At 43.2% G+C, this 72,089-nt stretch overlaps 1 protein-coding gene across 3 annotated transcripts; it reads left to right on the forward strand.

The window, feature by feature from the left end:
* The first annotated feature begins 2,505 nt into the window (after positions 1–2,505).
* lmo3 (LIM domain only 3) lies at positions 2,506–52,812 on the forward strand. 3 transcript variants are annotated; one of them, XM_071502379.1, is made up of 4 exons: positions 2,506–3,144; positions 9,394–9,607; positions 40,255–40,380; positions 50,707–52,812. In XM_071502379.1, exons 2-4 carry the CDS (start codon positions 9,402–9,404, stop codon positions 50,810–50,812), a joined length of 438 nt encoding a protein of 145 aa, XP_071358480.1. In that variant the 5' UTR covers positions 2,506–3,144; positions 9,394–9,401; the 3' UTR covers positions 50,813–52,812. The 3 variants fall into 3 exon arrangements, with proteins under 3 accessions (XP_071358480.1, XP_071358479.1, XP_071358478.1); XM_071502378.1 differs by lacking the exon at positions 2,506–3,144 and adding an exon at positions 4,875–5,287; XM_071502377.1 differs by lacking the exon at positions 2,506–3,144 and adding an exon at positions 5,652–6,106.
* Positions 52,813–72,089: the final 19,277 nt, after the last annotated feature.

The following is a 72,089-nucleotide window of genomic DNA, read 5'->3' on the forward strand; positions in this document are numbered from 1 at the left end:
TTATAATAATTGCTATCACTTGCATTAGGCCACTATCGCTAATTGCTAGCAGAAAATGTTCACAAACTACAGCTCAAATGCCAGAGAATGACAAAGAGACCACTGGGACCTTTTGGACTCACCAGATTCATGTAGGCTACATACACCAGTGCACTTATTAGCCACTGAGCTTGTTAGCCTCTAGATATTACTCCTGATTCGTGGCACCAGCAGACTTTGTAGAGGTCGCTGTTGCAATTAAATTACACTGTTAACGTTAATAATTATTTTTGCATTTTGATTTAAAGAACACTTTTATCAACTTTAAATCATTTTTAAAATTTATTTATTTATTTATATATTTATACTTCTGTCATGATACAACTTACATGCATGTTAGTAGAATTTTGCTCAATGGAAAAACACACATCTGGCATCAACACAATTGCAGTAAATGAATAGAAATGAAAACACTTCTTGATTTAATAAGTCATCAGCTATATGTAGCCTGCAGTTTAATATTTTGTGCCTTGTGCTTTGTGCCATTAAAAAACAGCGCAGGCTACAGAATGGCACAAACTGTTGCAATACACCATTTAATAAGTGACTTACACTGTTATGGGCTCTTCTAAATGTCTGCTGCCATAAGGCACTTATTAAATACTACAGCAGAGAGGCTGTAGGAAGTCAGCCAAGATAGTATAAAGAGTGACAAAGTCCACATAGGGAGGAGGTTGTGGTGGATGAATGGGTCAAGCATGTGACTCAGGAGACCATGGTTCAACTTCAGTGTGTATCAAACTTGAGAGAAATTTGACTTATCTTGTTTTTCTTTTCTTTAATATATTCAGCTTTCAGTTGCAGTTTGGTTAGGTTTATGCAACAGAGCTACTTGGTTAGGGTTAGGCACCATGTCTACTCAGTTAGGCTTAAGAAAAGATCATGGTTTGGGTTAAAATAGACCTTTTCACAATATTAATCTCATGTAAAAAGTCTTTGTGTCAGAATTTTTCCAGTGTGACTCATCGAAGTGGACCAGGGTGTAAATAGTCTAAATAACCACATTTGCTATTCACCCTGGGTGCAAATAGCATTGTTGGCTACAGACACCCAAGTGCTTGCTTCTGTCATGGTATATACACCCAGGTGTAAATAGCCACATTTGCTATCCACCCTGGGGGCAAATAGCATTTTTGGCTACAGACACCCGGGTCTAATATGATCTGCCTTAATATTTTTAGGATAATGAAGTATATTGTTTTGCGTCCACTTGATACTGTCATATCATGTTAGCATGTTTTTTTTAAAACAAATACTCAAAGAGATGGAAACAGTGCATTTTGTTGAGAACTAGTTTCAGTGGTGGATTTATCCACATTTGGTGTTCTAGTTAGCATTTCATGCAGCAGGATGGTGTAAATAGGAGTAAGTCATTATAAATTACAGTGTGTTTATGGTTATTATACAACATGTCAACCAGTGCAACGGTTTGGCTACTCCATGTGCTATTAATAGTTTTTGCACAATGGAGCTTTGTGACAGAAAAATAAGAATCACGCTTTGTATACAAATACTATACTTGTTAGTAGGAGACATCCACTGCTTGTTGTCAATACAAAAAAAACAAAAAAAAAAAACACACAGAATGTAACTAGACTTAAACTGGTCCTCAAAGACAGAGGAAAACAACAACCAATGCTTGCAAATACAAATTATGCTTACTGATGTACTGTCACCATCTCACATGAACAGGCCTCATATTAAGTGCTACAGTTTCCCATGTTGATGTGTATATTGCTGTGGAAACACACATATAAGGAAACATTTTAATCTGGGTCATGCATCGAGACATCGAGAAAATTTATGTGCAGCACAAACGTGACAACATAAATATGTGTGAACATCTTATCCAACACTGCTTGCTCAGAAAATACTTGATGACACCCTGGCATGAGCAGTTTTTTATACATCAAGTGCTTTCTGTTTTAGCAGGCAAGCTAATTAGATGGGTGATAGGAGTGGCACTGATTGGCATTAAAAAAGCTGCACTATCACTCTTCACTGGTTGCCCCCCCCCCCCCCAAAAAAAAAAAACTCCACCCCCTCACCCCAACCCGTTCAAAATTGCCATCACAGGAATTATTTAAGATAAAAGACACTATGGAAAAAAGATTTCCCCCTGACAGATATTATCATTACAGCCATTATGGAAAGTGCTAACTTATTTTTCCCTTCCCTTCCTTTCTCTTTCCTTCTCCATCTGTGCCACTCTCTCTCTGTCTCTCTTCCTCCGTCTCTGTCTCCCAAAGGATAGAAAAAAGGCAAGGAGAGAGAAAGGAGGAATAGAGGAGTGAGTGAGCTCTGTCAGTTGGAGTCAGTGCACTGCTAAGTCTGGCTACACTACAAAGGTTAGCAGATCTGACTGTCAATAGTGTCTTGTGGGTGGGAGGGGGAGGAGACATGGAGGTGAGGTGGTGGTGGTGGTGGTGGGGGGAGGTGGGGGGGGGGCGGTCGCTTTGAGAGAAAGATACTTTGATATTTCGGAATGTTAGAAGGGTGAGTGTGGAGAGCTGGAGGTTGGGGATCTAATTACCGGGCCATAATTGGGGGCTGGGGAATAGGTTGCCGTCCTCTCAACTCGCTGCAGATCAATTATGTTAAGAGAACATCTGTAAGTAGAGCTTAATGAGGTCCATTAGAGCAACATGCGCTGCCTTCCCTAACGGTGCTTGTCAGCTTCTTGGATGAGCTGGAGTGTGCTGCTGACTGGGGACCTGGTGGAGGGGCTTAAATAGGAGAGGAGGCTCGACTCTCCACCGCTTTTCCCTGCCAGAGGAACCAGAGAGACGCACAGACAGGCAGGGGAGGGAGAAGGTGAGGAAGCAACACGGGGGAGACAGACGCGCTGTGAGCCGGGTCCGGGACGCGCAGAGCCGCAGGGGGTGGACGGAAAAGCAGAGTTTAGTTTGATCTAACATCCCAACAACTTGAGCAGAGACGCAACTGTTCCCAAACTCTTCTCGCCAAGTTTTCTGTAGACGACCTGGAGTTGAACGAGCTCTGAGAAAAGTTGCGCTGTGGACACTTTGATCCAAAGTCGGGAGAGCACAGAAGATAGAAACCGCCGCAGCATTTCGTTCTGGGCATCCCTGGCTGCACTTCAAGGTACGTGTTCAGTCCTCTTTGTGTTTCTGGGTTGTGTGTTGCTCCGCAAGACGACACAAACAAACGCAGGCGGCGCACGGCTGCTGAGGACGGCTTCATCCGCTGCTCAGCATCCGAGAGCCGGCGCCGGTGCTGAGGATGGGCTGTCGGGTTTCGGTGCAGGTCCGCGCTGTCATTATATTTCTTCATCATGGAGAGAGGCAGTGGGGGGGTGGGGGGGTGGGGGTGGGGAGGTTGGGGTCAGGTACAAAACATATCAAGCTTCTCCTCCCGCCGTTTGCGCAGATAAGAGGGGGTGTGTGGATGTGCGTGGTCCCCGATGGATGAGGAGACCTGATCCGCGCCATGTGACGGTCTCCTCCATCCCTCCTCTCTCCACCGCTGCCTCCTGTCTCCATCTTCCACTCAGACGGAGGAGGAATAATTCGCGGAACGCAGCGAGTGAAAGGAGAGTGGAAGGGCACCGGGGGAGAGGTGGCAGCCTCACACACGCTGTACACACTCTGCAGCAAATTGCATGATTACCAAGATAGGCCGCCTTGAAATAATTCAATCCATGACAAAACCTAATTACTGGCAGGTAATACCCTGTCAACTTTAATGCATCTCATCACTCATAACGGCGCGGAGAGCATTTTATGACCCATCTCATTATCGCTGCATTTTAGGCTGGAGCCGCATGCCAACTATTAACTTGTCAGGCTGTGGACTGTGGACACCGAGGGGTGTGTATGCGTGTGCAATGGCAAGTCGTGAGGTAGTGGTGGAAAAAGGCGGAGGTGTGTGTGTGTGTGTGTGTGTGTGTGTGTGTGTGTGTGTGTGTGTGTGTGTGTGGTTGGGGGGTGGGCACCGGACCCCCGAACATGTGGGCCTCATCCGTGGCCTCATGCAGCCAGAACTGGGCGGCTAACTGGCGCGGATTGGCGCAATAACAGGGCGAAGAATAATTCCGTCCCTTTAATTACAGGAATGATTTAAATAAAGACTGTGGAGTGGAGATAATCAGGCCGGGCAGCCGCGCTGGAGCCCGCGACCTCACATGACGGCGTGCGTGTACGAGCGCTGGGGAAAGAATGCCAAGAGGAGCAGGAATCAATGTCCTCAGCAGAGATTGATTTAGTTGTCCACATTAGATCCGCTTCCTGTTTGCACTCTGATCTTTTTATTTTCTCAGATTAATCTCTCATTGATCTTAGTGTGTGTGTGTGTGTGTGTGTGTGTGTGGGGGGGGGGGGGGGGGGGGGGGGGGCACAACAACAACAAAACACGCGTGAACTGACTGACACTCTTTGTGTTCCTGCACACTGACAAATTGTTCATGAAGAAGGGCTCCTCATAAGTGTGGTTAAATGGAACTCATTACACCATCAGTCTGACTGCGTGGCTGAAATCAAAGCCACGGTGTAGATCACGTCATGATGTGGGTGACTGGTTCTCGTTGCAGAGCTGCTCTCAGTACAGCTGTGCTCCCATCAAGGACCTGACAGCCCCCCCCCCCCAGCAGAACACCCTCCAAATAATCTCTGATGTCATTTGTTAAGATGAGGTGTCAGTCATGTTTTTTTGTTTGTTTTTTCCCTGCAGTAATGAGCCCCTGAAAGCACCGCCTCAGATCAGAGTCATTCCGGGAACAACTACCTGTGCCTCTGTCTCTATAATGGAATGAGCGCCCCCCCCCCCAACGATTGAAGGACGTCGGGAAAAAAAGTGGGCGTTCCGGGGGCGCGCACGCAAATGCATACTCTCAGTCATAGTGGAGCGTCTCGTAATAAATGAATGACCTTATCGTGGCGGTGTGATGGCTCACCGGTGAGGGATTTGGGGTTTTTTTTTTTGGGGGGGGGGGGGTAATAAAGCTTGCCTTCCCCGGTATCTCGCCACTCCGTCGCTGATGCGTGGGGACGCCGGTCTGAGCCCCGCAACACTCCCTGCGTGCTCCGCGGCGGGCGGATGAACACCTGTGGCTGGGTAGCATCCCACAGACTGCTCGCTGCTGATCCATGTGGAGCTCATTATCTCCATCCTGAAGACCGGTGTGGGGGCGACGCGCCATGTCGGTCTGGTAAACTTTTTCTCCTGGTGGGGGATCTGTGGCTGGAATCCGCGGCTGGAGTTGAGGCTTCTGCTTAACTTGTTGAGAAAGGTGAGCGACACGGAGACAAGCTACGTTATTCTGACGATGATGGTGGTGGTGGTGGTGGTGGTGGTGGTGGTGGTGATGGTGGTGATGGTGGTGGTGGTGGTGGGATATATGCATTTTGAAACATCAGTCTGTGCTGGTGCTGCTTGCGCCTGTGTGTGTGCCTCATCGTTAAACAAAGCTGAGACGCGAAGGCTGTGCAGTGGAATAGGTGTGAGTGAGAGTTTTGAAAGTGTGGCGGAGGCGATGCCGGGAGAACAGACTGAGGGTGCACGTCCCCCCCCCCCGCCCCCGCCGCTCTGTGTGCACGGCGACCGGTGGCACGTCAAAGCGCTGATTAGTGAAGCAGCATGCAGAGGGAGCCTCTGTGGTCAGGCGGCCGGGGGGGTGAGGTGGTCGCCGCGCCGCGGAGGAGAGCCCTCTCTCTTTGTCGCGCTGCCATTCGCCGCCTGCGTCTCTCCGCCCGCAGAGCCCCGGACGGTGATGAACGCTCTCTCTCTCTCTCAGACGCCGTGTGACGCCCGACGGCAGAGGAGGAACAGCTCGCTCTAGCTCCCCCGCCTGCGTTTTGTTTGGCCGGTGCTTCCCCCCTTCTTCTCATTCCTCTCTTGGTCGCCGTGCTGGATTGTTCCCTCTCTCTCTCTCTCTCTCTCTCTCTCTCTCTCTCTCTCTCTCTCTCTCCCTCTCTCTCTCTCTTAACAAAGCCCGATCCAGTCTGCTCTGCGCATAGCTGCTCTCCGGACCAGGCGGCTTCGGGTTGCATGGTGGTGCTTCGGCTGCCTCAGCGGGCTCAACAAATGCAGAAAAGGGAGAAAAGTTTCGGTAAGACGCCTTCTTTTGCGCCGCGGCTTGTGTGAACAGTGTGTTTCGTGTGTGTTTCGTGGGCTCCGCGACGACAAGTTAGGCTGCAGCACCTCTCTGTTCCCGGTGATAGGTGCTCAGATCGGACCTGCTGCTGGGTCTGACCCGTTATCTCTGTCGTTCCACCGATAACCTGTCGCCAAAACGCGAAGGAGACGCGGCGCCTCCGGTGCTGTGTTAGTGATCGTGCAGCTGATATGTGGCCGCGGTCACAGCGGCTCCGCTCTCTGGTGTGCCTGTGAGAGCTGCATGGCAAATTGAGTCTCTGTGTTAAATCCGTTACTGGCCTTTACCAGCACTCCGCTGCCATGGCAACAGTAATTAAACTGATAGGGTGAAATGTCAGCATCTCGGTGCCGAACAGGTGGGGCTGAAATAGCAGGCTGTCCTCCATCTCCATCCCTCCACCATCCTCCATCCGCTCCGGGCTCAGATGATGATACATGTGGCTGGGGACGCGCAGCGGCGGCAGCCTGGAGAGCCCACAGTGAGAGAGCGGAAACGGAGGAAAGGGAGGGTACGAGGCAGCCAGCAAATAAAACAGAAATCATTAGAGCTCCGAGCAGCTGTGATTTCCCTTTCTTTATGGAAAATGAAGCTTTTGTTCCGCACCCCCCCCCCCCCCACCCCCCTCCCTACAGCACCACCACCACCACCACCCCCACCCCCTCCCATCCCCCGGCAATCGGAAGAGCGAAGCGGCCGAATTCCTGCCATGCTTGTTCTCCTTCTCCCCCGAGTTGATTGCATAGTAAAAAAAAAGGGGGAGTCGAAACTCTTCCTTCCCTTTGGTTTGGTAATGAGCAGCGGGGACTTTGTGTTGGTACCCGGGCTGCTGGACGGATCAGTGCCGCTGAACAGGCGCGGCGGAGAGCAGCCGTGCGCGCCGCTCTCTAAATCCAGCCAATTAACAGATCAGCGGCCCCGACGCACTGGAACAAACGAGCTGAGCTGCTCACCGCGCTGCAACCTGTTTGATACTGTCTCTGCAAGCGGCTTGTCGCCGACAATAAATGCGTTTTAATACAATGTGTAGAAAAGGAGGAGAAGCTGTTTTTGTGTGTAGTGGCAGAATTTTCAGTTGAAGGAGCAGAGCTGCTATTTCGTTTTTTCCTCGCTGGCTCTTCTCACTTTAAAAAAGTGTGTTTTTAATCAAAGTCTTTTTTTCCTTCTTAGTTTCCACTTGTTTCTTTGACAACATGAAAGTTGAGGCTTGAAACCTGACAGTTGATCCCAGGTTTCATTAGTGTGTTGTGGTCAGTACATATATATATATATATATATATATATATATATATAACCTACAATAAGAACAAAAGACAACAGGACTTTCACTCAGATGGAACAACTTCCAACTGTGGTGAAATCGCTGCAAACAACTGGCTTTGAGGAAGGAAGAAGAAAAGACCCAGGATCAGCTGTAATGATTTGATTAGTAGTTGAAATGATGGTGTTGGTTTTGTACTTGGACAGCTGTCACTACATGACATGTTCAAACTGAAAGAGTAAACAGAAAGTTTCAGTAAATAACTAAAGAGAAAACTCAACTAAAGAGAAAACTACACCTAAAGAAGCATTGGGCATGTGTGTGTCGCTGAAGGAGGACAAAGGGGAGTGGGGGGTGTGCCTGTCCTCGGGGAATAGTAGGAGAATACTAATTCCAGCCTGGTGCGAAGCCACATTGCCCCCTCCTCCTCCTCCTCCTCCTCCTCCTCACCCCCAGTGGGCCTACAAAGGCTCTCCACAGTCAGCTCAGGCCAAACAATACGGCCGCTGCAAAGCTCCTCGCCTGTAGCCACGCCCCTTTAAACACAGAGAAGGTCAACATAAAAAAAAAAAAAAGTGTCCAGGATAAAATGTGAAACAGTGGCTTTGTGTCTGTGTGGGCTGCTTGCTGGTCTCAGAACACCTCAACACAGCTGCTGCTGGTGTCGTCAAGTTGGCAGAGTCCAGTCTGACCAGCGGCCAGCCTGTTTCCCCTGCTGGGGTTTTTACAGAGGGACAACACACTGATCTGGGTTCACTTCGCCCCAGTATTGTTAAAAAATATACTTCAGTATTCGTATTGAAACATTATTTATTGGTGTTAGTCTCCTGTAACAAAGCTCTGAATGACCTCGACGCCTGTTTGGATTCTCATGTGAAAATGACCAATAAGAAAATATAGGTCAGAAACAACAACAAACCCTTCTCTCTGAGTAACACGCTCCTCAGTGAAATCAAATGTCTCGGTCTGTGCGTTTCCATCAGTGTGAAACACGCGGCTCGTACTCCAGCACGCCGTACTTTGCTGGAGAGGACATTTTCATTTGGACGCACGTGGACTGAAGCTAACACTGGCGTGTGTTCTCACCAGTTAGAGATATTCTTTGTGTTTTTTGCACAGGCCTGGACTGTGTCCCAGATCCCTACCCCACGCTCACTGCTGCTGCACTGCTGTTTACAGGTGCAGCCTGCAAGAAGTCAACACAGTTAACCAACACAAAGTCAGACGTGACTTGCGTACGCGCCTGTTATGAGCTGTCATCATTTGTAAATCTTTTACTTTTATTTTTTCAGCTCCATTTCCTTCTGTGCATTGCATTGTGGGACAATATTTTGCTTCGATGGCACGCTCAAAAATCAAGTGATTTTTTTTTTTTATCATGAATGGTGACTTTTTTTCTTACAATATTGTTGTGCATGGACTTGATTTTGTCACATTTTGTCTCATCGCTCACGATCTGATCTCATCCAGCAGATTCTTGTACAAAGGAACCGTCTGCTGTCTGACTTTTTGAAGGTTACTTATTATATTTCGTCATGTTTAGTGCTCTGGGACATAGTTCTGCAAACAATAGTTTGAGACCCACAGTTTTAAGATTTGAACCGGTGTTTGTGTGTAAATGAGTGACAGCTGATGACATTTATTTTCACTCTTCACATGTTGAAAATGCCAGTCACCCACACACACACACACACACACACACACACACACACAGTTTCTGATACATAACCTGGTGTGAATCAATCCAGGATCTTTTTTTTTTTTTTTTGAAATTCTGAAATGCAGGAATGTTACAGTGTGTGTGAATTCTGATTTTCAGTTTTGTCTCATTTCATTTTAGTATAACGTCAAATATATTGCACCACTGTTGCTCGAATATCAAGAAGCACAATGAAAACAAGTAGAGACTGTATTGAATTTAAGAAAATATTTGCCTCCTCTTCAGTCAGTGTGCTGAAGCCTCCCTCTGTGCTTCTCCCAGGTATACAAATGCTCTCCGTCCAGCCGGACACCAAGCCAAAAGGCTGTGCCGGCTGCAACCGGAAGATCAAGGACCGCTACCTGCTGAAGGCCCTCGACAAGTACTGGCACGAGGACTGCCTGAAGTGCGCCTGCTGCGACTGCAGGCTGGGCGAGGTGGGCTCCACGCTCTACACCAAAGCCAACCTCATCCTGTGTCGGAGAGACTACCTACGGTAAGAGAGGCAGCTGACATTTTCCACGGTGTCTGTGTGACATTCAAACAAACGCCGCGTAGCATCCAGGAAAAGCGCACGGCCTGGTCACAGTGCGTGTGACAGAGTTAACTCACTGAAATCCACTTTGCACACATTTCGAATTCCACTCGAGCTCCTTTTTACTCTGTGGAGCAGAGCACAGCCAGATTTTTATTTGCATGGCTCTGAGCCTGTGACCTTGTTTTGTTTTAAGGCCTCAGAATTAGACACCAGTCACATGTAGACATGTAAATTGTCAAATGTAATTTGTTACCTATTTCCAATTTTTTAATTAGTTAATTTAGTGCATATTTTGTTATTATCTTTTAAATCTATTATTTTCATTATTAGCAAATATCAAAGGAGCCTTATGTGACCTCATTTCCATAAATTGCATTTTTGCACTATCTCCATTTATCTGCCTCACAAAGTCTTAATTAGCTTCAAATATGATAACCAGTGTTGTATTAAGATGAAGAAACATTTGGGGGGAATAGTCACGATTTTAATGGATTAGATGCAGGTAGAATTTAGGATTTACTTAAAAAAAAAAAAAAATCAATTTCACAATACGACAGCTCATCACAGAGCAGTAATCCAAGTAATCATTGGGATCTGTGAGGTTTTTAGTGAAAGTGACACCAACTTAACAACGCAACAACTGCGTCATTTGTTATTATCTTTTTTTTTTTAAAATTTCAATTCTTGAGTAAATATCAGTCGTAGACGCCTCAGTGACTTCATGCACACATGCAGCGACTCCACTGTGACAAACTCTGCTTTGGCCTCTTTCCTCTCTGCTTCTGGGAGTAAAGTTGGAGCTTTTCTTTGCATCTTAGCTTTGTTTCACCTGTGCTGGGGTGAATTTATTTGGTGGAATAGAGCTCACTCACTCACTCACCTGGGTTTTTTTTTTTTCCACAGGAATAGAAAACATGACTTTTTTTGATTTTGAGTGGGTTCAGTGTTTTGTGGTCTGACATCACATCAGTTTATCATCAGTTAGCAGACGTAGTCCTGTAGTCAAGCTGGTATTCAAGGTTCAGTCCAGGAACTAAACATAAACCAGATGGTAACTAACTGCTGTCTCGCATTTGATTGACACGTCTAACTAAACAGGTTATTTAATACACTAAGCTTTTTCCAATGCTGCAAACTTCCTCAGTGATAATCATTCAACAAACCCAAGTCTTTGTTTTGGCACCAATAACAACCTCCCACTCTCACAGTGAATACATTCAGTTTCTATGGTGAAAAAGTACAAATTGAGGCTTTTATTTTATCGTTTTAAATCCCCGGTCAGTATTTGTTTTAGCATGACGGGCAACATGGACATTTACTGGATCGTTCTGCTCGGAGCCTGCAGTGCTGAGGTGGTTGTGTGAGGCCTGCTGAGAGACAAGCAGCTGCTGGCTTCAGAGCTGTTTGCATAAGAGACGAATCTGTAGTTGATGGAGGCCCGATGCATGTAAAGCTAATTTCATTCGTGAAAGACAAGATAGCAGATGATCAAAGGTGTCTTCCTGGTTGGTTTTCAGTGTCACATACAGTAGTGTGTGTTGCACTTGGTAATTTAACTTTTTTTTTTTTTTTTTCTACATCCACTGCAGTGGATGTAGATAGTGATAAGTCCTTATTAAAAACATTAAGGGATGATCGGATCATTTTAGATTTTCCTGAATACATATAGATACAGTAACATTTGAAAAAAAAACACATACAGGAGCAACTCTGCATTTTGTGTCCTTCTTAACTGATCAGACTGAACTCTATAGGCCTGTTTGATTTTTTTGTAAGTTTGCCTGTTGTATCCGAAAAAAGTGAAAATAGTCAAATGTACAATTTCAGGTTGCATTTAAATATATTTTTTTTATTGATGTCAGCTGCTGTTAGGGCGTTTCACATGACTGAATTTCCCATTCATGTCCACATCTTCACTCTGACTGTGCAGCACAGCATTCTGGGAACGCGTACAGTACACTGTAGCTGATGTATGTCAGTCAGTGTGTGTGTGTGTGTGTGTGTGTGTGTGCGTGTCCTGTGTGCCTGATACACACCTCAGTCCGTTTCAGCAGCGTGATGAGAGAGTGGCTGTCGGTGCTGTGGACTAACAGGCTCTGAGAGGAAGCTGCTGTGACAGTGAATAACCACAGTGTTACGCAGTCAGACTCACTGAGTGGACATGCACGCTCACACCGCCTGAGTGTGCACACTCTTTTTATTGTTATGGTAAAGTTTGTTTCCATCTACCTGTTTTTTTTTGTCCTTTTTTTTTTTTTTAATTTTCACTGACATGTCCTTGAGCAAAACACAGCTCCGTGCGTGTGTGTGTGTGTGGGAGGTTCTGTTTGAAGTGACAATGTTAATAACAAGATCTATGTTGTGGATGAGTCAGTGGGTCAGAGGTATAGATGACCACAACAATCCTTCAGCATCTGCCCTGCGACCGAACATCTGTATACAGTATATTATTATATTTTCCTCATTTCTTGTAATACAGCTGCACTTATGCAAACTTCAAATGTTTGTATGATAGTTGTGCAGAGGAGGGTCAGGGTGAATCTGTCGGGACAGGAAGCTCCGGAAAGCAACAGCCGCACTTTCCAGGGACATGAGATGAAAAGGAAATGTTTCATACCGTGTTCAGTTTAACTGCTCGTCAAAGGGATGTGAAATCTTACTGATGTGAAACATCCCAGTCAACAGAAGAGGAGGGAAACACAGTACTGAATGTTTTTGGCCTAATCTTTGCCCGAAGCCAAAGTATTAATGTAGAAAGTCCCTAACTCTCTCTCTCTCTCTCTCTGTCTTTCTGTTTGTCCCTCTCTCACTCTCTCTCGCTAGTGCTCTATTTTTTACTCTTCACACACATTTACACAGACCAAATATTAACTTCCTCCCAGTAACGGAGCTCACCCTGAAACAACCATTGCACTGGGTGGACATACTCTCCATGACTTGGTCCCAAAGACACCGTCCTGTTGACCATGTCCTGACACGGCAGACCTCCGAACAAATAGTTGAGCGATGTTTGAAAGAAGTGCAGCGAGCAGCTGTTTTATTATCAAGTCTCTGTGTGTCAGTGTGATGTAAAGATATCCACACTTAAAGCTGAATACAAGTGTGCACGGGTCTTTCTTGGCCTGGTTTCTGCTGCTGTCACTGGATGTGGACACTGGTTGCCCAGCACCGACGCGTAACAGTTAGCAGCGAGGCCAGGCGGGCCTTCACCAACATGGCGTGCGGGGGCCACAGGAGAGACCAATTCCATCATATTATTCTTTCATCTTCAGAGTTCCAAGGTGATTGAATTGAACTGATGCCCGTGATCGCACGTGCGGCCCTGCGACGCCAATGCGCCCTGACGTCTCCTCGCCGCTGGCTAATGAATGGCAAATGTAGCAAACCACAGCAATCCACATCTGATCTGCAGAGCGACAAAGAGAGCCTGGCTCCATCACTCAGCCAATCGATTGGTGCAACATCACAAAGCAATACAGTTTTACACACACACACACACACACACACACACACACACACACACACACACACACACACACACATGCATACACACACATACACACACACATGCATACACACACACGCATACACACTCCCTTGCTAAAAAGGCAACCGGGAATATATTATTTCTACTCATGTTTATCTCAGTCTGTCAGCCCAGGTTAGTGACAGGAAAAGAAAAAAAAATGATGACTTTACATTTGGTCCACTTTTTTTTTTTTTTTTTTACATTCCATTGGCTTAAAAGTGAATTATTTGGAGCTTCATTACTCACCCCCACATCCTTCTCCAAGTCAATCCTCCTCTGCTTAGTGGGGTGGCATGTTATTAGGCCTGGCATAATCAGGGCTAACAGAATTCTTCAGGGGTCTACAACCACCAGCGATGTGATCCCACCAGCAGAAAAATAATAATCCTCACAAACACACGGACAAATGAAAAAAAAAAAAACAAATACAGGGAGAAAAAACTTAAAGCTTCAGCAGTCCCTCTGTGATCGAATATGATGTACAGAGAGGCATTTGTGTGTGTGTGTGTGTGTGTGTGTGTGTAACCAAGCTGTCCCCTCATAAACCTGCAACCACAAACATAATTACAGGTATTATCTACTAGAGCTTGATTTGTGCTTTGCTCTCTCTCTCTCTCTCTCTCTCTCTCTCTCTGTCTCTCTGAATGTGGAGAAATTTCGCCGAGAACATTTTATCAACAAATGATCCCTTTGAAACCAAAGCTTCCATTGATGATACTGGTAATGGCGCGACGCCACTGTTTATGCTGATGTGTGATTTTCACAGTGCAGAGCGATAAATGTTTGAAAGCCCAGAGGAGGGAGGAGAGCAGACAGACTGACACATTTAAGTTAAAAAGAAAAAAAAAACGGGGAGAAAATGAAGACTGCAGCACAGTGGCCTGCTGAGTGCACACACACACACACACACAACACCAGCGCTGGCTCCAAGGCCGGGTTAAAAAAAAAGCTGTTGGGCATCAGTTAATGAAAAACTGTAAATTCCAGACATCCATTTTAAAGACAGCACTAGGAGAACACTTATTTATTTATCTATCTATTCATTCATTTTTTTTAATCCAACTTCAATTTTCCTCTACAGTGGTTTTACTAAGATTGTAAATGCAAGCAAACTCACAGAGCCGTCAACATGGCTGGATTTATTAACGGAAAGCTGGCTATCAGTGAGAGATAACCAACATGTAGAGCATGGTTCAGTGTAATAACTTCCATTTTGCTCCTTCTTCAGAATCAACTTTGTAGTCCACAGCCACCTTGTATAGCCACATGTATAAATGTAAATGAAAAAATGTATCTTTTTTTTTCCTTTCTTTTTTTATTCCATCTGGCACAGCGCTCATGAGGCATTGTCAGTTTGTGTGTTGGCGTCAGGCGTGGATGTGACATCAAGTCAGGCTTTATCTCCGAGGACGGGCCCAGGCTGTCTGAGGCTCATCGTTTCTTTTCAGAAATCTCATTTAGATACGTTCGTCCTTATGAACATGTGTCACACCTTTAATATGAGCAGAAAAAAAAACTGAGATCGCTCACAACTTTTCCCCCCACCTCACTGTCCCTACCTTTTTTTTCTTTGTGGCAACATTCATCTTTTCCACCGCTTTTCTTAATAAATCAATTAATAAATGAGTTTTTTTTTTTTTTTTTTTTTTTTTAGTATGTTGACCCACACAGCGTCACTGTGAACTGAAGATAGCACGTTGACGTGCTCATGTCACCTACAACATTTTTCCTAATATGTGCACCTTTAATATTTTCCAACACTCAGTGTGTTTTCAGATGGATGGTGAGGTGCTGGACTGTGCAGCTGATCTTCAGTCAGTGCATCAGTATGAATGAAGCGAGTGTTTGTGTGTGTGAATGTTTAACTGCTTAGCCTCTGATTGACCCCCCAGCCCCCCCTCCACACTGATGACTTGGTGTCAAAAAGAGTCAGAAAGCCTCAACAGATAAGTGCATTTTTTTTCTGCTAAAGTTGAAACACTTTCACTGCATGTTGATGCAACTTTGCCTGAATTTGTGCTGCCTGCAGCAAATTCGCAGCATTGTCCTCACAAGCACCATCTCTAAAATTAGTTTCACATTCAGTCTCAACCGCTCCTTTAAAGTGATGCAGCCAAAATCTTTTTTTTTGCACTTACTCCCTGCAGACTTTAAAGATGGCTGTAAGTTTTCACTGCAGAAGTTTGTAGAAGTAGGAAAATGTCCACAGAGGCTTCTCCTCTGTGTGTCACTGTGCTCATTATGGTCCACAGCATGGGCAAATACTACCAGCTGTGGAGATTTGAGGACAGTGATAATGTAGCTGCAACATATTTAACACCACAAACAAGAACTTTGGAGCTGCTTGTAACTGACATGAATCCCAACTGTGTCCATTCAGGAAGTGGTGCATAGTTGCTAATTGTTGCTAACTGTACACTGGCTAAGTTAGCGTTACTGTTAATGATGCAGTTCAATGCATCACTCAGTATGAGTGGTTCAATTAAAATCTCCCTCCACAACAGTGACAGAAAAAAGCAGCCAAAGAGCAGACTGAATAATGAAGTGGTAATTAAACGGCCGTTCAGTGTGAATATGAGGCTAAAGAACCAGCTCACATCTATGCAAATAAAGTGCCCGTATTACACAGAGCAGACTGGACTAACCCAGCTAGATCGGTCATTATTAAAGCAGCTGATGGATGGCAAACACCCCATAAAAAGCTGAAAGCCGGTGATTTCCACTGCAAAAAAAAAAAAAAAAAAAATCCCGCTCACTTGATGGTAGCTGCGCTCCTGGGAGATTTGCAGGAAGCTGGGTATAGTTTGTCATAGCCCTCTCCTCCCTGATTCCCTGCAGGCTGAAAGATTCAGGGCAGCCTCTCTTTCTCTAATGACTACCACAGATGTTCGGCCACTCTCCCAGCTAACACTGAAGGGCACGAGGACATCCTCAGCCGGGCCTCTGCTCACTGACACCACAGCTTACTTACTTCCAGAGTTGGGCTGCTTGTAGCTGTAGTGTCGGGTCTGTGTAGAGAGTAGGACCGCAGTAGTGTCTTTACCTCTCTTTGCCAACACTTCACTATACCATTGTTGACACAGTGTTCATAATGGATGGTTATGCAGTGAGGGAAGTGGATGGGCAGCTTATCCCACGTTCTGTAACCAAGTGTTTTATTGTCTAACCTTGACCTCAACCTGAACTACATTCTGTTTGCTAGGCAGCATCTTCCTCTACCCTTAACCCAGCCCCACTATGTGCTTCTCATGGATTAGCACACATTCAGATCACAGTTTCTCTAAAAGATATTTTGAAAAACCCAGAAGGTCATTTAAAAGCACTCACCGCTGTTTCTGAAGGTACCTCCAGAAACCTCAAAGGCTCCTCTCATCTGGATAAAAAAGAAAAAAATAGTCCGTCGGCTGTCATCCATTTCCCAAGTTACACCTCTGTTTCTGAATCAAAACAAAGATGGCAGCCTGCCAGCTACCTGGACAGAAAGCAGAGTTGCAACTTTGAAGACAGATTAAGAATCTTTTTTTTTTTTTATTGTCTGGTGGACGGAATATTTTTTACATCCAGATGGTTAGAAGAGTCTTTGAGGATTAAAAAAAAAAGGAAAAAAGGAATTTAAAAAAAGAGGGAGGTAAGCATTTTTTACATGACCTTCTGGGTCTTTTATTGCCAGATAATTATCTTACAGAAACCACTTGAAGGCAGTAGTGGTAGTAGGAGCGTACCAGCGGCAGGTTTACCTCGTCATAACACAAATGAACACACAGCTAAGGATGTGGAACAGTTTGGTTAGGTGAATGCACAAAAACTATTTGGTTAAGTTTAGCAAAAGATTTTGGTTTGGGTTTAAAGAAGTACCAAGAAGTATAAGAAGAGGTTGTCATGGTTACAATAATACATAGAGTTAAGGCTGTCCAACGATAACGGATAAAGGAAACAAGGTCGGATTCACGCAGGAAAAAAAACCGCAGCCGGCAACCTCCGCCATATTCTGTTCTTCATTACGGCCACCAAAGGTCGCCCAACAACCAAATGTAGCCATGGGTCGTAACCAAGTGTCAACCCACCATGACGTCACTCATTGGTTTGTGAGCTGCCGTTGTGAAGCCTTGAGTTTGTAATTTGGGCGTATTTGGAGGAGAAGGTGGAGCTGAGGAGCAGTGAGGGGTGGATCTGACCTGCTCTGTCCTCTGTCCTGATGCAGGTCGCTGTGTGTCTATATACCCTGATTTATCATCTATTTCCATCTAAATGGACCATAATGTAAAATGAACATCATGTTGTATTGAAGAAGACTTGAAACTAGAGACTGAGACCATAAACTCATCAGGAAAACGTTTACTGAGGTAATAAATCAGTGAGACATTTTCACATAGACTTCAATACAATCAGACTTCTGTTTGCAACCAGTGGAGTTGCAGGTTTAAGGCTCTTCAGCATTGGCTTCACCTTTCGTCCTACGTCTATTTTTTTTTTTTCTGCTCAAGCTAACGGTCTTACATCTTGTCCAAAATGAAGATGTTTGGTTGAAACATGGCAAAGACCGTGGAAAATAAGCAATACCTGAAAAACCAAGAATGAATCGCAGGCAGCAGAAGTGTCATGAAAATGACTCTTTAAATCAAGGACAACTTTAATTTAGTCGTCTGAAGGACCTGTTTAGCTCAGCGCGTCCTCCTCCTCCTCTTTTCCAGCGAGTGTGTGATATCAAAGATAATGTTTCTTTCTTTCTCTCTCTTGAATGCACCTGGCTAGTTAAGTGTTTCTTTTCTCTTTTTTGGAGGAGGAAGAGGAGGATTTTGAAGGATGTAGTTCTCTAAAAGGTTACAGTGCCTACTGTGCCAGTGAATGCCACTTTCATTACTTACTATGTCCTTATTCCTTACCATGTATTTTTTTTTTTTTTCTTTGGCGTGACGGCAGCAGAACCACGCTCTGCTAATGTCTGCAGTTTAAATGTAAAACTCCAGTCAGTCACATGCTGTCAGAATAACAGGCCTTGCAGCTCATCCACTTCTTTGATCTCTCGGATTAAGTGCGTTCCCATTTCTTTAAATCGGCATCTTTAATGATGTTAAATGGCACATATGTACCTGAAGGTCAAGTTGCTTTGTGGAGATCTTCATCAAAGATTCCTCTGTGAACAAAATGTTTTCTGAGGCCTCAAAAAGAAGCAGCCTTCATCTTATTTTATTTTATTTTATTTTATTTTTTTGAATCCCTTGAGCACTTGAGGGGGAGAATTTGCTGGGATGGCGTCGGTTCATTCAGGCGCCAGATTGAATCCTGTCTCCGCTGCTTGTTATTACAATAGAGCACTCAGCGTGCACAAAGGGCCTCTCCTGCTCAAGCTTTTAATGGGACCTCTAGGTGGAGAATGCAGCACTGAGTTTGTCAGCCTTGCCACTTTACCTTCTTATTCCCTCATCTTTGCAGACACACACACACACACTGCACCTCTCCATCTCCCTCTTAAGTCTCAGTCCTATTGGCCTTCTTTGATGCTGCTAATCAGACCCTCCATCACTTTAGAGGAGATAGATGATTACCTGATTCTAATTACATACAAGGGGGAAAGTTTGTTTGATGTCTTTTGTGTGTTCGCGCTCTGGCTTCCTATAGCTTTCACCCTGCAGCACACACATCCTTCTCCTCTTACCCACCTCAGCCCTCTTCCCTGTCCCCCTGGAGACTCCTCTGTATGAGGGCTGGATATACACACAGTGGCGAGGCAGCCTCAGCGCTACAAGGTGAACTATTCCCCGGCACATGTTATTATTAATAACTGCCAGCGAGAGGGGTCACCTAAGACTATACTGCTGGAAAAGAACCCCGGGCAAGGCAAGTAGGCCGCAACTGGCTGTGTTGTAAAACAATACCCCCCCCCTTTCCCTTTGAGGAGACATGCTGCTTAAAGCAAGAATAATGCATACGGAAGAGAGGGGAGAGCTGCATAGCCACATTCCTCAGATGTGAAAAATTAAGATGTCACCACCTGGTGCTTTTAAGCATACCTTTACCACTGAGCTGGGAAGGTATTAGAATATGAGTAGGTTGGGGCTATCATTTTCAGCACCCTCCCTCACTCTCTCTCTCTCTCTGTCTCTCTCTCTCTCTCTGCCCCCCCTGCATTGTCGTTAAACTTCTGATGGCAGCATTAAATTCCAATAGCTGGAGAGTGCAGAGCCACCGGCGTGGGGCAAGAGGAAAATGGGAGAAATGCTAATCGCCAGTCAAATTATGGGACATCTCTAGTTAGTGGATTTCATAGAGGGGGGTTTTATGGTCATTTTGGCTGTGGAGCACAGCAGAGTTGTTCTGGTGAAAATCCACTTGGAGGCTTGGTGGCAGCAACGTGTTTTTGACCCCTGAAAACGCAACTACAAAAATGCAGTTTTTCTGAACCCCGCATCTTTTAGATATGTCTTTTGACATGAACTCAAACAAAATCATCATCATATTTAAAAATCCTCTGCAGTCAGTGAGTGTCTGATGAAACTGGTGATGCTCTGCCAGGCCGTTGTGCAGTGTCTTGACCTTTACTCTGGTCCTCAGCAGGGGGAATGTAGCTCAGTCAAATCGAGATCAGGTGATTGACTCAGACAGTTGAGGATATGATTAAATGTCCGTCATTGAGTTTTGGTATATTTGCCTGAACCTGAGCGCTGGACACTCCTGTACACCTCTGCATTCATCCTGTTGCCTCTGTCACCAAAACCATGTTTGACAGATGAGTTGGTGGCTTTGGGTCGTGAGCTGTTCCTTTTTTTCTTTCCACCATTTTATAGAGGTGTGATTTTTGTTTTCAGTGGGTTGTTTTCAGTTGCTTTGGTGGGTTCAAGGTTCACAGAGTGGCCCATATGTTATGATTTGATCTAATCTGTGCCCAGGAACGGAGTGTTGTGATCCTCCCCATGCAGCTATCACACCTATAGTTTTCTATTTTCATGCCTCGATGCAAAGGCCTAAAATTACTGCAGGACCTGTTTGTTTTGGGGATTTGAAGGGAAGCGGGATGTGTTCTGCTACAGTAATTCCTCCCACACGGTCAGTGATGGTTCAGGCTGTTACATGAGAGGGATGATCACAGAGATTGTCTGAGGAAGAAAAACTCCTACATTTTTTATTCTGTTAACTCCAAGATCCCTGAGAAAGGTAGTTGATCAGGTATTTGGGGTTGTATTTCTGTAACCACATACTTCAGGTAATGAATGAACTGTTCTGTGTACAAAAGATGCTTTGATTTTCCCACATATGATTTGACTTAAAGGTTAATTTTCTGAAGTTTAGGACTCTGAAAGATGGAGAACTACAGATGGTTTACAGCCATCAGTCCCGTACTGTATTTGGCATAAACTCCAGAAGAGTTTGACTGGCCACTAAAACATAGTTTGCAAAAATGATTGTTTTTGACTATTTTCCCATTTTATTTAATCATTAGAATTTTTTTCCATACATGCTGCACCTCCACACTTCTTGGTTTGGTGTAAAATTGGCCAAATCTTAAAGTTGGCTCATATAATGAAAACACCCTCTTGAAGAGATAAATCATGACTAGAGATCATGACTGGTGACAAAGAAGGTTAAATTTGACACAGGATAAGAAGACAAACATACGTTATGATGAATACAGATTAGTCATAATCTGTATATATAGCCATGAAATGCATATGTGCAGAGAAACAGTCAACTATGAAAGAATATGCTGTGAGAAAGAAAATAGAATAACTTGGTTTGTCCTTATCTGTGCAGTGCAGTTTTCCTCTTATAGGAAGTAAATGTTTGTGGATGTCTACTAAGAAGTAGAATTCACCCTGACTGTTTTAGGATTTATAGTATTTTTTATGTGAATTGATCAAGACTTTTGTCACATTATTGTGTCATATTGCACGATGCCTTTGTAGACAACACAATCTTCTTAGCTTTCACACAAGACCAAACAACCAGTTTAGGTTAAAATCATTCACTAACATCAACAACTCGTCCTATAATATCACTTATGCATCTGTAAAAGTCAAGACGTAGCATTATGAACTGTAGAGTAGCCAGAAAATATATCATCTATGAATGTGCTTGAGGATAAACAGGCAACACCACCTCTTTTCGTTTCCCATAATTTCATTCAACAGACATTTTTGTAGCGGTTGGTTTTCCTGGGATTTGCCATTGTACTCTATGTGAAGTCCACTGGAGGCTCTGTGTGGATAAAAATTTCAATATACAAACAATAATGTTGAGTGTGATCAAAAGCTGAGGTGATGATGGTCGGTCAGTGGTGAACAGGCAGCTCACACTGAGCCTGGTGTTTGCTGTAATGCTTTAGCAGGAAAGTGGACTGTGCTCGTGCAGCTTTCATTCTGTGGCTGTGTGAATTTCTTCTACATACTCCTGGTAGAGTTATTCAGTTCTCCAAGGTTTGAGACCCCGTCGCTTCCCCAGAGGTGTCACCAGGTTCATAGCCTCTCACTCACCATCCAGCCCCAGCAATTACAGACATCTGTGTAGTATTAATTAACAAATACACAGGAATACACAGGAAAGCTTCAGGGCAAATCCTGCCCTACTGTGATGGTGCATGTATAATGTGTAAATTAGCAAAGGTCCAGGTCGAGGGGAAAGACGTGGGTAAGATGAGTCACTTAGTGCAATTTTGAAAGTCAATCCTAAGAGTTGAACATGAAACAATGGACAGTGCAAATTCAGGTGGAGAGCTGCACAAGTGTCTCAACGTGTATTGTAAGACTTTTTGCACTGCATTGTGCTTTGTGCAGATGTTGCAGTTACATATGTGCAAATCAGTTTCCATCTTTACATACCTTTAAACGCTCTCCCCCCCATATCAGAATGCGAAATTCCAAACAAATAAATAAAAAGAGAGGAAAGTAGAATGAAGATACAGCCTTGAAAATTTCCCTCTGTGCGTCGCAGATTAGCAGTAACTGAGCCACCACATGATTCATGTAATATCTCAATAAGATACAGTTCCTTCTGTATATCTATTTCATGTTATTAACTTTTAAATCATTTGACTTAGTGACAAATGGGTTTGACAGTCACATAATGTGATAACGTGAATTCATTTTTATTCTATTTCTCAGCTGACACTCATTCTGATGATGTGCATCTCTGCAGTTTCATGTGGAAGGACTCCTTAGTAAGTTTGATCAAGTGTCTGGTTCCAGCACAGACACAAAGACGGGAAAGGCGCTTGTCATGTTAATTCATGCATTGACACAGATTGTGCATTGACAGTGGATATGAGGCGGTTCGGCTTAAACACAGGTTCATCTCACCCCGCTCTCTGCTACTGCTGATGGATCCTTCTTTAAATCTGACACAGTCATCATCAGTCTGTGTTTAGAGTTGATTTATGCTTCAGATGACAGCTTGGAGTTTTTTTTTTCTCTGTCTATCTAATTGTGCTATTCTCACTCAGTTAAATCAGTCAGACGGTCGCCTTGGTCACTCAGACTGTTTGCAGACCTACCTCCTGCTTCAGCCTTGACTGCCTGTCCTTCATGTAATGACTTGCTCATAATTATCCTGTGAAATGAGACATTTCTAGTGACATTTCAGGTGCACTCACCTCCAGTCGAGTGGTTTTATGAACTGTTGGCTCGTTCCCAAACTTGTCTGATCATATCAGATATCCCCTTCAAACATGGTGAGTGCAACATTATCACAGCCAAAGCAACAAAAACAACAACACAGATATCCAGCAAACACACTGTTTCCCATCATCTCTGCTTCCTGTAGAATCAGGTCTTTGTTGTCTTATTGTTGACAACAGGATAATGAGCCACTATTTCTCAAAATAGTGTGTGCTTCAGTGTTACCATGGAGGCATCTGTGAGTAATCATGGTATGGGTCGCGTTTATGTGTACACACGAGCAGTATAGTGTACAATCGACCTTAACCTCACCATGTTTCTCTATCTGCTGAGGCCCTGTGAGTCTGTTGCCTTTTACACGGCCCTGAGGGCCAGCTGATATACATCCTCAGCTCAGTGTTTCATCAGTGGGCTTATCTAGTGCAGTGTCCCAAACATATCAACCAGGGTAATGAAAAATTCATTGTGTCAGTTACTTTGTACAATTGAACACATCCATCATCTCCTGATACTTTGTAATATTGTAAATCATGTGGCCGTCCAAGGCACGAACCCCCCCACCCCCCCCACCCTCCCGACCAGGCAGACCTCTTTGTAATGAATATTGACTCGTATTGCGTTAAATTCATTCAAGCAAATCAAGCCTTTTAAATGTATGAAGCCCATGGTGCCCCACTCTGGTCACAGGCACCAAAGTGTCAGCATTAAATTTCTTTCAAGGTTTTCATTTAATTTTCAAACAGTGTAGAACCTGATGTTGGGAACCCCATTACCTGCTGACTGGACTCCTGCTAAATTTAACTTCCCATCCACAGTGATAGCTCATGTGGATTTCTTTCCTCATCCCAACTATTTGATATCCTCTTTCCTTCCAGATTAACCTTTATGGCCCTAATAAATGGTCTATATTGACATCAAAGGGATGGGAAGATGGCGCTGTGCCTTATGGGAAAGGGAACACGGGCCTGCTGAAAGAGCCTGAGCCCAGCTCCCCTTCTCACCTAACAGTAATCGTGGCTGTCCACTTCCAAATTATGCTCTTCTTTGTCTTTTTAATTAAACTCCGGTGCAGTTTGGAGGCTATTTGACCTTTGCTGCCCCCTCTTCATGGGGGAGTGCCGCAGGTCATTTCCATGCATATATTAATGGCCCTTTTCCTCTTAGGCAATGATCCTTAAGGCTTTACAGATTAAGAAGAGGTTTAGGTTTTGGAGTATTACCCATTTTTAATCTGTTATGTGGGAAGTTCTTTGATAGAGAAAAAGCAAAATGTTTTAGACTTTAGTGAAAATGGGTGTGGGAAAGTGTATTTTAAGTGATTGTGTTTTGTCTGTAGCCATGATTAACCTCCTGAAGCAGCTTTGAAATTGAGAAAGAAAAAATACTTTTCCCCCCTCGATGCTCTGTATCTGCTTGTTTCAGTGCCACTGAAGGTCCACTATGTGATTCCCATTAGAAGTTAAACATTTATATCCAAATGATGGTTTAATTTTCCATCAAAAGGACGTATTGTATTGTTTTGCGGATCATGTATACGATGTGTAGTTCCTATACCTGAAGGAAAATTTGGTCCAGGCAGCTGAAATAACCGGATCGGGGTTACAGAAAGATCGTTGTGGTTCTTAAATGTTTATTTGTAATATATAATTATATTATTGTGTTTCATGTTTCTGTTGTAAGTGACGCTGCCACTAAAACAGGAATTTGATTTGTCACATGCCAAACTACAATATACTGTAAGCAAAGCAGTTGAATGAGGATCAAAATAAATTAAAAGGATTATTTTTTCTATAATGAAAACTATTGCAAAATATGGCTATAGTCAACATTACTGTGAAAATATTCAAAACAATATGTGTGTGTGTGTGTGAGGCACCACATGGGGAACAGTACTCCAGGGTCTTGACTCCACGACGTTGGTTTTACGATGATTTAGGAAAAGACAAAAAAGAGCACAGGTGCCATCAGCTGTCAAAGGGCTGTGTGCACATAGTCTGATCATGTGGAAGAAAAGGAAGGAATTCTTACTTTTAGTTGTACCCCTGCTGCACTTTGCAGCAGCAGCATCAGTCCCTGTGATCCGTCGTCCTCCTCAGTGTTGTGCGTGGGTAAAGGGCCCTCTGCAGTTACTGCCCCCTGCCTCGCCTGGAACACACCACTGGCTGCAGTGCCACCACATACTTGGCTGCCGCCTCCCCTCTGCAGGCATGTGAGCGCATGATAACAGCCCTGTTGTTTGACACACAGTGATATGTGGCACCCTCCCCCCCTGCCCCCACACCTCCACCCCCTCCCCACCCCTCTCCTCAGCCCCACAGGCTTTGGCACACATCGGTTTTGTTTTGTTTCGGGGCTGTGTGTTTGGGAATCATCCACAGTTTTCAGCCTGTATACAATTGCACGCTCATAGTCAGTCCAAACAAAAAAAAAATCCTCCTCACCTCTGGAAAGTTGAGAGTGTGGTGGACGGTAAGGTGTAGCCTGTCTGATGCCTGAGAGTGAAGACGGCCCTCTCTCCTGTGAACCTGCACTTCTCTCTTTTTTTAACCATTGATGCTAAATAGCTCCAAGTGACAAAAGCAGGTGTGTTCCGGCAGGCGGGATGCATGCATGATTAATGTGTCCTGGCGGAGCAGATGAAGACAGACAAGGGTCTGGCTTTGTGCCTGCCAGTGAGCGGATGGAGAGAGGAGATGGGGCAGAGGAGGGAGAGATACAGAGAGGTGGAGGACAAAGAGAAAGAGCACCTGTTAGTTAAACAACCCTTTCCAGAAAGACCTTTAACCTGTGTGTCTGTCTGTGTGTGTGTGTGTGTGTGTGTGTCTGTGCAAACACAGTGGTTACCAGCTGAGTGAAGATCCAAGCAGATGTAGCTGTAGGGCTGAGAGCAGCTCGGAGACCGGGGCTCTGGTCTGGGATCAGCTGAGGCCGATGAGGCTCAGGGCGAGGAGGGCTGCTGCTGCAGATTCACAGAGGCAGCGACTGTGACCTGAGAACTCCATCTCTCTCCCTCCATCCACTCAGCTCGGGGGCTCAGCCTCCGCACACTCACTGCGAGTGCTCCAGCAATAGCTGTGGGCTGAAGCCTCGACAGGACCGGGGATTAGTTTAAACTCTGAACATGTCCGCAGACTAGAAAAGAAAGTATGTGTGTCAATTTGCAGCGGTGGGTCCACGTCTGCAGCACTGTGGCTAAATCTGCAAGTGCTGTTCATGCGTCCAGTTGGTCCCTGTCTCTCCACGGGAGGCGAAAAGTGTCACTGTCAACACTGAAATGTGAGAACAAAGGGAAACTGTGAACTCTCTGCATCACCCAGGCGTCTCAGTTAATCTGTAAAACTTCAATATGAAATTTAAAAAAAAAAGAGATACAGAGAAACTGTCTTGGGAACATGTGACATCACTAAAAAAGTTATGTAACAGGTCAAGAAACATGATGGACGATCAGACTTATGTAGAAACTATCCACTGTCCGTCGTGAGCATCCCTCACAGTTAACAGAGCAGCTTCCTGCTTCTTCCCTGAGCTCCTGTTTCAGGACAGAGAGGAGAATTTGCACTCTGAAATTCTGCTGAAACACTGCGGACGTTGTCCATCGTAGCGGTCATCCTGCTGCCTCCTCGTGTCGGAGGTGGCGTCTCACATTAAGGAGGTCCCCTGGTATGGTTAATGGACGTGTGGGAGAGGGAGTCAAGCTCTATTATGGAAGCATGAAAGCAGCACGTCTGCATGTGTTACACTGAATCTGAGCTGCAGTCAGTCAGCTCAGCTGACAGGTGGTGGTGGTGTGTGTGTCTGTGTGTGTGTATGTGTGTGGACCTGGTGGTGTGTGTGCATGTGGTGGGCTTCAGCCAGGCCTTCTGTGCCACCCCTGGTTAATGAGGCCTTTATGGAGATGAAGTGGGGGGTGCAGGAGAGCAGGATGTGGAGACGAGAGCTAGCGAGGGAGGCTGGAGCTGGCTGCAGCTGTTAGAACAGTGAGGGGTGGAGTGGGGCAGTGCTGTGGAAAACAGAATTTCAAAATGCTGATTGGTTGGTGTCAGCCCCACTTACAGGCGTTATTTGGATGGTATAGGCAGAGCTGTGAGGCCTGTGCTGAACCCCTGAGCGACTTCTCAATTAGTGGGCGGCCTAGCGGAACTGCCAGACACTATTGTGCACCCCAACACAACCCCCCCCCCCATCCAGCGGCTGCCTCCCAGGCTGTGTGGCAGCCAGATCTCCAGTGATCAACGCCGGTTAAGTTATTCAAGTTACTGAAAAGCATTTTTCCGACTCTTGTTTTCATAGCGCAGAAGCTTTGCGAACATAACGTGATGCTTTTGAAGTTGTTCTCTCCTCTGCGATAACCACGGCGCTCAGAATGGAGGCGTTTGATGCTCTGTGATGGGTCAGACCTGAATCTCTGTGATAACACGCGCCACAGCGAGGAGGGGAAAAGAGCCTGGCTTGTGTAACCAAGCTGAGCCAGCTGTAGTTGCTGTGCTATGCTTGTGTAAAATGAGATGTAAATGCGGCAATTTTAACAGCCTGATTTATTCATTGGGAAGCCGAAAGAAAGAGAAGAATGCTAATTCTACACACCGCTCTGCCCTTGGCCAGGGCACATCGACAAACAAGTCACTCAGCAGAGGAATTAACAACTTCATTAAGTTACCTGACAGCGCTGGCACATCCAGCCCCTGCATCACTTTGTCGGCGCCGGCTGATGCAAGAGCTATCTTCTGCAACAGAAGGGGCCAGAAATACATCTCAGGCTTAATATGACCCAAGGAGTGTGTTAGTTTAAACTTCTTTTCAGGTATTATCTCAGGATGTTTGTCCCAGTGACGACCCTGACAACTTCAGGAAATCACTGTGGCCAAATAGACTCATCATGGTGATTATTACGATTGGTTTTGGGGGTATAAAAAAACCCAAAAAAATCAGTGTGTTGCTGAGGTCATGTCTGTCTCGGGTTTATCTGCTGTGTATCTGAGCACGTGGTGGTGAGAGACCGGAGAACACAGCAGTGGCTGCAGAGAGGCTGCTGCTGCCGCTGCTGCCGCTGCTGCATTGATTGCACCTTCCACCAGTTTCCCATATGCTTTTAATCTGTGAAATGCTTAAAGAGGCAATCAAAAGCTGCGCCGTCAGAGCAGTGTCCAGGTGATTTCTCAGCCACCTACACTGCATTAAGAAAGTCTGATCAACGGGTGGGGAGAGGCGGGCCCTCTGCTGCACACAGACAGAGGTGGTGGGCTGCAGAAATCATCCTGCCAGCTGGCTTCGCAACATTTCACGCAGGCCCAAAAATAACAGCTCGGCTTTATTTTCTCCGTGCTGCGAGGATCTGACACGACGCCGTGATGCAGTTTTTCTCCGTTCTGATCAGCACGGAGGATGGGATCCGATTATGTCGATGTGTTGTTAGATTTAGACGCTTTTTAAAAGATCAGTGGTAACACTGAAGAGCTTCATTTAGCAAAGACTGAGCATGACTCTAAAAGCATGATCTAAAAATAATTACAGAGTAAATATTTTATATTACATTATGTTTATTCTTGACATTGAGTTTGCTCGGAGTAAACTCACCACTGAACACTCAAATCAATGTTGCGTAACGCTTCATGTGGACTGTCCACCCGCAGAGAGTTCACACAGTACGTGTTACGTTTCAATGGGTTTTTAGATTCAACAACTCAACTCTTTCTCTAACCCTAACTAAGAAATTGTTGGCTGAATATTTGTATATGTTCAACAAAGATGAATGAAATGATACAAATACAGCAAAGCAAAACTCGAAATAATTTTCTACTTGAAACAATGCAACTGCATCTGTCATGATGTGGTATTTAAATAATGAATAATTTCTAATGTTTTGTTAGAAACGTTTAGCATTTAGCTCTGAGAATGATAAACCCATAACTGATTGACAGAAAATTAATCCGCTGCAGTTTTGCTAATTCGTTATTATACCAAACATCCCCTGGTTCTCAGAGTTAAAGCTTTTATACTATTATATCATAACAAATTGAATCTTTCTGGGGGGTTTTGACGGTTGATCTCACCGAGAAAGCTATTTGGAAACGTAACCTTGTATTTTTGGTATTTGAGGTTCTTTTTAGAATCAGAAGCAAAAAACAAAAAGTGTAATTAGTTTTTTTATACTTTAAATCTGAAGGCAAAGAAGCATGCAAATATATAAATATATACATATATAAAGTTTTTATTGTTTGATTCTAAAGTCAAAAATGTCAAAAAAAACCCTGAACATTAGACTTATTTTTCATTTTTGATTTAAACATTTAAAATTCAATAATACATGAAACTGGTGTTACAGCTGAGTCTGTGTCCACCATGAAATGTTTCCATGAGGATGCTGAGTAGATGAGTGCTTATCTGAAAGAAAGAAAGCTGGGGTGCCCGACAGTATTTAAACACTGCATATTTCTGTTCAGTTTCCAGGCTCTGTGGGGTCATAATTTCTGATGACCTGTGTCAGATATTACAATCTGCATTGTGCCTTGTCTCAGTTGACTTGTACTCGGACAAAAAAAAAAAAAAAAAAAACTTCACCTAGTAATTATCAGGTACTTAGGCTTTTAACTCACCTTTGAAAAGAGAATAACACCAAAACATATCAGGGGTCAACAGAAGCACATGACCTGTGACCCCACTCTACCTGGAAGCTGAATAGAAATAAGCATCTGAATACCATCATTTTATCCTTCTTTCACTCGTTGTAAAGACTGTGTGGTGCTAACAGTAACAACCACTTACACAAAGTAACATCGTAGCAACTGCCCCCCCCCCCCCCCCCCCTCTTAGATTTAATTTTTTTAAATTGAAAAAAAAGTACACCAAGTGATCGGCCGTGATACATTATTGAAAATGATCTTGTGATTGTTGATAAATGCAGAAAAAAAAAATTAATTCAGTCACTAAATCGTAGCTGATATACAGACCATCTGAATGTTTCACCTCCTGAAATCCCACATTACGTTGCTCTGAACACGCTTGGTTTGTGTAAAAACAGAGGAAATCAATCAACAGCCTGCTGAAGTGGTGTCGAGAAGAAGATACAGTAGTTTCCACCAATTTCCTTGAATGACAGAATGAGCCGCAGTGTTTATCAAAGAGTAACCGTCGGGAGGAAATGTTGACCTTCTTTTGATGGCAGACGGTTTAGGTGTTTCCTCTGATATGTTGCAGATAGCGTAATAAGAGAATTGGGATGAATATGAAAAGATGCTGCCGCTGACAGCTTGTGACAGTTGGCTCGGAGGCAGCGGTTGGGAATATTTATAATTTTCCCACCCATGTCAGTGTTTCAACAACGTGTCAATCAACCGGATTTCACCTGATGGGCACTGTGTCACGGCAGCATCCTCCAGATGCTGATTTGGAGGTGTAATAACACGGTTCGGTTTGGGGTGTTTAGAAGCTGCACTGCATTTCTTTTCTGTCAAAGATTTTTTTTTTTTTTTTTTTAAACTATTTAATTTGAATTGATTTGACCATCGAAAGCAATAACAGAAAGTCGTGGTGCATGTTGTTGTGTGCATGTTTTTTTGGGGGGGTTTTTTCACATGTTCTTCCACTGAAGTGTAATGTTTGCGAGCACGTCATTTGCCTCCAAATTTGTTATATTTTTCTGTCTCTCTCTTAAAGGTTCAAATGGCAGAAATTATAATACAAAGAAATGTGTGCGTGCACCTCTGCAGCTTCCACCTCGGTTTGCGGTTTAATGAGACGGCACATAGATGTTAAAAGCTCTGAAAGCACACTATAATTGTTATGTTGTGCTTGGGAAAGCTTGGCTGCCATTAACCTCCCAACACCACAGTTCTCTTCACACATCTAGCAATTACCTCACCAATAATGCCCGAGCTCGCAAATGCGTGTGTTCTGAAGTTCTGTAATTAAATTGGGCTTTTCACATGTAATCTGAAAATGCTAAGAGGTCAAACTGGGTGCCGGCAATCACGAGTGATTGAGTCTGAAGGAGGGTCACGCGTACTGGAGGGTCTGTTTCCATCCAGCGCTTAATTGTCCTGATGAGAGGGGTCACATTTCCTTAAGGGGAGGTTAAGAGTGGGGTGCCTTTGTTTTGTTTCCCAAAAGCACAGAAGGAATGTCGCTTGATGGAAAAAAATGATGGGCTTTCAATAATAATATAATTTAGCCTGCATTTGAAGCGCAACCTTTATGATTTGGGGAGAAAGCGATTAACCAAAGCTCAGTGGTCTTTTGTCATTTCTAATATCTAAGTGAAGCAGCTCCACAATTAATGAATGACTGAAGCCCTCTCAAGGTGATGAACGCGGCTGACTAATCCCAAGAAATACGCAAAAGTCTGTATGTTTGGATGAATATGATCAAGGTTTTTTATTATTAATTTTTTTTTTCTTTTTTACATGACTGTTCCTGATATCTCACATTTTAAGTATAGAATTACTATCGATTTACTTTTGTCATTAATTGTTCTTAAAGGTTCACAATTATATAAGTTTGTCTGGAAATGATTTTAACACTTTCAGTGTGGCAGTCTGAGCCTTTTAATCCGCTGGCAGTCGTATACATGTCTGTCTGACCCACTGCCCTGTTGTTCTCTCAGTAAACTAAGCTATTGTTCTCTTTTTTAAAAGCAAAATCTAAACCAACTGAGTCTGGCTGAACTGGTAACCGCTTAATGAAAACACCTCTGAAGTGACGTTAGGAAGCAGTTTTATATTTTCCGCCACAGATGGAAAAGTCATGGTGAAGCTGTTTGCTGTAATGTCAGCTCGTCACTCAGATGGGGCGAGATGTCAGTTCTGCAGCACAGTGTAGGATCAGGTTATGCAGGTTGCATTTAAATTCAGTCAAACAGATAAGTTCTCATTCATTTAAAGTGAAAAAAATGAAAGGCCTGTTCTAAATACAGCATCCTGCTATAGTTAATGTATATAACACAATATACGAAGCACCACTGAAAATAGCCTTAAAGACAGTGTTCAGCTGTTTAAAGGTCCCATATTTTACACTATTTTACAGTGTTGATATCCATAAGAAGATATATTTGTGGTTTTAAGAACCAAAAACCATCTCAGTGTAGTTTTACATCTCCTCCCTCAGGCTTCTCTCTGGAGCTCTAGTAACAACAGGTCAGTCAGCCAATCAGAAGAGAGGCTCTGAGCCTCTCTTCTGATTGGCTGACTGTTTTCTTGGTGATCAAATAAAAATATAGCAGATTTCAGGTAAACACTCAGAGAAACCAAATCCTGCAAGGTTGGATGGTGGGTCCAGGTGGGCGGGGCTTGGGAGAGGCTGAGGGTGGTGACTGCTTTGTTGTGACATCACAAAGTTCCAGAAGTCCTGACGGCTGGTTTTAAGGCTCAGTTTCTGAATACAGGCTGTGTGCATTTCTCTGTGGACTGAGGCTTTGATACTTTCACAGTATTAATATAGAACCTAGACCTGCTTTATGATCAAAACACATCATGGACATCTACCTTTATACTGTGTGAGACCTTTAAAAAAATTGTCTGCGTGCTGTTTTAAAGGAGCTGAGAGCCACAGGCAGGGTTTGTTTTGTTGAATTTGTTATCTACTGTATATTAAATAATCCACCCATCCATCCATTATCTAGACCGCTTAGCTTTTGAGGATCACTGGATATAGAATAATGCCTGCTTGAAAGTCTCATGTTCTTATAACTGCACTGCTTCCTTCTCGTGTTTCAAAAGACACGAGCTCTGTTCATTTCTAAAGGAGACACCAAAATTACCTGCACCCTCAGATCTCTGCATTTGTCTCACTGTCCTGGAATAACAAGGACACCATTTTGTCTCTGTGCGGGACACAACACCACTACTTTCATTTCAACTTAGATGCCTCAGTTCAGTTGCCTGGACACATTATTTTTTTGGACCGTCCCCTCCAGTTGAGATTAGCTAAATTAGCTGTGAAGAGCAATGACTCGTGGGACTGTGCATGTTTGGTGCAGATAATTGCAGGGCTAGTGTGCTACAGCTTGGCACCCAGCTTGGGATTGCAGGTGGGTTGGCGAAGGGAAGTGCCTATCGAACTGCACATCTGGCCCCTGTGGGGGTCAAAATCTTTCATTACACCCTTTCTAAAATGGACCCAAACACAGCGCTGCCAAAAAAACTGTGCTGAAAGCCTTTCCCTGGGTACTTTGTTTTGAATACACTTTATAAAAAAAAAAAAATTTAAAAAAAGAGTTGTTTCTCATTTAACAACAGAAAACTTCCGCGATGCCTGGGAGAGGAGGTTAAAGGTTAAAGGGTTAGGGTCAGATTTGCTTTTGTTAAAAATCAAATTTCAAAAGATCTGACGATGCGCTCACTTTGGATGAAGCTAATATTTGATTAAAGCAACACAGGACATGGCTGCCACCGGTAACTTCTCTCGTCTCCTCACAGTGTCAGAGATACGCGATGGGCAATGTTTTCCAACCTTTTCAAGGAGTTTCTATAGGAGCTAATTAGGCGGCTCTCTACGGCTGCACTTCAGGTTGACAGTTCAGGGGAATGTTCCTCCGTACGGCAGTCTCTCAAAAAGCAGGCCATAATTCATCATTAGGATATCAGAGTCCAGGTGCAGATGAGAACTGATAGAGCCGGCAGCCAGGCAAGTCGGGGCACTCAAGGAGGAAAATCTTATCCCAGGGACAATTCCCAGGTCATGCCCGCAGTAATTGAAATAATTTTGCCCCTAGAGTTGTTTAATCACTGACAATCACACATGCAGGGAGGACTAAATTGAGCAAAGCATGAGTCTGATTACATCTGCCACCCTTAACTGTCTCCTCTCCCCCGACCACCACGGTTCCCATCAGCACCTTGGATTTCTGCGGCCCCAGCTTTCAGTTTGTGTTCCCCTGCTCTTGTCAAGATTTTCCTGTAATGAAGCACTGATGGGCGAATCAAATCAATTACCTCCTGCCTCTCTCTCGTCCCTTTTGTGGACAGACTCCTGAAACTTTAGCTCCTCCTCACTGTGATTAAATTCCGAGTGGGACGCCAGCGTAGCTCCAGCCAGGGTGGAATCGTCAAACGGACAAAGCACAATCCCATTATAAAAAAAAAAAAAAAAGCCTACGTTGAGATGCAGCAAATCATTTGTCCGTTATTAACCCTGAGCCTGTAATTATGCAGATTGCCATAGATTTTCCCTGGGTGCCTGGAAGTGAGATCCAGGTGTTGTTCTCAGTGTGGCAGGCAGATGAGGGAACGGCCGTGCATTACTGAACTTGCCACATTCATCATGTTGACTGATGGCACAGGGAGTCGGTCCCCAGGTCCCGGTGGTTAATGTAGTGGGTAATTAACTGTCATTTGCCTAGTAATAGGCCGATGATCAATGGTTTATGAGGAAACAAATTCTAATCCAGCGGCTGATAAATGCACGCCGAGGCTGGAGCAATTGAAGTGGTGGGAGAGATGGAGGAGGTGGGGGTTGGGGGCCCGGGAAGAGGAGGGGAGAGGAAAGCAAAGCTCCACTGTAAATAGGTTCACATAGGTTCCAAAGTTTGACCAAAAATATGTTCAACAAGATAGTTTTAAAGGGGGAGTTCACACAAATTACAAAATAAATAAAAATGTTCTCTCTCCCATAGTTTAGGTTTTGTCTCCCAGATTTCTGCTCCTACCTCAACACAATGCAGGGATTCAGTTTGTGGTGAGCAGCCTCCCCATCACACCCAGTAATCCACAGAGCACAACTTTCAACAGGGCTACGTCTTCATCACAACATAGTTACCGTGAAAACGTGCTACCGTTGTTTGCGCTTACTGTCTGTAGTGCTGAGGATGTCTTGTCATATCAAGCAACAGAGAGAAGACCCAGCTTCAGGTTTGAGTTTTTCTTTGGGAGTGTTTTGGCAACGTAGGCACAGTAACAACACATCCTTTTAGTGTGTTGGTAACCATGGCGCGTGCTAGTTGGCTTTAATGTTCTATTACAGTCTACAAAGTTGTGTGTTACCAGTTGGGGAAGTTGTGTTGTGTTTGGAGAGTGAAGCAGAATGCCTGGCACCTCTCAACCCCCCCTCGACAGAGACCCCCCCCCCCCTTAATCGTGGGAAATCAAGTGGCAGATTTAGACTGACTCTGACTGCGTCTTTAAAGCTGCTGGAGCTTGAGTCGCAGTAGAAAAATCAAATATTGACATAAGGTAAAAAACTAAAGGACGGACAATGTCTTTATTTGCTGCACGAGAGTGTGCGTCTCTTTATTCACACATAACAAGACACAACAACAACAACAACAACAACAACAACAACAACAACAACAACAAACCAAACCCGAAACCAAGTCCAGGGAGATTAGCCCTGAAAAGCTGTCTTTCTTAAAGTGACGGTGTCACCCTCTCCACTGAGCTAACACAGCAGAGAGCACAGAGTAACGTCATGTAGAGAACATACAGCCACGACCAATTATGGGGAATTATGTCCATAGAGTCAACAGCACATATATATTCTGAGAGGGGGCTGTGGGGAATGATTTGCCTTGTGCAGTATCTGGGGCTCTGTGTATAAAGTCAGGGATTATTCACTTATTTCCTACACCCCAGTAATCTGGGTGGGTGGGTGGGTGGGAGAGGGGGGGGCGGGTGTCAATGTATTTTTGAATTAGTTTGACAAAGATGCAAAAAAGCTTTGGCATGACACCACTGCGTTTTCCCAAGGCAGGCTCGGGGGGGGGGGGGGGGGGGGCACAGTGCACACTCAGACTGGGTTTTGGGGTCCACTGGGCTAAAGCCTTGTGGAATAATTTAATTGGTGTCTGTGTTTCTCTCATCAAATAGGTAGCACTGAGCTGCACCAGGCGGTAAATGCACAGCGAATGCCTTTTGACTGAAACAAGGTATTGGGCACTGACTGCCTCTATTCTCTTTCAAATTCAGATTTGAGCAAAGCATGAATTTAAATTTCATGTTGTATCTTCAGCCTCTTTAAATATACATGCTGTCTTGTCAGCGATGGATATGAAGTGTGTGTCAAGCTCGCTATTCTACATATGTTATTCTGTTTGGGTTTTTTTCAGCAGACCCACTGTTAGCAGCCTTCTAGACATGGCAGACAGCTGCACCATTGTCAGCCTGAGAGAGACGCCTTCAAAATTTATATATTTATCACAAATTAGAATCCAGGGCTAAAAGCACTGAGTCCCAGGCCCTGGGTCTTCCACACAAGGCCTCTAAAACCATCATCCTTGAATTGGGTTTTTGCCTGCGCCTTTGAATTCATTATAACCAAACCATGCTTAATTTTCCTCCTCCCTCGAGAGCCATTAGCGTCTGTAGCATCAAACTGGCGGAACGATGAAAGACGAGTGGCAGGTACGCTCCATCTATCTTCCCTCCCCACAGGGTGAGCCACAGCTTCCTGCGTGCAGTCGGTTTGAAGAGTGTTTGCCACACAGGAGCCCAGCAAGCCGGGGCTGGCTGGATGCTTTGGCTGCCACAGACGCAGTGTGGGTAAACCTCCGAAGACCGTTATCAGCACTTTCTCAGCTCAGCTTGTCAGAGACAGGAGAGAAATTGTTTGATTTGAGGAGGCGATGTAAGTATTCCCATAAGTCAGCACAGGTTAGGAGGTTTAATCATTTAAAGCGGTGGTTAAAGTGGCACAGGAAGGTATGGGATGAATTATGCAGCAAACAAGAAGTTTGGAAATGTTTTTTCAGTTTTATCTTATTGAGTGGGTCCTTCACACTGACTGTATATACATATATATACGTGTGTGTATGAGCTTTATATATTTATATATATGTGTTCATGTTATATTAATTTTGAGAGAGGTGTTGACTCAGCTGTATGATAATTAGTCGTTTCTGGTGCTTGTGTGTCTGTGTTACTAGGCCCACCCTCACTGATAGAAGTGGGGACAAACACCTGTGTGTAAAACACAATACAGTTCAACAGCACCACAAACTGCAGCCTCCACAATGATAACTTTAAAAAGTGAAATGTTGGTGGTAATATTTTATTTTATTTTATTTTTATTTCATTGAAAAAAGGAGGATGCAATTTAACATAGTTCTAACACGAAGAACGACACTGATGTGTTGAGAGTTTATAGCTGCTGCTGTTCTTCAGCTCTTGTCCCAAGTTCAGCTCTTACATGTACAGTGTCATTAAAATAGTCGAAGACCAGACGACGACAACAACAGCAGCAGCAGCAGCAAAAACAAATCAATCAGACAAACAGACAAAATGCTTGATATCGTACAGTCAGATGTACAGTCTGAAAACCTCACACACTGCCACCTCTGTAAGAAACTCATATGATGATATAATCATTTATAACTCTCAGTGAGACTCGGAGTCTGAAGGCAGACAGACCACTGCAAACATACGCTGATGAACCTGTTGTCACAGCCGTGTTCACAGTGACATGCTTCATATGGATGACTGGAAACAGGCGCCTCAGTGTTAAAACATGTCATATTAGACTGATGTCTTGTTATGAGAACACTGTCATTTATACGCTGAGTCCTCCATGTTCCCCAACCTTTTCACAAAAGCCAATCAGACTCTGGACAGCAGGGCATAAGGAAGCAGTGGGACGTTTCACCCAGGGTCTACTTTTCAGGAAGAGGATGGAATATAATGTAACATGCATCTGCTGTCACAGGTTCTACTTTTATTTCCACTGTTACGTGGGCCGCGAGGTCGGGACTGGGACACTCGGCTCAGGAGAGGATGACTGAGCTTTCAGGGGCTGGTGGCAGGTGTTTGTCAGGGAGAGCCGGGGATACCACACAAGGCCAGACAAAGAACCTGGACTCCTTGTAGCTTGTATCTCTTGCTCATGTTTGTCGGTTTTTTCAACAGTGTAAATATTTTACCAAAGTTCTAAAAAGAACCAGGTCAGGTTTTTTTTAAGTTCCTGCAGTGGAAGGGGACGGACTGTGATAGACTGCTGCTGAAACCACCCCTGTAGAGGAACAAAGTGATTTAGAACTCATGAACTGTCCCATATTTGCAAACACTTCAACCAAAGAGTTGGGACCTTGACTTCTGTCCATATATTACTTGTCTATTTTTAATTCATATTGTGATTTTATTAAGTCTTCTTGTTGTTTTTGGACGTAGTTTACGAGCACAGGCAACCACACTGACATTCATCTCACCAGTCCCACCAGCAGAGCACCACTGACTGAATGTGATGTATAGAAAAGGATACCAGTCTGAAACACACCATACCGGGCTTATTTACTGATTCAAGCTCTCTCTCTCTCACACACACACACACACACACACACACACACACACACACACACACACACACTAAAAACACTGGATGTTCACAGATACAAGGACTTTTCACCCAGGATGCTTCGGAGCAGAGTGGTGTGACAGTCGCTTTCGGCAGCACAGGCCAGCTTAAATTTGCAAGAGACGAGAGGAGCGCGGACAGACACGACGCACAGTGAAACAGAACACCGTTTTGATTCGAGCTGACAGGCAGAAAGCTTAAAACGTTGCTTTTTTACACAAATGCCCTCCATCATTTATAATCCAGAGCCTTGAGTGTGCGCCATCTGAAAATGATTCAGGTTACTGGGAAGACAAGGACACCCCCCCCCCCCCCCCCCCCTTTGCACAGTGAGAGGTGGCTGCATTATGACTCTTTGTGTCGTAAGCTGCCATACGAAGTGCTGCTTGCTATGCTCAAGCAGCCAGGCTCATTATCTCACACTAAATCTATCATTTCTTGTTCTTTTTTAAAAGTTTTTTTTTTTGTAGATCAATTACTTGGCTTTGTAAGGAGAGAAATCATCATTTCATCTATTTCATGTGAAGCCCCTCCGGCAATGCACGTTTGTGCAGAAAAAGAGAAAGGACAAGCAGCACCACAAATGTATCTAAATTTAAATTGCTCAAAGGAAAAGTCATAATTCTTTTAATTAAGTCGCCACTAATCCATCGAATTGGCCCTGGATGTTTTCACCCACCTACCATGTTACAAGAGATATCCTTCATTGTCTCATGGCGTGTTGACAGTGGTCCTTAATTCTGTAGGTATTTATGAGGGCACAATCTATCTGCTTCCTTTGCCTCTGGGAAACATACTTTCTGAAGGTTAATAAACAACCCTGCATATCCCAAGCCCTGAGATCATTTATCAGATTGCGATCTCTTACAGACTCTGAGAGTGGCATGCCGTTTTATCATTTTAACAACGACGGCTAAAAGTGCCTCAAGAAGTCCGCCTAATAGGTTATTTTGTTATATGATTTCGTTATCAGATTTTTTTTTTTCCCTTGCTAGCCTAGTCTAGGTCGCTGTGTAGTAACAACCCAGAATCCCTAATGAATACTCACATTAATGTCCCTGGAGCAGGCGAAGAAATAATAGGGTCCTCCCAGGGCAGTAGCGCTGGCCATGTCGCATCTATTTCTATGGCACAAGCTGTGGCCCTGCTTTTTTTTTATTTCCACTGTGCCGCTGTAGCGCAGCTCTGTCCAGCCTATTTTTGTAAGTGATTAAGAGACCCTCTCCGTCTCAGCAGTGCATGTTTGGTGTGCTTATCACAATCTCTTTGACAGCTGTCGCTCTCTCGTGCTCGGAGTTGACGTGCTCCTGCTGCTCCGTCTGGTACAGTATCCAGGAATTAGGGGACGCCAAGGTGGGACGTAGAGGGCAGGTGGAGTCAGAACTGTTCAAATGTGCTGCACTCATGTCCTTTAGTTCACAAAGTCTGGACTATATAGTAATAGCAATAATAATGATAATAAGATTAATGTGTTCCATGTGGGTCATGTTGTCTTGGAAAACATTCTGTCTCCAAAACCTTCAGGAGAAAGGACGACACTGGGAAAGTGACCTCTTGTCATTTTTGCTGCTTTTATTAAAAACCAATGGACTGACACATCTCCTGTTGTGTTGCAGTTTGTGTCACTGCAGAGAACTTATTCCTATGAAACGACAAATCATGCAGTGAACAGTCAGTGGCAAAACAATTGCATGTGCATGTCTTGTGGCTTCAGTGTGTCACTCTGACATTTGTTTATGTGTGAGATTTAAGAAACTGAACATTATTTCGCCCTGAAGTGACGGAAAAACTTGGTACGTGTGATTGCTTTCACGGACAAGAGTCAAAATTCAGCCTTGCACACAAGTAGGGCTCATTTATGCTTCTGACAACAACAAACATGGCGGCGGCGGTCGAAGGAGGTCGTAACAGTGAACCTCTTAAGAAAGAGGCAAAAGCGGAGGCAGTGTTGTAACCTCTCCTTAAAAAGGTTCCCACCATTTTTTAAAATTTCTTTTGGTTTCGTGTCCTGTGGTTGTGTCTCGTTTGAATTATCAGCTACACTGCCCTAGGTAGGTGTTTAGCCTACCTTAGCACAAAGACTGAGGCCCAGCACCTTCAACAGGTTCAGTGAACAAGAGAGAACAGAACCTCTCAGACTCACAGAATTACTGACATCACGTGTCTTCTTTGTGTGTGTGTGTGTGTGTGTGGTTCAGGTTGTTTGGTGTAACAGGGAACTGCGCAGCCTGCAGCAAGCTAATCCCGGCCTTTGAGATGGTCATGAGGGCTAAGGAGAACGTCTACCACCTGGACTGCTTCGCATGCCAGCTCTGCAATCAGAGGTGAGTGATTAGACCACGCCCCCGCTTCCTCTGCGTCCAGGCAGACGGCCGATCAGGGAGGCCAAATGGCAGCGCGGTGAATCCTAAGTGCTGCAAGAAAAATCCCTCAGCCGTGATCTATCACTCTAACCAGTGACCAAACAGACACATCCGAGGCCTTAAGGACACCTGCTGCTCCCAGCGCAGTGATTACCATCCTGCAGCACTACTGTAGAGTGTCGGCCTCGAGCTACAGCCGCAGTTACGTGTCCGTACACATGCTTCCCATCAGTCTTCATTACTGGGCCTCTACCTGCGTCAGGATGTGGTCAGAGATTTCAGGACGCTGCTTCTTGCCACAGCACCAGAGAGGGAGCAGTTTGGACTCCAGTCCAGCAGCACGGCTTCTCAGTGCTTATGATATTTAGAATTTGTTACCCATATAGTGGTGGTGGATTGAATTGAAATAGTTTTAGTGCTTATAATGTTTTGTCCACCCCAGTTTCCATACATGGAGGGTGTATTACAACTTTTTAAAACATTTTATTTTGTATTTTATTCCTTAATTACACTTATTTCACATGAGAGTGTGGAAAGCCACTGTGAGAGCTGATACACTGCGGTTCCACGGCCCGAGTCTGGCACATATACAGCATGATTGTCGGGCGCTGCTTCCACATCTGCACCAACTGGCGTGCACGGAAAGTCTTCGGGCTGTCAGTCAACACCAGAGGATCGATCCAGATGTGGAAGCCTGGGCCAGACCCGGGCTTGGGAACCAGGGTTTATACTGGGCCAGAAAAAATACAAGCATGTGGCCCAAGTATGGGCCAGATGTATCCTGGTATCTGGGAAGATGCTAATGCCACAACAAGACACCAACCCCCCACCCACAAACACTGACAGTAGTGCTGGATCTGAAAAAGTTTGAGACATCATCCAATCACAACTGAAAGCAGCAGTCACCCTTCATAACCCCCTCCCACAGGACCCATGGTCCCAGACAGTAGTCACGTTACTATCACGGAAGCACTGTGAAGACTTTCTGGGAACTAATGAACAAACCTGAATGTTATCAAAGGTTTTCTGAAGGTTACAGGAAACACTATCCAACAGAAAACCTTAGGGGAACGTCAGGAAGGTTACGTGTTGGCTCGCTTCCTGTGTTTCTCTCATCTTTTTTTCCCCCAAACTCCACTTTGTTGCAGACACATAGACACAAGCGCCCGCACACACCAGCCAGACACATTGTGCATGCTAAAGGCAGAGGACCCGGTTACGCACAATTAGCACTCGGTTATTGTCTTGCCACTTCAGCCGGCTGCACCAGACAGCCTCTCCTAATGGAAGAAGTCAGCTAATCTTCATCAGCCAGGCCCAGGCAGGCCAACTCTGCTCTCCCACATTAAAACCCATTTAAGCGCGAGCAAATCTTTCTTTTTACATTAGGGCAGTTGCTGAACTGTTGAATAAAATCGACGTCAGTGTGCTTCACGTGGTCCACTGTGGCTCTGCGAGCACCGTTCAGATGCCCATCACAATTTCACCAGGACCTGGCCAAGATTTATCGCGTGGCACTGGCTTTAATTGAAGCTGTTCCTCGCCTCTGACTTTTGTTTTCCATCTTGTTCCTTCACATTGGTAGAGCTTTTGGGGGGGGGCAGCAGCTCCCAACCTGTATGCCAGGCTGCAGAGGTATTGCCAGTGGGCTGACAAATCATTTGCAATTTTGGTGAAAAGGTGTTATCATATAAATTATATATATAGTCTGAATGGTGATGTTTTTAAATGTTTTAAACGAAATGATATGATGAAACTCCCTTCACAGTTTTTTTTCTCCTCATATTAAGCTCAATCACTGTTTTAAGCCAATGACAGGAACTTGGATAACTGGTTAGCAACACCCATATGCAAATGTAATATATGTACATTCATTGAATTTCCATAAATGATATGTATGTACATATAAAATAAAATCACATGAGTAAAAATTATATATGCAACCTATTATTATTAGAAATTGGAATAACATATATATATATATATATATATATATATATATATATATATATAGCCCCTACAAATATGCATGTTTGTGTATGTATGCTTATATTGTAGACATATGTTACATAAATATATATCGATCCCAGTAGGGTCCAAAAGTTTACAATTAATGAGAAATTAATAATAAAAAACATATTTAAGTATATAGAATTTTTATGTGTATGTCAATAGACAGATGGTGAAATGACAGGTGATCTCTCCCCCGTCAAACAGGCCTGAATGTTCGATCGTAATCATTCAAACAGAAAGTGAACTAAGAAGGCATTGTCTGGCCTCCGTATTGTTACAGGGTCAGATGTGGGCCGCAACCAGATTTTCAAATGGGCCATGAGTTAGGAAAGGTTGGAAACCACAGTTTCAGATGTGCAAATGATTAAGTTTTACTCCCCCTGTCTGCATCATGTCGGCCCACTGGCAGCTGTGTGAGGTGCCACAGTGAGGAATAAATCTAACATGTATGATAGCGTTAACTGGTGGGATCCAGAGCAGTTGTGATGCATTCTGGGTGATGACCACAACATCACTAAATAAGTCGAGCCTGAGTGGGTTTCTCAGCATTTGTGTCCTGATTAATAGAGTGACCTTTACAAATTTTCTCAGCCTCAGCCTGCGATCTATCAGGAGATCTCACTTAAGATTCCCTGAATAGTTTCTCAACATCTTGTTGCAGCCGTCCTGGAAATGGGCTTCTGTTCTTTGTCTGGCATACCGATCTGCCGCCTTGTTCATCTATACCAGCTCTGCCTCCCTCTTGTTTCCCAGCCTCAAACAAACATGAAAACCCGACTCCCCACCACCACCACCACCACCACCACCACCTCCTCCACCCCACGGGCCCTTCGATAAAGCAATCTAATCCATCTCACAAATGGCCCAGAGATTTCTCTGCGGAACATTGTCATAAAATGTGAAATCTGATAAACAGAGCAGGCAATCACAAGGTCACCGGGGGTCACGCAGTGTAATTATCCACTGCTCCTGCAGGTCAGCCGCAGCCCATGTTGCCGTTTGAAGGTTGAATTGCTACAATCAAAGTATGAACACACAGCCACGCTCACCGCACTTACACACACGCACACACACATACGTGCTCGCTCATGCATCTATGCAGCTTTGTGGGTACGTCTGTCCCACTGTATCCCACAGAGCGAGCACAAGGAACCCAAGGCTGGTGATTATTCAGATTTCATCAGGGGCTCACTGCAGGACTCTAATGGTCATAGCCCTGCTCAGCTTTTATTGAGGGGCCTTGCTTAAACGATAGACTAATTAGCCGAGGACAGAGGTGGAGACTGTCCTGACCTGCAACTCTGTCATTATCACCATCAAATTGTCACCAATCTCTTTCTTGCCAAGACAGAGGACTTCAGAATGAGATAAATGGAACAGCCTAAACAGTTATCTTACTTGTGTATCTGCCAGAGCACAAAAGCTGCCCCCCCCACCCCCCTTCTCTTTCTTCACTCTGTGCATGACTTTGAAATGGTATCAAGCTGAGGGGAGTGAATAGCTCCTGTCCCTGGTCTATCAGTGAAAATATAGGCTCCTACATTGGTTCTGATTGCTCATGTCTGCACCCACTGTGGCCTTACTCTGTTAAACTGGACATAAATCTACCGTCGTGACCTTCCCACCAGTCAGACCTGTTATTTTCCCCACCTGAGCTGGGGGAAGGAAGCACCACCGTGCTCCTAGAGCCTAAAGGGGCGGGGAGCTGGTTCTGAGGAGAGGGAGAGCTGTTGGTGAGGGTGGGGGTGTTGGGGAATAAGGAAAGTGATATGAGACTCCATCCAGCAAGCAGTTAGCCACAGATCAGCCCTGGGGGACAGCTAATCGATGGGGCTGTCGTCCAGCCTCATCATCTAGCCAGTGCTGGCCCAATTTCCCCCTGATGAGCTGGAGGCCACAGTCTAGGGAGGCTGGAGGAAGGTTAGAGTAGAGGGGAGCAGGATGGGTGACAGTGCAGGGGAAGGTCAGTGCTGATATAGGGAGGAGGCTCCATGCTGGAGCTTTGAAAGGAGAAACTGACACCAATTGGGTTCAGCACAGCTAAGCTCAACCACTGGTGCCTTGTATGTCACGAGTTAGGCTTGTTAGACAGGGGCCTAATAGGCAATAAGGGACACAGTTGTCACTTTGTGTATGATTGGTGTTGAGGACTCAGAGCCTGTGCAGCCAGGCTACTAGAGAACACAATTCAACCCCACAGCCCTGCACTGTGGAGAAGAACCACAAAGTAAAATTAAAAGAAAATTATACAAATAAATGTCAGTTTTTCTTTACTTGTGGAGATGATAGAATACTGTTTCAACTGGTAGTCAGTTCATACATTTCCAGCTTTTTAAAGATCCTGGCTGTGTACCATCAGTGGCTACATCCTTCAAGGCCTCCTTTTAAGACTGAACTCATCATAATGGAGTAGTGCGCATATTAGTACTTAATATTTAAAGGTCTCATGTAGTATAAAGTGAGGTTTCCATGTGTTCTTTGATTATAAAGCAGGTCTAGGTTCTATATTGAATTGGAACTTTGTGATGTTACAATAAAGCAGTCATTGCTCTCAGCTATGTCCCCAAGCCCCGCCCACCTGGTCCCACCATCCAGCCTTCTTCGGAGTGTTTTCCTAAAAATCAGCAATATTTTAATTCGATCTGTCAGAAAAGCCTTGCCAAACCAAATGTGAATGTAAAATATGAGACAGCATTTAAAATGGGAGTTTATACTCTTGACTCAGCAGGGTCATATTAAAGAGGAAGGTGCAAGAGGCTAACGTGACGACTTCAGGAACGTGACATCTGTGAGTGCCTCTTAGATGGAGACTGTAATAATAAAACACTGGAGCGTTTTAAAACACAACAGCAGTGGAGGTTTAGCAGCGAAGACGGAGACAAAAAGAATTAAAAAAAATGTCAATCTCCTCTTTTCAAAATGTGAAATGATATTCTCTACGTTACATTCCCCGAAGAAAACCCATCTTCAGCATGTCCTTGTGCTGCTGCTGTCTGGTTGCCCAGCAGCAATCTGCCAGAGAAGATTTACAACATATTGTTACAATTAAGCATCAGTGTCATAGGGCCAAGTGTTTCTGAACCTGTATGCATCCTATCAGTAATTAGATTTGGTGCAGTTGAGACTATTTTCTCTCTTTGACAATCTCCCTGTTTTCTTCATTTGAGTGGAAAGTGAATACTCTGGTTAACACGAGCCCCTGAGGCAACTAGCTGGCATCGCAATACATCTTTTAAGTACGTGCCTGTGGAAGCCATTCTTTCTCTCCCTCCTACAACAATAGGTCTCTAAAGACTCATTAGTCACAGTCACCTCTAAGTAAAGGAAGATGGAGGGAAGAAAGTGAAGGCAGCACAGGTAGAGGGGAAGACGGCACCAAGCAGAAGTCGACTGACTGTAAGAGTGGAAACCATGATGCGACCGCACGCCATATTATTATGCCCACTGTAGTTGAGATAACAGATGTGACGTTAAGGGAGAGCGTTAATGAAGGCTGGGCCATAGCTCGCTCCTATGATGAGTCCTGAGCAGTAGCTTGTGTATCGGTACAGATGGGTGACATAACAAAGGAAAAATCTGTACCTGAGTAAAATAAAAAAAATTTAAAAAAAGAAGCAGAATGTGTAGTTTGTGAAAATGTGAAAACAATGTGAACCACATGCTTTGGTGCTGACAGTCTTCAGATTTCAACCTCACTTCGCACCAGCTTGAGATTCTGAAGCAGCGTGTTGCAGCATCGGTGTGCTTCAGATGAACTGGTTCAGAAGATGCTGCGCGCCTTTCGACAGCATGTAAAGGGCAAAACTGTTTGTGCTGTATCTGTTTTTAATGGCCACGCCGGAGGAGAGAGTGTCATTATAAACTGAGACGCACAAGGGCTCAGATGTGTTTACAATTTGGAATAGCAGCGCACACTTAAGCAGCATTTAAGCTAGTGAGCCTGGCTCCAAACCTCACAATCACTGCCCTTAGCAAAGATCCTTTTGAATATTCACATAGATCTGGTGTTGTGCTCATTAACGCCCATCTCCCCCAGTGGCATTGATAACAGGGACGTCACCCTCCATTGCCTCAAAGCTGAAATGTACTTAGAGAAATAACCGACCACATTTAAACTGCACAGTGAGTAACTCCTGCCGCAAGGGGTCTCTCAATCGAAACAATAACACAAGACGACGCTGGGTGACGTCATTAAATAGCGTGGGATCATGGGAGTTGTTGTCTTCACCAGCGTTGCCATCAGCTTCTCCTGGTTTGGATTTCTTCAGTGTCAGTGGTTCAGGTGTTTGTTTGTTTTTTACCTGGAGCTGAATGATCCACAGAGGTCTCCTCCTCTCCAAAATAAACAGACCAGGTGATAATAACAGTTAAAAGCACTGAAAGCAGTTTCACATTTAAAGTGTTTTCCAATGCTACAGAGCAGACAGACGTCAGGGAAGGGTTGAGAGCTGAGGCTGCTGCTAACCTTTGTTTCCGGCAGCTGAATTATCCACAATGGTCTCCTCCCCTCCATAACAAATGTACCAGGGGATTAAAACTGGTAGAAACAACCAATAAAGCAGTTTCACTTCAAAAATTAAAAATTCACTGACGCTGTTCAGCGCACACAGGACATCTCAGAGAGGCTGGGAGCCGAGCTGTCAAACATTCGCTCAAGATCCAGGCGTCCGATGACGAAAATCCTTCATTGGTTTAAAATAAATAGTTGAAAACAACCAAGACAGGCGACCAAATGAATCAGACTGTTACCGTGAGTCAAGTCACAGATTTCTCAGAGTTTTGGAGAATTGATGGAAACATTCGGGTTAATGTAAGAACTCGACTCCAAAAACATAGTTGTTTTTAAACATTTTAATGTGGAAAAGTTACAAATTATAACTTGAAATCAACATATTTGTATAAAGAATGTTTCCGAGGTTGACAAGATAAATTTACACTTCATGAGACCAGTTAGGACATAAAAAATAAATAATTTCCTCTAAAAGACAAATCCACTAACACACATTAAGTACAACATCTGACTGACTGTATGTAAGTTAAACAAAGTGGTAATTTAGTCTGATTACATGTAGTCTCATAATCAGACTTTAATCAGAAGAGGGCTGTTCTGGAGGCTGATGGTGGGCCAGCAGACTGTATGTTGAGTTTTCATTTGATTTGTTGATCACACATGTCTTCTTCAACAATTCCCCAAAATCCAATAACCTTAACTCGTGTAGCTTTTTATGGCTCATACAGCAGCATCCCACAGACTTCATCAGCAGATGGATTTTTATTTGAAAGATAGTATTTTTTGAAACTTGCGTGATATTCCTTCATATACTACATTTACACACATTTACAAAAAACATAAAATAATAATTAAAAAAAGACATGCAGTAGATCTGAAATAAGGTAATAAGACCTTAAAATTACTGGGTCCAGCAAATACTTTGTCTGATGATTTGATGTCCTGTGTACATGCTAAACCAACATTTACAATGCTGCCCTTTCATCCCTTCCCAGGAAATTCAACAATTTAACCTCTAAGAGAAACAACTGTTCACAAGTGGCATGTGACTCCAACGACTGTCGTTATAACACAATAGGGCTCTAACGAAGTCGAAACCAACTCTCCACCAAGACAGTCACTCTAACGACTGTCGTTGGCACATGGAGCACAAAGGGAACCAAGGGACATCATCAGCCTTGTGAAAGCCCCTCACTGAGGTTAAATACCTGGGTCTCCACACCAGATAGTTGGACCAGTCCCAGCCTGGTCAGGTGCGAGAAGGAACTGATGAAGCCTCTTGGATGAGAGGTGAAACGTCTTCCTAGACAAATAACCAAGTCCAGTTGCTTTCGATTTAAAACTCCTTTGAGAAACCAACAAGGTGTGCTTTACCTTTTTATCTGAACATTTCTATTCATTTAGTGGAACCCTGCTGAAAGCTGCACTGAAGCTTAAAGTGGATGTGAGGCTCTGCAAAATGTGTGAATCAGGCTTCATTGTAGATTTTATTGGCTAATGCTGCTGAATCTAATATAGTTTCATTGTATCCTTATTTTTTATATCAACAGTCAGCAACACAAACTAGCTGATATTCAAATTTTTATTAAAAGTCTAGTAGCAGCAGATGAGTACATCAGCGTACTCTAATAGACAGCTGTATGGAAGATGTACCCTGCAATTGTTTTTAAGAAAGTGGATACTACTAGGGCATCACAAGGTCTTTTATTAGACATGCCTGTGATGGGTCCAATGTAATATCCTCATCATAATTGGTGCACATATGTCACATATGCTGTTGACATTTCACCGAGCAGAAACAATTTGGCTGTGTGAAATAAGTGCAGGGCAGGGAGAGGAGCTGTGAGAAGAAAGTGAGGAGAAGGGAGGAGGAGGAGGAAGAGAGTGACAAAGAGGGAGAGAGGCAGTGGTACTAGTGGAGAGGAGGTTTTAGAAAAATAAAATAAAGGGAGATAAAGCTGAAATGGGAGTGGGCAGTGTCAGTAAAGACAGACACTGATAGATTCTGGGAGAGAACGTGTCATTTAAACAGGACGTTCTTGTTAGAGCGAAAGCCTCAGCTCGCTGAGTCAGACCCGCTCAGATGAATGAATGGATGCAAGTTTAGTTTGCTAATGAAGGTGTGCGAGCATCACAACTTTAACCAGAAAAATGATGCATTGCACGCTAAATTTTTCTATCTGCAAAAAAAAAAAACAAGGTCCAGCAAAGCTAAGCTAAGCTAACCTTGTGTACCTTGTATATCATCAGTATTTTGATAAAAGTGACTGCTCATTATGAGGTGATTCGCCTGTGTTATAAACTATGTACAGCACAAGTCTCCAGTCAGTTATCTCAGGATATTAGGAAAAATACTTTCAAGACCACTCATTAAATTTTTTCTTGGGCTAATTTTTTTACAAAGGTTTTTGCAGAAAACATATCATTTTAAAAAAAAATCTACTGTGATACCATTTGTTTTTAAGATGACAGGATTTAGGCTTGAATCTGACTTCCCTTGTTTTCTCTTACTTCTGTAAGCAAAAAAAAAAAAAAAAAAAAAAAACGCTGTCAGTTTCTGTTTGTCAGCCATGACTGAGATAATTCACTTCAAAATTCAGCCTCAGAAAAACACACACTAGCTGGGCTTTACACTGGCCCAGGTATTTGTGGGTGTTGGTTTAAAAGTTCTTCCTAATGGGACGATCCCGACCTTCCAAAAATGAGTCAAACAGGGCCGCTGCATTGGTTTCCTATAGCACTGGGAAGCTTGGCAGGATGGTATTCCTAACATCAGCTGGGAATTACCTACCTTTATGTACTTTATCCTCATTTTATCCTTTCCATTCCACCCATTTATGATTCAAAAAAATACATAAGCGCTATGAACGAGCACATCGTATTCCTTTCAAAATAAATGTCATCTCTTCCTCAGAACGTTTGGCTTTATTTCAAGAAACACACCATTCTCACACTTTTTAGTATTTGTGCCAATACCTACAGTGCATTTGAATCCTGCTAATTGGTCCCAGGTGGATGTAACAAATCATGCTCTCGATCTGCCCTGCAGCCCTGAATAAATGCTACAAACAGCCCGTGCTTGTCAGGTACTAGAGCTGCCTCCATTGTGTGCAGCTCCCAGCACTGAACTCAGCAGTCTTGACATCCAGGGAAGTCAAACGGAGGCGAGACTCATTGTCCCCGTTCCCCCACCCCAGCTCCACCTCCCCCCAGTAAACACTGGCACTGCTGCTTTTCCGACCTTGTCCAACCTGCACATTGAGGGAGATAAGCAGCCCTCAGGACAATACAGCGAGAGTTACCACTCTTACATGTTCAACATAATCTCCACTTGGTGCTGTGCTAAAAGGTCAAGCGTAACTGTGGGGCCCCCTGGCTGGAGCAGGACAGGATTGCCGTGGTCGGTGGGGGTTTCTGTAGTAGCTGCAGGTGGAAAGGAACCCTGGCCTGAAACAGAGATAATTCCATTCGTATACACCAGAGTCCCCCCCCTCTCCACTCAAACTAACAACCACCCCCCAAGCCCTGCATCTCGCCCCTTGTAATTGAGTTGACTGTTTCCTAGAGGAGAACTCCTTGTCTGCACGATGCAGCTGAAGGGGGGGTTACGCTAGCAATGGTAGAGATTTTGCACCATAGTCAGAAAGCTACTGCTGCAGCCAGCTGGGCCCGCTAGCCTACAGCTCAGTACTAATGATGAGATTCTGGCTTTGATGCTTATGTAAACCCCCCCCCCCTCTCTTCTGTCTCTTTGTGTGGTGCAGGTTTTGTGTGGGAGACAAGTTTTTCCTGAAGAACAACATGATCCTGTGCCAGACAGACTACGAGGAGGGGCTGATGAAGGAGGGCTACGCTCCCCAGGTCCGCTGACCCTCGTAAACCAACACAGAGGAAGAGGAGGAGGAAGAGGAGGAGTGGGAGAAAGAGAGATACTGAAGGAGAGCTTGCAATCACACAACAAAAAGCACTATTGCCTCCTGTCCATCTCCTGTCCCCCACATGTACATAACTAAGCAAGCCTCCCTGGGAGGGGACACCTTCTGCTGTACAAAATAGCCATAGAGATGCCAGCGTGGCAGGGAAAGGCCCCAGAAGCATACAAAAGACTACAACTATGAAAAAAAAAAGTTTGTCCATTTCTTTATTTGTTTGTGACTGACGGATGCTGCCTCTTTCCTTCAGGCCAATAAACGCTGGCCTCAGAGCAATTTCTAACAGGTGTTCCTAGTTGTTGGAAGAAAACAAAAAAAAAAAAAAAAAAAAAGGCCAAAACCAGACTTGTCTCATTTTATCTGACAAGGACAGACAGCGTCCCACCTGACGGCACAGTCCAACAACTTCTACTTGAATCTAAAATACACTGAGGTATTGTCAATCAATGTAATTTTGCGATGAAGACCTTTTTACTGTATGATATCAGATTAAAAACACAGTGAATGTAAACTGAAGAGCGGCAAAAATAACGCCTTTGGATGACTGATTTGTTGAGTGTGTGTTTGTGTGTGTGTGTGTGTGTGTGTGTGTGTGTGTGTGTGTCTGTGTCTGTGTCTGTGTCTGTGAGCATGTAGATCCCTCTTCAGGATGAGGACTCATCTGCAGTCTCACAAGGCTTGGTCTGGTCCATATAGTCCCTTTCAGAACCTTAGGATTCCAAAGCTGATCACAAGGGTATCGACATGATACAGAGTCACAAAGCTGCATTGGCCAACGGGCAAACAATCAGACCCAATGTGACATAATCAGTGGCTTTTCTATGGATGTATGAAATCTCTCATTACATAAACATATTTGAGATCATTACGTCACTCAAACACCATTGAACCATTGTCACAAAGGTTTGTTTTTATGGTTGCATCATTCCAGAGTTCGTCAAGTCAAAGTATGACTGGCTGTTTTGAATGTGTAAATAGGAAACTGTTTGCCAATTTGTTGATTGTACAGTATGTCAGATGTTATGTTTTCAGCTTGTTCTGCAGCCCCCAAGTGGTCAAAAAAAATCAATTAAAGCAGCTTTAAATGTTATGGACCAGACTTCATGCCCATGGACAAACACCAGGCTGTGTGAGACTTCTTCAATGGGGTGACAAGAGTCAGTTCCATTCCTGAAATGCATTCCGTCAGAGCTTCTTTCAGCAGTATTTGGGAAACCTGGGTTTGGACTATGACTCCAGAACTAACTATTCTTGTGAAGGAAGGCTGTGTATTTTTTTGCTGGAAACAGTCTTTCTATTTATTAAAACCTGCTTTCACACTGGTCAAACTGAAATACGGGGAGATTCTCATGGAGACAGGTTGTTGTAGCGATTGTAGGGGTCTAGGGATCGGTCTGGGATGGTGGGGGGTTGGTTACTTTTTGTACACTATTTATTTGATAAGCATTCAGTGTATCACCAGTTGTCCAAAATTTGGCATTGTTTGACATGCTGGTACTTGAATCAAACCGATGATTTTCTCAATCACTGGATTATGATGGCTCTGTCATTTTCAACACAGCTTTGGGTTCAGTTAACTGCACTCTCCAGCAGGTGACTCACAATAAGACACGTCTTGGCCACGCTGATGCCCTGCTGCTGCAGAGCAGTTACATCCTTTTCACACAAAGAAACCATTGATATTTCTGTATTAAATTATCAGAATCTGAGCGTGTGCAAGAGCGCTCAGCACCATTTCTTAGCTGGAAAAGAAAAGATCCTTCTCTAATTTGTAAATTAAGGGTGTACATAAAAGAAATATTCATTTTTGCTTGCTATTGTACAATGATTTCTTTTTATGTGTCATCCAGCATGAGATGTTTATTTTTAGGACAACGCTTGTAAATACTGTAATTGTAATAATTTTAAGCACAAATGTAATACAGTTTTATTGTGTTACCAGTGAGTGTGGTGTCTTTTTTCCCTCATTATGTTTGACTGTGTTTTCAATAGTTGAGATTTACGCAGAGATTTACATCTGAAGAAAGTTTGCACTTTCATATTTCATATATCCATTTATAAGCCTCTATGTTTACTGAAGCAACTGAGGTTAAGCATCGAGCTCAAGAACACAGCATTGTGTGCGAACCAGCCGCCAGAAATAGTCTGTTCCCCGTTCATTACCCTAACCAGCAAAGCATGTTGCAGCCTATGATATATGATTGATCCAAAGTGCAATCATTTCCTCGGTTTATTGTTTCTGCTGCTTGTAAAATGCCCTTTTTGGTTTTGTTAAAATGAAAGGGAGCTCACAAAACATCAGAGTAAGGAGCCTTGGTTTCAGGGTTGAAATTCCCCATTCAAATGAGATCTTCACGCATTTTTCAAATCCATCTTTTGTTCAGCTCTAAAAACACAATAGGCTTTCATCTTGTCAGAGTAAAAAGTGGATTTTCTATTTTGGTTCTGTCATGTGTCACACATGGAACAAGGGAAAAAAAACCCAACACTTCATTTATACTTTGCCATTAGCCGACTTCAAGAAGGGGTGCCATCTATCTCCTCGTGGGTTATTTCAACTAATTACCTGGATTTCAATTTAGAATCATCTGGAATGTCGAGGTAAAACATTTGGATTAAAGTTATTGCTCTCATTAGTGAGGTGCTTCTAAAGTGCCCTGTGAAGTTTGTCGACACCACATTACAGAGCATAATATCCAGGCCAATTAAGCTAATTGAATTTCCTTATCCACAGACACAAAGAAGAGAGAGAAACTCTTTGATTAGGCTCAAGCTGTTGAAAGTCTTTAGTAGATGAAAACACTCAGAGTAGATGGAGATTACAGCCTAGTCAAATTAAAAGAAAGTGTGGCAACCATATGACGAATTCCCACTAACGGCAGACATGTGTCATGTGCTGTTATAGCTGAGCAACCCCTAACTCAGATGTTAACCCCTGAGACCTGCTGCTGTTCATGTGACATCATTACTGCCACATTGTCTATGGGCAGAGATGATGCAACACAACGTGATGGCCATCTGCACCATTATGACATATGCCGCTAAATGAAGGTGGTGGTTCTATGAACTTTGAGCAAATGTGTCTTTTGTTGGCCTAGGAGAAGTTTAGTGGAGAATACTACAAGCATTTACCAATATATGACTGATGGTGTAATGAATATTATGGGAGAAACTATGTTTTCATGACTGGTGCATGGCAGCAAGACTGGTTTATGGAAGGCAATGTTAACAGTTTGAGAATAAGGCTGCCAGTCACCAATATGTGATAAAAATTAAAATTATGTGCTGCGTATTTTCCTAAAAAATAACATTTTCTTCTGCCTACCCTGAAATGTTAAGGTCACCCAAATCAGTTGGTTTTATTTAACCAGGTTTTTAGACATTCACCTCTGAACCGCTGCTTCCACAACAATACAATGGAATTGAAAAAAATGTTGTCCAAAGTATTGAAAAAAATCAATTTAAAGTATTCACAGCAACATCTTTTTTTTCTGGAAACAGTGTCCAGGTTACTCTGGATACAGATCACATTGCTTGATACAAGAACAATACTACTGACTTGACCTGAAATTAAGTAACAGACACAGTTGCCTTTATTCAATAAATCACCTTCAGTTGTTATGGGTATTCAACTCTTTTACTAAGCAACTGTGCATTATTACATCAACATTTTTTTTACACCTCTCCTGCTAAAGTCTTCCCATGCTGGTTACATCCTAGATTTGGCAACACCTCTGCGTTACGTTAATAACGCACTTGGGCATTACTGCCATCTTGTGACCTCTATTAGTAATTGTACCTAATTCTGGAATTTCCAGTACAAACAATGATATGATATGATGATATGTAACCTTTTTAATTGCATGAATTACTGTATCAATGACCTAAAAGTTCAACCCCCCACCCCCATCCCCCACAAAGATAGTTGGCAATAGATAGCAATTAAGTTTGTAAAGGATTTGAAAGGAGTTGAACTGCCCTTGATTTTGTCCAGACACAGCATCTCAAGTCCATCCCTTTGAGAGAACAGTTTCTTCATCATCCCAGTTTTCCAAATCTGACAAGCATCTTGTCTCTAATGAGTACTAGATCTCCCTCTTTTAGGGAGGTAGAACATGGGGTCTCTCTGGTATAGGCAGATCCAGTAAATACTCCCTTTCCATTGATTCCAGAAGTCGTTGAGAAGGCACTGGCGATACCTTTGCTGGAGTTTGAGGCTTGAATGGCAGCATGAAAAGGTTTAGGTAGCAAAGAGGAAAGTTGCCAATCAGAAATTAAGCTGGTGTCTGAGACAGAGGTTCCTCCTGCTCATTATAGACAAAGGTGAGTGATCTTGAATTGATTGTTACCTCTGCCTCCACCGATATGATAGCTCCTCAAAACTCAGAGATGATTTTCTCATCGCTTTTCTCCACTGATTGGATCAGTCTCTCCCAAAATCCTCCTCACACAGCTTTTCATTTAGCAACATCCGACGCCTCTTTGAGAAAAACCTTTGACGATAGTGAGGTCTTGATCAACTCGTTTGAGGACTTGTGTATTGTCTGAACAGACAATGAGGTCTTGTCTAGAGTCTCTTGAATGCTAGGAGGAATTTTTTGTTGTTGACAGGTCTGACACCTATTCCAGGTGCACTGGATCACAGCACAGGTGAACAGTGCTATGTACTCTGTGCTCTTGGTCTTTACATAAAGTGAACCTGCAAAGTCCAATCCAATAATTTCAAAAGGAGGTGTTTCTGTAATCCAGAATCTTGGCTGTGGTGTTGTGTCCTTTTGTCAGACTCAAAGGATTGAATACTTGTCTACTAGTCGCACTAAGGGTTGAACTATGAGTGTCTCTCATACCTAAACGCATCACCTGGTTATGACTGTGTTTGGTCAGTATTTTGGATACTGTGATTGGAAGGCAGGATCCATGGATGCTTCACACTGAAGCTGAACACAGAATAAACATCATTTTTAATCAAGAAATGGTTTCTGGTCTCTGTCTTTGTGAATGTTTTGTACACCTTTCATTGCACAGATTCTTCTTTGGAAACCTGGATTTTGTGTTTACAAAATCCACTGTCTTTTAGCTTCTGACAGTTCCTTGGCTGTCAGCTCTCCTAGTCTCCTTTCTTCTTCCTTTAAACAAGAGTTGTTGATATACTGTTTGATCCAGGCTCTGACTCTGAATATAGTTTTCAGTTTACTGTAATTTTCCAGCTTGAGTAAAAGATCTGGTGATGAGAGGCAAGCTGTTCCTCTGCTGAACTGCTACATTGCTTGACCCAAGCTCAGCCTTTATCTCCTCTTCACAAAGCTCTTCATCAGATGGCTCTGGCTGCACTGTTGAACTCCAAAATGGGGGCCTTGAACACCACAGCTCCTTTTCTTTCAGTTTTGAGGCTGTCTGACCTCTTGTGATGAGATCAGCTGGGTAAAGCCTTCCACTACAATCTGACCAGGTTTCTGGTGCAGTGATTTTATTTCTTTCACTCTAGTTTCCATCATTATGCTGAGCCTGCAAATCCAGCAGATGACTACCATGGAATCAGACATGCAGGTTTAGTTCAATTACATGTCCATTGCCTTGAACAGTTTGTTTCCCATTCTAGCTGCAACTCAGCCCCAATTAACTCAAGATATGGTGGGGTGAGTTTCTTAATGGGTGCTACTCTTCCCTTAGACGTGACTAGTATGGTCACAGTTTTTCCTTCAGCTGTGTTTCCTTCAAGATATGCTGCTACACTATAGGCATTCTCACTTGCGTTACTGAACACATGAGGAACTTGGCCTTGTCCATTTGGCAGTCAGTTCCATGCTATCTGGGGATGACTATCTGATTCAGCCAAAGCTGTTCTGTACACCATTAATGTCTTCTTGAGGGAGTTAATTGGGAGAATTGGAAATGGCATCAGTGATTCCATGGGGTCAAATATTTTAGCTGATGACCACAGGACGCTCCTCTTTGTGTTCTGTTTTTCTTTGAAAAAGTTCATTTGATATTTGAGGTTGAGGACAAAATTGTCAGTGTTTCAGGTTCCAGAGTGAAGTCGAAATCCTCTTGCAGCCACTTCACTTCAAATTAATTTGTGGTCCAGGTACAGAGGCTCAACTCAGCAGTGGACAAGATCTCCTTTGCACTTGTGGTCAGTGCATATGCATCTTTTTCATTTCAAACACACAGAGAGTCTTTCAGAATGTTAATGGCCTGGGGATGACTTCTCCAGTATTCTTCCAAGTGTTACAGGACTATAACATCAAGCAAGAAAAAGTTTGATGACACTCCAAACACCACACAAGTCATTCTCAGTGTACATCCTTTGGGTGTAGATCTGTAGGAAAGCCTTCATGATTAATGTCAGTCATGAGTGCAACTGAGTGCAGCCTTAATCTCAATAAGATGGTGCAGAGGTCTGGGTTTAGATTTGTTCTGGAGTAGCGACAGTTGTTAAGATTTGGACAGCCATCCATATGAGAGGAACCAGGGAAAACTCAACGTGTTTGTCGATTTGTCTTCTCTGATTACAGCATGGTGAAGTATGTAGTATTTGACATTACTGCTCTCAGTTTCTAGTGTGTGTTTCTTGAATCTCAACACATATTTCTTGATGAAGATCTATCACACCATTGTATCTCATGAACAGTCATGTCAGTTTTTAGCTTTCCTTCAGCCCTTACAATCTTTTTCTTGTCTATTCTCAGGTTGTCTGGGAGTTCTAGGGTATCTTAATGGTGCAGGTAATTCGGCTTCATATCACCCTTTGCTGTACCTGACTGACCTGTCAATGTCCTCAACCTGTTCCTCACCTTTGCTGGGACACTATTTCCCAGATTGCACATAGCTGGTTTAAAATCTAGTAGGTTTCCTCAATGCAAGTCTTCACTCATACTTTTCATAGGTACCACACTGCCTAGCCTAATATGGTTTCTATGGTGACCAGAGATTCTGACAGTCTTTCTACTCTGCCGGACACTATTTTCCCATGTTAGTAAGGACCTGTCAGTACTGACAGCTGTAGTTTTTCACCACTGTTTCCTGAAACTTCTGCTGAAGGCAGTCCTCTTTTCTCTAGCTGCTGCTGCATTTGTTCTCCAGGAACCTGCATGCAGAGCTCACTTTCAACAGAACATTTCAGCAGCTTCAATCACAAAGTTTGCTCTTTATTGCCACTATTTTTGAGGATTTATTTTATATTGCTGCATTCAGTTGTTCCTGGGGTTTCATTGGTTAAGTGCATGGCATGCTCTCTGCTTTCAACCTCCTATTGTAGGAAAGGATGAGCTTAGGAAACTTCATGCCTCAAACCTGGGCATGGTCATATTGGATCATCTGGAGGAATATGGGACACACCAGTCCACCATATGTATCTAAAACCACTTCTATGGATTTCTATGGGCTTCACACTCATCATGGAGCTATCTTAAGGCAACAATGCAAAGATTTTTATGCCTCCATGCCAGTGACAACCACGGCCAGGGGCATTATGATGTTGGGTTGTCCATCCATACGTCTGTATGTCTGTACGTACCAGTCATACGTAATATCTCAGTAACGCCTTGAAGGAATTTCTTCTTGGGAACTCTTCAAGGGAATCCCTTCAAAAGTTGGCACAAATGTTCATCTGGACTCAAGGATGAACTCATTAAATTTTGGTTTGCAAAGATCAAAGTTCAAGGTCAAAGTGACCTCACATTCATTTGACTGCACAACATAGAGGGAATTTTGTTATATCAGGCACAAAGATTCAAGGATGAGCTGATTACAATTTCGTAGTCAGAGGTGAAAGGTCAAGGTCACTGTGACCTCACAAGACATGTTTTTGGCCATAACTCAAGAATTAATTCATATGCCAATTATGATAAAATTATCCAAAAGGTCAAAGTTTCATAGTGCTCATCTTCATAATGTTCTGTAAAAAAACTTTTCTGGTGATTATTAAATGCTGTAACTCAGGAACAGACGGGGAGACTGTGACCATATCTCACATTTGGTAGGATACTGAAATGATTGGTGATACGAGTCCTGAGTACTCAGCTTGAAACTTTGGTGCATGGTGATTGTAAAGATCTTGTGTGCTGCCAGGTTTAAGGTGTGCATGAAGTTGTCACGTATTCAAATTTGCAGCTTTTATTTTGCAGCAACATCCATATTTGAAGTATATTCACTGTCATGCCTACAACTTTCTGTTCCATCACAATAAGCTTTATTGGCCAAACATGTGAACAAATACAAAGAGTTTGACTGTTGCACATTAGTACAGTTGACATACAGAATAAAAACAACAACACAGCTTAACAAAGTCAAAGTCAAATCAGTTTTATTTATATATCCTTATATCACAGCAACATAATCCTCGATCCTGAGATCATCAAATCAAATGTGGAAAAACTCTAACCCTAACCATAACAAAATGGGAGAATGTATTTATCAGTATTATTTATAGATTCCATTCTATGTTTAGCTCCCTTGTATCATTTGTTTGTATCTTACTGTGTTTTGTCGACAAAAAGCTGCTGCAAACAAATTGCCCCTGGTGGGATAATTGAAGCTGTTTGTATTGTGTTGTATTGTAGAAACCTTAGGAAGAGCAACAGAGGAGGAATCCCTCTCTATGGTCAGACTGGGCACATATGGTGCCCTAGGCAAGTTTTCCCGGGTCCCCCTAACCCCCAACAAAAAAACAAAAAAACAAAAAATAAATTTTCCAATCAAAGCTTCTTAACAATTCAACAGTAAAACTACTGAACATTTATTTAAAGAACAATGGCAAATAAGAACTAAATACAAATAATTTGTCTGTTTTCAGTCTGTCTGATATTTGATGATATTTACTGTATACACTCTGGATGTAGTCCAGTGACTACATTTAAAGATGGATGACATGTCTCCACTATACAAAACTGAAGCCAAATTAACCTGGATATCAGTTCTGCCATCTTGTATTGATAACATCATTTGGAGCCAGAGTCTGTGCGGTAGTGATCGGCAGGTGGGGCTGTGATATTGAAGCCCATACACCCCAATCGTGAGTCAGTCGTAGATGTATGTATGAATATATATATATTAATGTGCAAACTTTTAGGGAGCTGTCATGTCACCCATGGTATTCAGTCTTTATCATATTCCATCACTGGTATTGCCCCATAGGAAATAATGATAATGCTTCCTTTAGAAACTAGAAAACTGCATATCCATAGTAAATTAACCCCTTTAGCCAACTAAAAATGCACTTTCTGTTTTTTCTTAAACATTACCACATGCAGTGAACTACACTGAACATTTCCCCTCTCTACAAGTTACAAGTTATTTGTGTCTCAGTGAAAGTCATCTCCTTCTTGCTCCCTTGCGTCCGTCTGAAATGTGGGCTATCCCTTCACATAAACACTCAGCTTTACCAAAGAGAAGGCTGAACTGGGAGGCACAACGCTGCAAAACTGTGTTTTATTTAAGAGTCTTTATTACAATATAAACCGCTCACAGCTCAGTGGGGCCATGAGCTTTAAGGGGCTGTAAGATGTGTACCCCCCTCCCTCCAGAAGAAAAGAAAAATACATCAAAGCAGAAGAGAGCCTGCGAAAAGTAAAGAAAATGAAAAAGAAACAACTTGGCTGTGTCCCTGGCAGCTACAGTGAACTGACAAAGCACAAAGAAAAATAGAGAGCCCGAACTCTCCCACATTAGGGTCCATAGTCATTAAGACCATTTAGAAAAAGCATTAACTGCCAGGCTGTGTATCGTTAGCGTCTTCATTCCTGTGTCACAGCTGACCCTGGAGTAAGCGTTGGGTGTGCAGTTAGCCCTGCTCTCCTATGCCAAACGGCTCCAGGGGCAAAAATAATGATCTTCACAGACATGCCAATGCTATCTGGACCAGATAACACTGCTTTAATGACTCCTTATCCTTTGGCCCTTTCAAGGAGATGGGCGCCCTGGCAAATATATTCCCGTTGTTGGGTCATTAACTCTTTATTGCAGGGATAATGGACTTTTGTATTTTTGGTCTGATTTGAGTGTACTACTCCACTGAGTACAACCCTCTGAAAGATTAGTCAGCCCTCAGTAACAATGCACAACACTCAGGTCACCATCACTGATTCACAAGTCAAAATAAATTTTGCTCTATAAAAAGAACAGAAAAACATCAAATGAAAGTATTGTTGGATAATTATTGTACCAACATTATGGCTCTCTGAAGTTGTTGTTAAAGAGCTATCTCATCACTAATTATGTAGATGTTCAGTCTTTGCTAGAAATCTGCATAGTGCATTAAAACTAGACCCATTTTGGCACTGTTCAGGGCCAGGCAAAGCCATTTTGGGCCTTAATCTCAGTCACAAGAGAAGAAAGGGACAAGGAGCAGTAAACTAATTCCATATAATGTTCTTTAATTTTCTAAGCAATACTCAAGCATAACAGTTGTGGTATTCAGAATACAGCTGCTGCTTCAACTCCATCATGGCTGTCAACGCTGCTTCCCATCAACTGTCAAAACAGCTGCTTTGACATCCCCGTCTGAGGTGCAGAGAGACATTCCATGCTGAATACAATATGGATATTTGTGGACCCCACATTATATGTCCTACTAAATCTGGTGATCTCTTGACCTTTGTTCCATCACCACATGATGAGTCCCATGACTAGATATCTTCAAAAGTAATGGCTGTATTTATGTGACCTTATCTGAGGATATTAATTGTCCCCAGAAGATGAAAAAATAAGTACCAGCTTGATATATATTATAAGATTTTAAGATTTCATGGATAAATTACAATACAACAGAGGATACACCCTCAATGATGTTGATGATTCCTTCTTGCCAACAGTTTGACCTTGCACACAACAAATATCAAATATTGGTCTGGTTTCCAAGCTACTCTTGGTTGCTAACTGGACAGATAGTTAACATATTTGTACAACCATCTGTGTCAGGGCAAGGTTATATAAAATTGCATGGTAGAATACAGCTAATATGATATCTTTCTCCACTTCACGCACTGCAATTGCACAATGATGCAAATTTACGTCTCAGAGTTCACCAGAGTTGAACTCTGCAAAAGCAGGAGGCGAATGATGGCATGACTGAGCTCTAAGATTAGAAAAGTCAGTATGTTGTTCACGCTGTCAAACACGTATGTTTAGTAGGCTGTAATGAACAATGAGCATGACCTTCCAGGGTTGCCAGAAGAGCCATAGAATTTTAATTCTCTTCAAATAGCCTGCCACGCATCAGAAACTTGCAAATGTTTAAATATATTCTACACTGGCTTTGCAGTGGACTAAATGTGTTATTTGGTGTAACTCTCTTTACGCTATCATGCTGTCTCTTCACAAAAAGCAAGCCAGCTGATTATTGGCATTCTAGATAGCAAAAGATGTCGATGTCTCGGAGACAAACAATTAGTACCCCATTGATTGTGTAGCTGCATCTCAAACACGTGTTCAAGTACTAATCTGACCCAGTCAACTGATCTTCTATTCAGAGAGTGCATTAGGCGAGTTATCACCACTGAGGAATCTGCCTGCCATTAGCACTCAGGGTTCTGCAGGCATTCAGCTTCCCGGGTCTTCAGAAATCTCTCTTTTGATGTAGCAGGTTAACCTCTAGCAGATGCCCTTTTAGGCCTCAGTCTACCATTTCAACCATGCAAGGAAAATTACTGCAATTCACCTTCCACACACACACACACAAACAAACCACAGCTGACCAACAGAAGCCATTCACTGCTATGCTATTTTAAGTGTCCTAGAGATAAAAGTCAGTCTCTAGTAGTGCTAAGAGAAATATTAATGTTCTTTTCAGGCACTGCTGATGTCAATACTGTCGTATCTCAAACACTGAGAACTCGTTTGATTTGTGGCTGGATCAGTAAACACACTACGGCTTCAGCTGCTTCTTTTGATTCAACATAAATCATATCTGAACAAACAAACATCCAATCTGGTCATGCTGCTTCGGGAGGAGGGTGGGGGGTTCGCCTTCTCTCCTTCTCCCAGTTAGTAACCGAGATCTGTGGGTTTTTGTTTGTTTGTTGCCCTGGTTTCTCACACTGCCAGTGTCATGGCAATCAAAGCTGGATGCACCGAGAACAGGGGGAAACAGTGCCACCCTCTCCATTCTCCATCACTGCCATGCAGACACTGTGTGTTTACGATGTGCTGTTTCCATATGACCTAATCTCAAACAAATTGGAAAGATGATTGTCATCTGCAGGGGGGCAGGAGCTGCATTATTCTCAACAATAACCTTCAGAAAACCTTTCAGGAGGAAAAAAGGAAAAAAAAAAAAAAATCAAGAAGCGGATTATTCAAAAGGCAATTTTCACCCAGCTCATTTGGTGGAGAAGCATTGTGTGATGAAACGTCTTATTTTGTTGTGTGAAATGGCGGAGGAGACTCAAAGGCACTGCGCCCTCTCTCTCTCTCTCTCTCTCTCTCTCTCTCTCTCTCTCTCTCTCTCCTCCCCTCTCTCTAGAGGATGAGTGTAATCAAACAGGGCAGATGGGGGATCTGAGGAGAAATGTGTGTATCAGCGATAAACGGAGGTGCAGTTTTAGAAAATACAGAAAGCAATAGGCCTTCTACATACACACTACACACACTAACTTTCAAGTTACACGCGATGGAAATCAAAAGGTATATGTGCAAGATACAATGCACTACTGGTCAAAAGGTTTAGAACAGTTTCAGTTTTCTTTTAAAAGGGTTCATGGGATCTTAAATCCTACATTGAATCAAATTTTTTGACTCATTTAGCAACACACTCATGACATTCTTTCTACAATGGAAATGAAACGTTCAGTGCTTTTATACATGCACTGCAATCCTGAATTATCCAAGTCAGTCAGACTGGACATTAATTGGACTTTATCCTGCCAGCTCCCTAGTATAAAGCCTGTGTAACAGCCCATGTGTGAATAGAGCAGGTTATTGTCCAGAAGAAGTCACAGAGTGGGCATGATGATGACATTTCTCTACCCAGGACCCACCCCTCTCCTTGACCAGACATATGAGAATGCGTGTGACAAGGACAAGCTCCTGTTGTGTGCCACATGTGTGAAAGGGCAACCGGAGTTCATATCAGGAAACGGCTATTGCGTGGAAAATTCATCCCATCACTGCTGCAGAGGTTCATTCAGGTGTTGCATTTGTAGGTTGCTTCACTTTCACCTTCTGTCCAGTTCGTCTGAGACCAGCTCCATGGGGTTTACGTCTGCAGACTGTGCCACTTTCCTTCACTAATGTTTTGGGTCATTATCTTGTTGACCAACCACTCCATCGTCCTTTGATACATGCCTTTTTATCTCCATAGCAATATACAGTACTACTTCCAGCAGTACAGTGTTGTCCTAATAACGTGTCAGAGGTTTGAAGTGTAATTGATTTGTGAAACGTCTTTTACTAAAACAGAAGATGGTCTTTCTTTAACTTCCATAACATTTTTTCAATTCTCAACAAACTTCAAACTTGATATCAGAGACATGTAGTGGAAAATACAAGCAGCCTTGTGGTATTTCCATTGACGCCTTCACCCAGATGTGTAGTCTGATAAATGTGAAGTGAAATGTACAATATTTTTCTCTCAAATGTAGAAGGAGTAGAAGCACAAGGAACTGCATAAGTGTATTTAAGTACTGTACTTGTGCAGGGAACAAAGTCCTGCAGTGAGGTTTCAAGAACAATGCTTTATTTTGTACTTGAGCCCCTTGGTTCAGAATTATCTAAAAGTTTGGAATAATGGAATAATACCAAAGAACACCCTTGGTCATAGGGTTATGGGTAGATACCAAGAACCCTCTTGGGGTGAAAGGGGTTATTCTGCCCTTAAAACATCACACCCAAGTTTATAGCCCATAAGTGAAGTCTTGCTACATCCAAATCTTGTTGCAACAGTCTTACTTGGAGGTGATCCAAGATTTTCACTTGATGTTTCCTGGAGTCGCAACTGTCAACTTAGCTGATCATAAAAGTCATGTTTCCTTTGTATGTTGCCATCCTCTGATATCCCCTGATGATTCTCAAAGAGGTATATAGTCTCTTTTCCAAGGTCTGGAACGCTGGCAGAAACCTGTCGGTGAAACTTTCTCAGGTTAGTTATAGATAGTACATCGTCATGGATTTCTCTGTCCATATCAGAGGGGTTTGGTGAGTTGTCATCTTGCACCTGGGGAGATAGGTTTTCCAATTAACACTTTATATGGAATATAGCACTAAAGGAAAAGCATCTGCACATTTCAAAACAGTTTTTTTGCATAGTTTTTGTTAGTTTGGTGCAGAATTGGGCACTAGTGCAAAAGAAACAACTAGTCCTCCAACCTGAACAACAATATCGTTTTTTACAACCCTCCGATCTGTCTGCTGAAACAGTGGCAGACGTACTGGACTTGGGTTGTCATGGCTATAATGATAATGGTCATGGCTTGGTTAGGTTTAGGAAAAAGATGGTGATTTGGGTTGAAATAAGTACTTCCTCAACATTAGACAATCTTTGTTGTCATGGTTACAATGATAACAACAAACGGTCATGAATGATAGAAACAACATAAACTGCTACTTTCACATGGGAATCAAACACCTCTCTCCTGTGTCATATTCATCCATCCACCCCAACCTCCTCCTGCCACAGACTGTGTCACCCCACATCACTCTTAAAAGAACACAAAGTAGCAAAGATGTACATTGTAGTACCATTGTGTTCACTAATGCATTACCGGTGAAAACAGCAACAGTACCAGCTGTGTAAGCAGCACATTTTACAGTAGCCGATTGAGTAGGCAAGACAATGGTTTTCAAAAAGGTTGGACGTAAGAGCTGAACATTGGATTGGTTTGCGGATGATGTCTTAAACCTGTACTAGTGCATCAAAATCATGGGCTTCACTAAATGCATATCTCAGATCAGTGAAATAAATATTATATTGAAGGCATTCGACTCAGCTTGTTGAGCAGATGTTTCAGGAGGCATAGCATGCGCTTCCATAACACCTGTTTCCAGGATAACAGCGTAACCTTACAGATATTGTGTATCTGGGGGTCTCATTGCTGAACCATCACAAAAGAGAATGAAATCTGAATTTGGAATGAGAATTTGCAAATCAGGCCCAGGTAATTTAACTGCATCAACCGATGCCTCACAGTCATACATAAATAGAATGATCTGATTCAACCAACGGGAGCAACGTTGCCAGATTTTAAGTGAGGCCCTGCAAAGAGAAATATTTGAGGTGGAAATAATGGCTGTCTGATAGCCTGATCTACAAGCAGCTGTCATGTGCTGGGTGTCACAAGTGTTCAGAATATGCAAAACAGTGTAAGGAACAAAAGCTTTACATGTGAAGCCCAACACAATGGGGGGCACCTATTCAGTTAAAATAGCTGTGGGAGCAACAGCTCACAAACAACCTGGCATCCCCCGCACTACAGGGGGCAGCCGAGGAGAATATAAAGCCACAGGGTGGTAATGAGAGCCATGTTTTTGAACCAGAATGCCTGAGGTGATGCCCGCTCTCTCTCATGCACATACAGGTGAAAAGGCAACTTATAGACCGGGTGGTTCAAGGCTGGTGTTGAAGTCTCTGAATGTAGCTGCCATATGTTCAGTTCATCAGATGGAGTCAGGTGCAGAGTTTGGTGTGGCAGCAGGAAGGACAGACTTCATTGAAGGAGAGTTGTGAATGTTGGCAATAATTGGTAATCCCAAAGAAGGAGGGCATTTCTGCATTTGTGTGTGGAGGAGGTGGCAGTTTTACTCTGTCTGGAGATAGGAGAACGTGTCCATTTTCCAAAATGTACAAAAAGTAAGTAACCCCAGGCTGACAAAAATACAGCCTGGCAAGCGACGCTCTGTGACCTCATTTGGCCTCCCTTACAAGGGAGTCTGTTTTGCAGGCTTCCTCTCAGAGGGAGGCCATTAGGAGATCGTTGGCATATTGAAGCAACGCACTTCAATCAGGGGGCATAAGGTCAACTCCGGACAGTTCTGAACCCCAGAGGTGAAAGCTAAGAGATACTGGCTATCAGGATACAATGGAATGGATGCAACAGAAGAGAAAGCTGAACATAACCACTGTATTTTGATATCAGGTACAGTAGCATTTTAATTTAAGCTCTTGCACAAAGCACAATTCTCTAGGATGGCTTCAGGGATTGGTCAAATAGATATATTGGGGCTTTTTTGTTTGCCTCTGGGCTTCATTCATTCATTAGCCATACCGCTTATCTTTTTAAGATGGGCAGGCTGGAGTCAATCTTAGCTGACATCGGGCGAGTGTAGGATACATCCTGGACTGGTTGCCAGTCTACCACAGGGCTGACATATGCTCCAATTCACACCTACACCTACAGGCATTTTAGAGTTGCCAGTTAACCTAACCTGCATGTCAAAAAACTCGCAAAGACCCACTAACATCAGGCTTTTGTCATCAGTGGAAAAGGATTCAATCAATCAAACAACTCTGCTGTTACACCAGAAACACTGATCTCTGGGATAAAAGTGTGAGCGGCAGCTCTGAAAGTTTTAAAACCACACAATCACCGATCAAAACATCTCATATGGAGCCTCCGACACCTAAACAGGCTTTTACCAGTTTGCAGGGTGGCTAGCAGCTCACTCCTCCTCCACTGCTTCTGCTCGAAGTGCATGTGATGACATCACTGCTTGCAGTTGTGTGTCCTCAGCCCGAACAGAAAGACAAACTCAACTTCCAGTGGAAAAGGTGTCTATCGGCTTTTAACAGCAGGTTTACCCGTTTTAAAAAAATGTAATTTAATAATTTTGGTGGGAAAAGGGTATATGAGGAGGAACTGAGATCAGCAAGCCAAACTGACTTTTGTGTTTAGCCCACAATGCAGGTGAGACTTTTGTTGACTCGATGGGGGGCAAAGATTCTGAATATGGCACCGGTGTACATTGTTCAAGTGTAGTTTGAAGAGAGTCTGAAGCAATCATGACAAGCAGCTATTCAGAGCCAGATAACAAACATAAACAACCCAGTGGGGTTGCTAGAGGCACTGTGTATGTGTGTGTGAGTGTAAGAGAGAGAGAGAGACCTGTTTCATTGTCTGCCAGTCAGTATTCATAAATTAAGTGGATTACTTTTTTTTTTTTTACATTCACATCTCTATACCTGTATTAGTCTCCTCCACATTGTGACAGCAGCTGATAAACTCTAGTACAGACCAGTGGTGGACTGTACCTAAGTACTTTACTTTGAGGGACTTGATTCCTGATTATTTCTAGCAAATGCTACTTTTCAGGCAACTCCTATTCCACCACATTTCAGATGGAAATATTGTTTCCACATTCTAAAATATTATGCTTTGCTATAAATTATTATTATTAAGCAAGAATTATTATTGTTAGCATTATATGCAAGTAGAGCTGAAATAATTAGTTGATTGATTGATTGATTGGCCAATACAGACAGACAGAAAACTAATGGCAACTATTTTCAGAATCTTTTTCATTGTCCATGGTTCCATTTTCTCAAACAGATGACTTTCTACTTTTATGGCAATTATTATTCTATTATTACAATAAACCTATTTTCTGAAAATTCACAAACAAATGGAATTGAAAATAAACCATACTGAAAATAATTAGTTGCAGTTTAAAAATCAGATCTGCCTGAACCAACTACAACAGTAAGAATGCTGCATATGAATCAGTTAGAATAATGTAATGATAAAACAGCATACCAGTCTGTTGTATTAGTGCTTTTACTGAAGGAACTGAATACTTCCTGCTCTAATTCTTCTTCACTTTTTTTTTTTTTTTACTGTTTTTCTTCACAGTTTAAATGTTCTACTCATTTTTTCTGCTTTGGTACATCTGTGATTCAGCTCAAGAATGTATGAACAGAGTTCTGGTTTTCAGTCTGGCTGGATACTTCCTCTTTATCACCTCTATTTTGGGAACTTTCTTTTTTTTTTTTTACTTTTTAGTTTTTGGGCAATTATAAGCCTGTATTTATAGGACAGTAGAGAATGACAGGGAATGGGACAGAGAGTAGGAGAACGACGTGCAGGAGAGGGTCTGCCCATCCGGGAGATGAACCAGGGACCTGCCTACTCAGAGCGTTGACGCCCACATGTGTGTATGCATGTATGTACCCTAACTATTCGGCTATCGTGTCGGAATTTCTAAACTGCAAGACACTGTTTTTTCAAAATTTTGGAGCAATTCACACACACGCTGATAGTCCCAGTCAAGCTTTCTTTTTCATAATCTTGCTGTTTCAGCCATCAAATGCCTTTTTCTGAGGGCATATGAATCCGTTGGCCGTCACACCCTTAGTTTCTCCATTCATTTTAAAGGTAAAAGGCAAGACAAAATACTCTCCTATTTCTTTTGTATTTGATTAAGTGCCACTGCCAGATTGGATTAGTGGAGCATCGCCACCTTTTCTTCAGGGAAAATTCAATACCCTTTCCTCAGTAGAACAAACACACATTAGGCTGGATGATATGTTTTAAATCAATAGCAATATTAATATGGATATTTTTGGCTGGACTGCAGCAGCGGGGCCAGCCCTATAATCTGTAATGATTGGGCTGACTGACTGATTGACTGACTGACTGACTGAACATATTTCCACCATTGATCAGCCGATTGCCTCGTCACTGAGTTGGAGTTTCTGGCACAAACAGGTTGTATTGGGCAGTGTTTACGGCCTGCAGTGTTGCTAGCTTAGCGCACTGTCAGAGGGTATTAGAAATAAAGACCTGCCTCTAATAACAGCCTGTAATGTTCTGGAGTTGGGGCAAATAAAAAACATTCTCACTGAGTGATCATTTTACAGTAAATACAGCTGAAATCACAGCTCTGTTTTTGTCTTTAATTTATGTTCTGTGATTTTGTCAGACGACGTTGCAGTTATAAAGTCAGGATTTGACCACAGGCGGTCCAGACATTTTCAAGGTTTCTACCTAGTCTTGTTCTAATATTTTCATGTGGTCCATATGACAAACACCTGTAAACTCACATTGAAAATTGTCTTAATATAATAATCAAAACATATAAATCAGTGAATTTTGTTGCAATGAAACAAAACTTTACCTCATTTTGGTAGCTTATAACTTGAAATAATTAGGACTACAGAAATGTGTAAAACGATGAAGCAAAATGCAAAGTAATATTATTGCTCAACTCCATGGCAAATAACTACAGAATGGACTGTTAAAGCCCTATGAGTCTCAGAGTGAAACCATACAAGTCAGAACAAAGCCTGAGCCTGAAACAAGACTAAGGCCAATGAAACAGTCTAAGCTTAGACGAGCTCACAGTGCCTCTGAAACCTGTTCAGTGATTTACAGTTGAGTAAATTGTGCCGCACACAGGTTCAGACATTCTCATACTTCTACACACTTTTCATGTGTCTACAGACTTCTCATAGTGTAAGTACTTATAGAGAAACATAATGAGAATGAAAGGATGTAAGAAAACACCTCTAACCCTGAGCAGCCTGTTATGAAGACGCTCAGAATCTGCCCTGAATAGAATATTAACCCAAACTATCCTTATTGAAAAGCTTGCAGGCTTGTTGTTTTTCAGTAATAGGTCCAGTGCACCACAAGGTCAACATCTCTCTCCTCCAATCAGATCTTATGTAACATCACACGGAAGCCGTAACCCCCATCATTAACTCACACTGCACGTCTCACCCTGCTGACTGCTGCTCTTGCTAGTTCTCGCTACTGAGTGCGTCATTAAGGAGGCTGTGGACTCAGGAGACGCTAACAATAGCGGTGAGCTCCTCAAATGAGTGGGCCTAGCTGTAATTGTGCAGTGGAGGTGCACAGGGGTGGCTTGATCAGGACACTGGGTCTCTGTCCTAATGGGTCCTCTGGAGACTCTGGGGCTGGTGCTCCTCCTGCCAATACAGCACTGTCCTCTTGACACCAGGGGATCTTGACGGGGACCGGGGCCTTGCTGTAATTACTGTTCACCGTCCCGTCATAGAACCTGACACCCCTAATACCCTGGCAAGCCCCAGCCTGAAAGGCCAAGGTGGCCCACAGAGGCCTGCAGAGGCTGACAGAGCTTCATTTCTAATCCATCGAAAAGCAGGAACAGAGGGAAGTCAGTTGGATTGTGAGGCTGCCACAGAAATCACCCCAACATCAGAAACTGCACCGTTAGCTGTGTTAGCGCTTCGGAGTTGCTGCGCTGTTGCTGAATAATAAATATGTGTTTAGATTTCGTGTTACCTTTCATACTTTTTTCATACAGCTGCTCTCTGCGTGACTCTCATCATGGCCCTCCTCTCTTTGGTGAGATGGATTTGCATTGGTGGAATCATGAAAGACATCTTTTGGCCGCCTCCACCACTGAATCCTTGACCCTACTTGCACATTTTGAAAGAGCACGCCCACATGCAGTACTTCTAGGGTGTAAATCACTTTGGGTTGAATATGTGGGCAGAGCGGGAGAGAAACAGAATTTGAGTGAAAGAAGAAGAGAGAGACAAAGTAGCTGCCGATGGAGACTGGAGTGCTTGTATTTGTCTCTAAAGATGGAGTGGGCCGGTTGAGAAGGACTGTCTCTGGAGAGTGGCTGGGGCCAAAGCCATTGCCTAAGGCTCTACCCCAGGGCCTCTCAGCCCCATACAGCACTACTGAGGCATCAGGACTTACCTGGGACTGCCTGCAGGGACAACAAAGACACCAAAACTATGAGTATGAATTACCAATATGTGGCACATAAGTACACCATTGCAGGCAGTGAGTTACAGCTGTAATCAACATCCTACTTGAAGGATTTATTAAAAGAATCAGCACAGGTAATTGCACTAAAGGCTTATTCCATTAACACACCAGAAAATACCTGCTCATCATAATGTATATTCATAGAGTGAGTAAAAATACAGACAAATGTACCCTTCTGCCTTAAACAGCATGTGTTCCAGTCTCCTAGTTTTCTTTGAAATACTCTGAATCCAGAGATTTTAGTTCTGTATCTCTTTCATTTCTGCTGCTGACCACTGGAATCAGTCAGACTCCAACAGGGAATCCAGCAAAATGTTCGAAAATTGGTACTTATAGAAAAAAAATAAATAAATGAATAAATAAATGTCATATGTTTCATTTAATTTGTTAGACCCCCAACCGTAAAGGGATACCCCAACAATTTTGTATTAAATTCTACTGAATTTGGACGTCTTGTGAGACACAAATTTAACAAGATGAAGTCAAAGCCCGGTATATAGCTGCGCTGTGTATGGCCAATGGCAA

The sequence above is a fragment of the Trachinotus anak genome, unplaced genomic scaffold (genome assembly GCF_046630095.1).
Source record: "Trachinotus anak isolate AG129_WGS33_773 ecotype Australia unplaced genomic scaffold, CSIRO_AGI_Tana_v1 ptg000018l, whole genome shotgun sequence".
NCBI lineage: Eukaryota > Metazoa > Chordata > Actinopteri > Carangiformes > Carangidae > Trachinotus > Trachinotus anak.

Coding starts and splice junctions, on each gene's coding strand:
- lmo3 (XM_071502377.1), top strand. CDS start 6,046: ATGGTGGTGCTTCGGCTGCCTCAGCGGGCTCAACAAATGCAGAAAAGG. Junction 6,107..9,393: donor GAAAAGGGAGAAAAGTTTCG/GTAAGACGCCTT, acceptor TGCTTCTCCCAG/GTATACAAATGCTCTCCGTC. Junction 9,608..40,254: donor TGTCGGAGAGACTACCTACG/GTAAGAGAGGCA, acceptor TGTGTGGTTCAG/GTTGTTTGGTGTAACAGGGA.